Below are 71855 nucleotides of genomic sequence, written 5' to 3'. Positions count from 1 at the left end.
CAGTGCCCGTGTTTGTTTACACACATGGGCACGTGAAGATTTTACCTGTGGGGCTTCGACTGAATCAGGATAGGTTTGATAATAAAGAGCTTTATTGTATTTTTCATCTTAAATAAATAGAGGTGCACAAAACCCTTTATTGGAAATTCACTGAAGGGAGATACGTCATCAAATTTGTCCCCACAAGGCCAGCTGTGAGGTGAGGTGGTGAATCTATCTCAGATGAGTCACTGCTCTTTGAAAAAGCCTCAGATTATTTAGCCCATGGCCTTGAAAGGACTAAATGTCTCCCAATGCATGGTTTCAAGCAGAGTTCAAACCACCCATTCCTTATTTTCAGAGTTCAGGTGGGAAGTTTCCACTTACCTTCTGGGCTGAGTCTCTTCTCCCCTTCCAGCAGCGTCTTCAGCTGCTGGGAGGGGAAGACAGTCCGTCTGCCCCCGGGGCTGGGTCGGCCAGTGACTCCCCCGCTGTAGGACCCTATCCTGTACTGGGGACCCCTCACCTGTGTGGAGAATCCTGGACAGGAATACTCTCCGTGGGGGTTGTGGTAAAGCACCCCCCTCCCCCCGCAGGCTTCTGCCTGGTGTGGGTCAGCGTGCCTCAGCTGGGACCACAGCTTTGCCAACCCCACGGTCACCGGAGGCACCCCCGCCGCCACCCCTCTGGCCTTTCTTCAAGCTGCCCACCCCTCAGGGCTTTTGCTCTGGCTGCACCTTTTAGCTGGGACACCCCAAGCCTGGTTGCCTTGTCCACATTCCTCTAAGATTTTTCTGTCTTCTGAATCTATGACCATTCATTCATTTGACACATTCATTCATTCATTCATTCATTCATTTATATACTTATAACGTTTATTTATTTTTGAGAGAGAGAGAGAGAGCACTAGCAGGGAGGGGCGGAGAGAGAGGGAGACACAGAATCGGAAGCAGGCTCCAGGCTGTGAGCTGTCAGCACAGAGCCCGACGCGGGGCTCGAACTCACAAACCATGAGATTATGACCTAACCTGAAGTCAGACAACCGATTGAGCCACCCAGGTGCCCTGACACATTTTTTTAAAGTTTATTTATTTATTTTGAGAGAGAGGGAGAGGGAGAGAGCGAGAGCGAGCAAGCAGAGTGCACATGAGTGGGGATGAGGTAGAGAGGGGGAACCCCAAGCAGGCTCCATGCTGTCAGTGCAAAGCCCACACAGAGCTCGAACTCATGAACCGTGAGATCACAACCTGAGCCAATATCAAGAGCTGGACTCCCAACCGACTGACCCACCCAGGCACCCCACATCCAACCCATTTTTGATGACTTCCTCTGGATGGGAGGCACCAGGTATAGGTGTGGCTCTGAACGAGCCGTATGGGGAGCTCATGTTCTAAGCAGGGGAGACAGTATACGTTTCATGGATGAGGACATGCATCACACACGATCTGTCCTGTGCTTGGCACAAGCCAGGCGTCACATGGGTTCAGGGGCCCTCATTCGGGCTGTCACAGGCATTTGTCATGGTGTGCACCACGCTGCATGAGAAAAGACCTTTTCCACTCCACTGCAAGTTCTGCAGGGCAGAGCCATGCTGTTTTGATCTTTTTATACATAGCGTGGTGCCTGCTTGGCGGCTTCTAGAAAATACATTCAGTAATCCATCCCACAAATATTTACTGAGCTCCTGCTGTGCGGCTTGCCTCGTTCTAGGTACCAGAGATGGAGATAGGTGAGGCCGCCACCCCCTGGGGAGCCAGGGGAGGAAAGGAGGCTCAGTCAACCAGTGCACCTGGGACCCACCATCCCCAGAGTCTCTGATCAGGCAGGCGTGCCACGGGGCTTGAGAATGTGCATTTGTAGCAATCCCTGGAGCTGCTGCTGCCGGTGCATAGGACACTCTGAGGAGGGGACGTGGAAATTGAGGCCTGGAGGAGAGGAAGGGGGCAGAGTGGTTCAGGGAGGGGCATCGAGGGCAAAGACCCCGAGGCAGGGACAACCCGATCATAACACCAGGGGCCCTGAGCCTGGTGTCCAGTGAGAGGGGAGGAGGGACGTAACACACAGGGGATTTGGTGTCAGGTAGGTCCCCCCAACTGGGGCCACTGAGCTCAGCAAGGAGCTGAGATTTTCGGAACAGCAGTGAGAAAGTGCTGTGGCCTGGTAAGCAGGGAGTGGCATCAGCTGATGTACATGACGGCAAACACAGTGGCTTCAAGCAACACTGTTCTTCCCAGCTCCGGGGCTCACCTGTGGTCTCACGGGGCTGAAGTCACGATGCCCGCACGCCGCATTCCTCTTAGAGGCTCCCGGGGAGACTCCCACCTCCTGGCCTCTTCCAGCCCCTAGTGGCCTGCGTGGGCTGGAGTCCGCCTCCTCGGTGGTTAAGGCCCATGACGGTGCACCCGCCAGTCTTTCTCTGCTCCCTTTCCCACCTTCAGGGCTGACCCACTTGGGTGACCCAGGGTACTCTCCACATCCTGCGGTCCACAGACGAGCCATCTTTGTGGGGAGCACTGTTCTGCCCGCACATCTGGTTTACGTTTAAAGTGAACACTGTGGATACGGTTCAGAGGTGGTGGCACAAGGGTCCCGAACTGGTCCAGGCGTGGGATGGGCGGGCAGGGGTGCCATGAACTGAAGGACGAGGAAGATGAGGGTCAGAGTCAAGGCTGTTCAACCTAGCTCACTTACCAGTATACACACCGGGCTTTAGAAGCACATCAACTTTATTTTTTGAACCAGAAGATGAATCTTGGGCTCTAGTGTCTGAAGGAAATCCATCACTCTGTGGGCTGGCACTGACTGACCCGTGGGACAAAAGGAATCTGCATCAATTCTGGAATGTTTCATAAAGAGAAAAAAGATGTTTGAAGACTGTGCTTGAAAGGAAGTGTGGACTTCTGGGATGGGCACAGGTTGACCTGAGTTTGAATCCAAGTTGGGCACTTACTAGTTGAGATATTCCAAGAACTTGGCTGACTTCCCCGACTCCTTCATCTGGAAATATGCCCTGAGAAATCCACCTGTGGGGTTGTCTAAGACTGGGCGTGCTGTATGTAAATGCCTCACAGCTCCTGAGAGTTCATTCTTACACTCTTCTGGTCTCTGTTGAGTTCTAATGAGTTGGAAATCATTTGTTCTGACACTAGTACTCTGAGGCAACGACTTTTTCAGGGTGCTATACAATTACTGATCCAATTGATATGCCCTATGAAGGCTCCTCAAAGCGGCCAATAATTAAAAAATTAAGCTTTGTAAAAAAGTTCAGCATCCTTAAAAATATTTGTATTATTCACTCTTCTTGATAGGCCAGAAGGTGTTAAGAAAAGTTTTACTTTAAAAACAATTTTTTTAACTTTTTTTTTTTTTGAGAGAGAGAGAGAGAGACTGTGAGTGGGGAAGGGGCAGAGAAAGAGGGAGACACAGAATCTGAAGCAGGCTCTAGGCTCTGAGCTGTCAGCACAGAGCCCAATGTGGGGCTGGAATTCATGGACCATGAGATCATGACCTGAGCCAAAGTCGGACATTCAGCCGACTGAGCCACCCAGGTGCCCCATTTTTCTTTTTTTTTTTTTTTAATGTTTATTTTGAGAGAGAGAGAGAGCAGGAGAGGTGCAGAGAGAGAGGAAGAGAAAATCCCAAGCAGGTTCTGCACTGTCAGCACAGAGCCCTACTTGGGGCTTGAACTCATGAACCCTGAGATCATGAACTGAGCCAAAATCAAGAGTCAGATGCTTCACTGACTGAGCCACCCAGGCCCCCCTGCCGAAAAGTTTTTCTAATGAAGAATTTGGGAATCTCTGTAAAAGTCCAGCAGCCCTTTTTGAGAGGTAGGAAACGTTACGTACAAAAACAATACATTATCTGATGTTTTCCAAACTGCCTTACTCCTCTCCTCCCGTGTTCTCATCTCTGTGTACACTCCCATCTGGCGATGCGCACAAGTACTTGTCAAAAGTCAAAGCCATATTAATATGTTTGTTTTCTCAGACGGTTGGCAGTGAGTGAACAATTAGCAGGTCTGATTATGGTTTTAAATTCAGTCCCGCTTCCTAGTTGCCAAGCATGACAGGCTTCACGACCCGCAGACACTGTGAGTTTATTTTTCATTTGTATTCATGACACTCGTGATCTGAAATGGCCATTTTCATGTGTCCCCACTCCTCTTTGCAACAAATTAGAGGAGTCAATTGCTTCTGGCCCAAGGTCTTGTTTGTTGTGCCAAATGTGACCCGGATGCCAAGTTCCGTCTCAGCATTGGCCTTTATAGCACATTAGACATAAAGAGACCCTGACAGCCCTGATCTCCGGCCTGGGAAGGGGCCAGCAGTGCAGCACCACGGACAGCTGCCTGAACATGCCTCCTGACACTTTATGTCTGGGGATGCAGTGACCACAGGCTGTCCCTCCCACACAATGGGAGGTGATGAGAGGGGACAGCTCCACAGGCTCTACTCCAGCACTGGGGTATTGACGAGATGATTCTTGGTTTTGGCAGGGTTTGGGGCCAAGGAATTTCAAATACCTTTACTTTCATTGTGATTATTGATGCAGAATCTTAACGTTGCTGAGTGTAGCATTTAAAAAAAAAATTCTTTACTGTTTATTTTTGAGAGAGAGACAGAGTGCAAGTGGGGGAGGGGCAGAGAGAGAGGGAGACACAGAATCTGAAGCAGGCTCCAGGCTCCGAGCTGTCAGCACAGAGCCAGACGTGGGGCTCCAACTCACAAACCGTGAGATCGTGACCTGAGCCGAAGTTGGACGCTTAACTGACTGAGCTCCCCAGGTGCCCTAGTGTGGCATTTTTTAACCACTATTTAATAATATTATAAAGGTAATATATACAATATATGACTTTTACAAAGTCAAATGTAGAGAAGAAGGTAGAAGATAGATGCTACACACAGGTGTGGTTTCTACCGTTCTAAGTAGGATCTCAAAGACGGGGTGGATGCAGAAGTGTAAGTTGGGGTTCTCTCCACCCCTTCCACTGTGTGCTCATTTTCTACACTTGATCTTAGCCAAAAGGCTGAGAAGCAATGTATGCTTATTTTCTAGAAGTAGTATTTTTAGCTTTTAGCTATTTTATTTCTTATGTACCTTTATAGAAATATATGCAGGGGCGCCTGGGTGGCGCAGTCGGTTAAGCGTCCGACTTCAGCCAGGTCACGATCTCGCGGTCCATGAGTTCGAGCCCCGCGTCGGGCTCTGGGCTGATGGCTCGGAGCCTGGAGCCTGTTTCCGATTCTGTGTCTCCCTCTCTCTCTGCCCCTCCCCCGTTCATGCTCTGTCTCTCTCTGTCCCAAAATAAATAAAAAACGTTGAAAAAAAATTAAAACAAAACAAAACAAAAACCAAAAGAAATATATGCATTTACCACAATGTCATTTATATAATACATCTCTATGGTACTTATAAGGCATCTCCATATGTATACATACGCACATTTGAGAAGCCTGATTTAGATGAACGTTTCCCATTCTACACGCACCTTTTTCCTTATCCGATCTTGAATATTTCATATGTACAGAAGAGTACATATACTGGGTGCATTCCTTAAAGAATGACAATGAGTGGGTTCTCTACCCTACTCAGGTAACACAAGGAAGCCCATGAACACCCATCAACTGTACCCCTTCTCCTGTTACCCCAAATGCTATAATTATTTCTTTGCTTTTCTTATAATTCATCACATATGCATACACCCCCCCCCCCAAAAGTCAATATTTTCTTTTACACAAATGGAATCCTCTGTTGTTCTGCAGTTTTCTTTTTTGGGGGTAGAATATTTTTGTGAAATCAATCTAGATTGATGGATAAAGGTGGATATTTGGATTGGAGATAATATGGGCCAATCGGGGGCGATGGAGGATGCTGACCGGGACGCTGAGAATAAACACGCCCCTGAGGTTCCCATGGCTGATTCTTCAACGCCTCTGGTTGGACCAGAACCCCGTGCTGTCCCCACACAGCTCCACCTCTCTAGCCTGGGCCACCAACATCCCTCCTGCCTGGGTTATGGCAGCCAGCCATCCTCACTGCGCCCCCTGTACCCAAGTTCATGTCCCATCAGCCTGCAGAGCAGCGAGGGCCACATTGTATCTCAGCCCAGAGCCCGTCCGTGGACTCTCATGTCACCCCAAGCAGAAGTCAGGGTCCCTACAATCCTCTCCAAGTCCTGACCATGAGCCTCCGGGACCTCTGCACCATACCCCTCCCTGCCCAGCAGCCTCCAGCTGCCCCCGACACTCCTCTCCAGCCAGCTTCCTGCCAGCTCCCTAGTCTCTTCTAAAATGTAAAATGGGGCACCTGGGTGGCTCAGTGGGTTAAGTGTCCAACTTTAACTCAGGTCATTCACGATCTCACGGCTGGTGGGTTCGAGCCCCACGTCGGGCCCTGGGCCGACAGCTCAGAGCCTGGAGCCTGCTTTGGATTCTGTGTCTCCCTCTCTCTCTGCCCCTCCCCTGCTCCCGCTCTCTCTCTCTCTCTCAAAAATAAATAAACATTAAATTAATAAAAATAAAAATAAAGCGTAACCTTCTGCCGAGGGCTCCTTGAACCATCCTCTAAAGCACTACATCCTCCTGCCCTCTCCCCCAGCTCCCTGCCCCGTGGCCGCGGTATGTTTCCAGTACTACTTGTTATCCGCTAACATATCGTGTAATCTAGTCATTTGCGCTGTTAATTGTCTTTCATAGCAAAACAGAATCCCCTGCTAGAATATTAGTGGGGAGTTGTGTTTGTTTTATTCTCTGCTACATGTCTAGCGTGCGGAAGAACGTGGGGCACGTGGTAGGTACTAAATCAGTCTGTGTTGTATAGTTGAAAGGAGGAATAAAAATGGGACAGCCAAGTGTGCCCCCGATGTTTGTCTGACTGCGTCCGTGATGCGGGCTGTGGGTAGAGCCGTAGGACAGAGATGGACACATAGCTGGTGCCGGTAGCCTGAGCGAGCTCACCGGGGAATGAGCAGGAGTGCAAGAAGAGGACGGAACAGTGACTGTCAGGGTGGGAGGTGTCCCAGGTGAGCGTGAGCCCCGGGGGGCGGAGGAAAGAACATGCAGGTTGCCCCCCTGGTGACAATCTGACTGTGAGATTTGGTGATGGGATCCCTCGGGTCTTGCTGGAGGAGGTGATGGGAGTAGGGGGTGTGAACGCCCTTCTGCAGGAAGGTTTCAGGGAAAATGGGAGGAACAGAGGTGATGACATTGAGTATGGTCACAGCCTCGGAGACCTTTTCCATAAAGGGGAGAAGAGAGTGAGGTACCTGCTGTGGGAGAAGGGAGCTTATGTGGTTTGTTCAAGGTGGGAGGCATTTTGGCACATCTGTGGCCAGAAGGAATTCTGTAGAGAGGAGAAAGTTGGTAACGAAGGACAGGATGACCGTGGTTGAGAGGTGGCCTTGAAGCTGTGAGAGGCCCAGGGCTCTGGTGTCCACACAGGGTCCCCAGCCTCCGCAGGGCACACGGGTGTGTGTTTGCAGGAGTGAGCAGGCGGAGGAGACATGGGGACATGGGTGCCAGGCGAGCGATGGCTGGGAGGACCTGTGTCTCTTTCTGGTTGCTTCTGTCTCCCTTGGTGATCTGGGAGGGAAGGCCGTCATGGGGAGAGGGGAGGCCAGCAGCCCCCCGGCCCTTGCAAGATGGGCGGCCTTGAGTCCCAGAGCGACCTGGACACATGCCTGTGCTGGCCTACTGCCACGGTCAGCTGGGTGGGTGCAGGCACGCGTAGGCAGAGCATTTGGGTTAATCAGGGCAGGGGTCTTCTGGGGACATAGGCCGCGTGGGCAGAGGCCAAGGGGGTTGACTGCTCGGAGGGATCAAGCTGCATGAGGAAGGAAGGCGAGGGACAGCACACAGGCCCCGGATCTGCGTCTCAGAGACTCTCAGAAATGGCTGGGGTTTGGCTATAAAATGACCAGAGCGGGTGAGTCGCTCTGATACGTGTCTAGATACCTGTGGTGTTTGCAGAGTGCTGTGCTCCATGTGGTCGTATGGAGGTGGTGTGGCTTCCCCAGCCACAGGGTCGGGAGAGAGCCGTGGGGATGGGTGGCTGAAGCATGGAGGGTGAGGTTACTGGAAGAGAGAAGCCAGGAGCTGCACCCAGTGTCCGCATCAATGCTGGGATTTGAGCATGTTGAGGGCAGAGGTGGGCTGGCTGCTGGGACAGGCATCCATTTTCTGAGGTTACTTTTATGGGGAATTAGGATGTTGGCCGAAGGAGTTGGGGAGTGCTTGCGTGTCCTTGTGTCGGAGGTGAACGGAGAGGATATGAGAGTCACAGAGCCACAGTGACAATGACGATGGTGCTACTCACTGTCCTTAGTCACTTAAATGCATTGGTTTGGTACGTTTTTCGTGACAACCTGAGGAGGAGGGCACTGTGTTACCCACACGTTGCAGACAGTGAAACTCTGGCCCAGAGGGTTTACATCACCAGCTTGAGATTGAACAGCTCATCAGAAACGGAACTAAGTCCCCACCCCGGAGATCAGATTTCAGAGCCTGTGTTCTCATGACTTGGCGTCCGTGCTGGACCCCACCTGCCCGCCGTGGCTGTGCACCCCTCTGAGGGAGGACGACGACCAGGGAGCACCGAGCAGGTCGCCTGGCCACAGGGCATCTCTGGTGGGCTCAGGGCTCAGGGCCACCGTCTGCAGAGCCGGCTGCATCCAGCAGAGCGGGACACAAGTGCCTGAGCCCAGTGTGCGCTCAGCCACTACTTTGTTTCCCCTCCAACGTTCCACTGTACAAACTTCACACGTACAGAAGAGCTGACGGAATTTTCCAGTGAATGCCTGCACGAGATTCCTCCATGTAGCTTTTACTATTCTTGTTGTATCACAGCTTCGTCCATCTCTCTGTCCCCTCCGAGCATCAAACCATCATACGCTTTTTATGTATTTCAGAGTCACTTGTGGAAGTCAGTGCACATTTCCCTGGATTCTTCAACATATGTGTCATAAACTAGAGTCTAGTATTGATTTAGATTTTTTCTTTTGAGGTAAAATTTGCATAAAACTAAACGCACACATTGTAAGTGAATCATCCCATTTCGCTCTGACAAATGCACGTGTGTAAGTAACCCAGACTCCTGGCGAGATGCTGAACATCCCCCTCGCCACAGAAAGTTCCCTTCTGCCCGTCTCACATCACCTCCCGCTCCCTGCCCACTCCCCGGAAGCAGCCGCTTGCTGGTTATTTTCCACCGTAGATTGTTTTTGCCTGTTCTAGAACTTTGGATAAATGGTACCATACTGCGTGCTGTTTTCTGTAGACTTGTTTCACTTGGCATAATGATTTTCAGGATTCAGTCAAGTTCTGTACCTACTCTGTTCGATTAAGTTACTGAGCCCCAGTCATTGTGTAGATAGACACACGGAGTGTTTATCCATTCTCCCATTCACTGATGTCAAGATTATTTTTAGTTTTTGGCTCCGGCGAATAAAGCTATGGGGTGTGTAAGTCTTTTGTGGACACCTGTTTTTCTTTTTTCTTGGGAAAACGCCTGGGCTGCAGAATTGCCAGGTCACGCTGTACATATGTAGGTTCATTAGAAACACTGACCAACAGTTGGGGCACCTGGGGGCTCAGTCGGTGAGGCATCTGACTTGGGCTCAAGTCATGATCTCTCAGTTCTTGAGTTTGAGCCCCGTGTCGGGCTCTCTGCTGTTCAGTGCATAGCCCACTTTGGGTCCTCTGTCTCCATATTTCTCTGTCCCTCCCCTGCTCATGTGCTCTCTCTCTCTCTCAAAATAAGTAAATAAACTTTATATATATATATATATATATATATATACACACACACATATATAATATAGATGGATGAAACACTGACCAACAACGTGTGAGAGCCCCAGTCCTTCGACACACCCATCGACATTTAATGTTGCCATTCTTTTCAGTGGTAGTCATTTCGAGAGGGTGTGGTCGTTTCTCATTGGAGTTTCAGGTGTACCATAGAGTGAGTGATTCACTTCTCTGTACATGACTCCGTGCTCATCATAAGTATACTCTCCATCCCCATCCCTGTCTCACCAATCCTATTACCCGCGTCCTCTCTGGTGACCGTCAGTTTGTTGTCTAAAGTTAAGAGTCTGGTTTTTTGTTTGTCTCTTTTTTTCTTTGTTCGTTTGTTTCTTAAACTCCACATGAGTGAAATCATATGGTATTTGTCTTTCTCTGACTGACTTAGTTCACTTAGCATTATACTTTCTAGCTCCATCCATGTTGTTGCAAATGGCAAGATTTCATTCTTTTTTATGGCTGAGTAAAGTTCCATTCTATATATATGTATATATAGCATATACACATATATACATGTATACATATATGTACATAGACCACGTCTTCTATATCCACTCATCTATTGATGGACACTTGGGCCACTTCCGTATCTTGGCTATTGTAAATGCTGCAATAGACATGTATCTTTTTTATTTTCTTTGGGTAAATATCCAGCAGTAGAAATTACTAGATCATATGGTAGTTCTATTTTATTTTTATTTTTTTAATGTTTATTTATTCTTTAGAGAGACAGAGAAAGAGAGAGAGAGAGACAGAGTGTGAGCAGGGGAGGGGCAGAGAGAGGGGGAGACACAGAATCCGAAGTAGCCTTCAGGCTCCGCGCTGTCCTCACAGAGCCCGATGTGGGGCTCGAACTCACAAACCTGAGCCAGTCAGACACTCAACCGACTGAGCCACCCAGGTACCCCACGGTAGTTCTATTTTTAATTGTTCAAGGAACCTCCATGCTGTTCGCCACAGTGGCTGCACCAGTTTGCATTCCCACCAATAGTGCACGAAGCTCTCTTTTCTCCACATCTTCACCAGCACCTTATTTCTTGTGTTTTTCATTATAGTAAGTCTTGAAATCAGGTGACTTTCAATTTTGTTCTTATTTTTTGAGATTGCTTTGGTGATTCTAAATTATTCACATCTGCACAGACATTTTTAAATAAGCTGGTCAGTTTCTCAGAAAATTCTTCTAAGATATGCTTGAAATCTTGTTGAATTTATAGATCAGTTTAGAAAGAATTGATATCTTAACATTATCAAGTCTTCCAAGTACATGTGCATGCTATATGTTTTCATTTATTTAGGACTTATTTAATTTCTGTCAGCTATATTTGAAAGCTATCAGTGTATATGTCATGTGCATTTCATCAAATTTATTTCTAACCATGTTTCTATTGTAAATGGAATATTGTGAGTTTGTTATTTAAAGTTTTAAACTTAATATTCTACTTGTTTGCTAAGTACAATTGATTTTTTTTTTTTTTTGTAGTGAGCTTGTATCCTGTGATTCTGCTAAATTGTCTTATTAGGTCTAATGGGTTTTTTTTTATAGATTCCTTAGGAATTGTCTCTGAAGCAGTCTTTGTCCCACTCACTGGCCCAACACTGTCATCTCATGTAGAGCAGAGGTGGCGGAAGTGGGTATGTCTGCCTTGCTCCTGATCTCAGGTGCGCTAGCGTTTCATAGCTCACAGGTATGACGTTAGCAGTAGGGTTTCTGAGATGCTCTTCAGTAGATCAAGGAGGCTCCTTTCTGTTTCTGACAGGTTGCTGACAGTTCTGAATCATAAATAAGCATTGAATTTTGTCAAATGTTTTCTTCTTTATCGTACTGATAGGGTAAATTATGTTGACTTTGGAATGTGAAGATGTATTTGTGATCCAGGGATAAACCACATTTAGTTGTGACATGCCTCCCAGTTTGTGTATTTCTGCATTCAGGGTGTTCATGTTGGCCAAGGAGTGTTACGTTCATGAGGGATATCAGTCTGTAATTTTCCCTTTTTATATCATCTTTGTCAATTTTTGATGTCAGGGCTGTGCTATCCTCATAACATTATTTGGAAATTATTATCCTCACATTATTATTTTCTATAAAAATTATGTACAAATTGTGCTATTTCTCCCTTAACCTTTTTTTTAATGTTTTTTTTTTTTTTGAGAGAGACAGACACACACATACACAGAGTGTGAGCAGGGGAGGGGCAGAGAGAGAGGGAGACACAGAATCCAAAGCAGGCTCCAGGCTCCGAACTGTCAGCACAGAGCCCGACACGGGGCTCGAACTCACGAACCGTGAGATCATGACCTGAGCTGAATTCAGATACTTAACTGACTGAGCCACCCGGGCACCCCTCTTCTTTAAATATTTGCTAAAATTCACCAGTGAAACCATGTGGTCTTGAGGTTTTCTTTTTACACATGGTTTTGCTAACAAATTCAGTTCCTTTTAAAAGACAGAGATCTATCCAGAGTTTCTGCTGCATCTTGTCTCAATTGTGCTAAATTTGCATTTTTAGGGACTTTGTCCAATTCGTCTAAGCTTTCAGATTTCATTCATGCGATGTTACTTCCAGTATTCCGTATTTCCCGTGTACACTTGTAGAATACAAGTGAGGATGGCACTCCCTTTATCTCTGGTATCGGGAGTGTGTGTCTCTCTCTTTCTCTGTGGACCAGTTCAGGTAAGACCAGTTTTGTTCACCTTTTCAAAGAACCAAGTTTGGGCACTATGAAATGTCTCTGTTGCTCATCTGGTTCCTGCGTCCTGGATTTTTATCGTTATCTTTATAATTCCTGTATTTACTCAGCACTCTGTTTTCTGGGTATCCACAGGCGGAAAATTTAAGTCATCAATTTTAGACCTTTCTTCTTTTCTAATATAAACATTTAAGGCTATCCATTTCCCTCAAGTACCACCTTATCTGATAGGTTGCATGTTTGTTTCCATTTGATTTTGAAATACTTCCTAATTTTTCCCTTGACCCATGGATTAATTAGAGGTGTGTTGCTTAATTTCCAAATACAATTCCAAATTGTGTTTTCTAGGAATCTTGTTATTGATTTTTAATTTAATTCCGTTGGAGTCAGAGAACATACTCAGTATATCTCAGTACTTTTAAGTTAACTGATACTTAATCTGTGGCCCAGTGTGGGGTCTGTCTCGTGGAGCTCACTGCATGCCCTTGTAAAGAACATGCCTTCTGTGGTTGTTGAGTGTGGTGTTCTATAAGATCCATGAAGTCAAGGTGTTTGCTAATGCTGCTCGTATCTTCTAGTATTCATTTATGTATTTGGATGGTTTTGTAATTCCCAAACTGTGCACTGATGACCTCGGGTGTTGTAATGAACCCACAAGTGTACCCTGGCGTATTTAAACATGCTGATGTCTGTCGGACTCTGTGTGCATTAGTGCTGGTGAGTCTTGGGGCAGATCTCCCAAATGTGGACATAGACCATTATACAATATCAAAATCTCATGTTCATCAATATCACCACTGACTTATTCAGAAAAATCATTAAGTATTGGGAAGCTGTAAAGTTCATGGAGAAAAATGGAAGTTTTCCAAATTCTTCTTTTTTTGATTTTTAAATTTTTATTTATTTTTGAGAGAAAGAAACAGAATGTGAGTAGAGGAGAGGCAGAGAGAGAGGGAGACACAGAATCCGAAGAAGGCTCCAGGCTCTAAGCTGTCAGCACAGAGCCTGATGCAAGGCTTGAACTCATGAACCGCGAGATCATGACCTGAGCCGAAGATGGTCGCTTAACCAACTGAGCTACCCAGGCGCCCGACGTGTTCCACATTCTAATTCTGATACCGGTTCCATAGACCTAGGTCTGAAACACCACAATTTGTCTCTCAGTCATGTTTTTGTTTTTCAAGTAAGAATAGTGGTCTCCAAAAAGGCATCGGTTTAGTTAGCAACTCACACAATCACACAAATGTATTTTTTTAGACAGCTGCCATTGCTGCAGATGTGTTCCAGAAGTACTTTCTGTCACATGGGCAGCAAAAGGGTATGTAGTCAAGTTTTGAGATATCATAAAATTAATATACCCCCAAACTAATAATCTCTACTGCTTTTTCAAGAACATTTTCAAGAGACACCAGCTGTGTGTGCCATTGAACGGTGAGTGTGTGGCAGTGTGGAGTGATTGCTGGCAATGCAATCAGGAGGGGCCCCTGCTGCATCAGATCACCTCGTGGTTAGAGTCCATGAGATGTGGGTCCAGTCTTGGCCTCACTCATCAATAGTGTGACCTTGGGCACATCTTTCTATGCCGGGACATAAATTTGCACCTTGCACAACATTTGTGAACATTAAGCATGCAAAGTATATCAAATATCCAGCAAAGAACCTGATTCATATTAAACAGTCAAGAACTGGTGGTTGTTCTTGCTGGTTTAATATTAGCAAAGGGAGGGGCACCTGGGTGACTCAGTTGGTTGAGCATCTGACTTTGGCTCAGGTCATGATCTCACTGCTTTGTGAATTTGAGCTCTGCGTCAGGCTCTGTGCTGACAGCTCAGAGCCTGGAGCCTGCTTTAGATTCTATATCTCCCTCTGTCTCTTTCTCTCTCTTTCTCACTCTCTCTCTCTCAAAAATAAACATTAAAAAATTAAAAAATATATATATCAGCAAAGCGATCAAGAGCCTGGACATTAGACCCAGACCATCAGGGTTTGCACCAACTCCCCTTTATTTATTAAGTGTAACTTTAGAGAAGTTACCTAATTTACCTGAACCCCACTGTCCTCATTGGTAAAGTGAGAAACAGTCATACGTGTTGCATGAGATCGTTGTGAGGGTCGAAGAGGTTAACATTTTGAAATGTTTAGAACAGGGCCAGCCCATAGCCAGAGCTGTGCATGTGTTAGCAGTTGCTGTCACTAGTATTATTAAAACCATCATTGTGCTGTTCTTTGTCACCAACATCATCATCGTCATCTAGGGTGAGCAGAAGTCCCCTCTGGGCCCAGACTCTTCTCTGGTTTTAGCACTGAAAGTCTGGGGTCCCAGGAAAGCTCTCTGTCCTGGGAAAGCACTCCATTGGACCAGAGTGGAGCCCTGGGCCATGCGAGGCCATGCCCTCGCCTTAGTGCCCACCTCCTGTCGTCACAAACCAGACAGAATCATCATGGAGTTCATGTGGCCAGGCACGCATGGATGCACCCCCCCTCACACCCTCATACACCATGACAAGGGCTCTCCAGCCTTCCCCTGGAGATGTCCAAGATTTACTGGTCGTCTGGGCACCTAGAAGCAAACATTATTTTGCCGTAGGAACATTTTAGCATGACAAACCCTGCAAGCGAGTCTTAGTTTCTGCTCTGTTCTGGAAGTACCATCATTCAGAAGAGGCCAACAGCTGTGAGTTTCACTCTTGCAAACCAATCATTTCTAAATAGAGCAATACCACAATCTTAATTTTCCACTCAATGGTGAAAGCAGTCACATTATTCAAAATTATTCATCAGCACTTAGTAATTCACATTCTAGAGCAATCTCAGAGTGCTTTAATGTATATATTACGGGCGAGATTTATGGTGGGAATTACAGTATGGCAAAGCATTCTTTAAAATGGTGCGTAAATCACACAAGTTTAAAATACTAATTATGTAAAATATATTCTGAATTTTTAATTTCTACCTTTATTTAACAGTATTCTCATTACCAGCATTGGAAACAGGATAGGTGCACCTTCAGAAGCACTCAACTCTGAACCCATCTGTAAGGCAAACAACTTAGTGTTTTCACAATGCTGCCTGTGCCCCAATGCCCCCATTAAAAAAAAAAGTGAATAATGATCATGTAAAAGTTACAATCATTGCAAGATAATGGGGCATGAAATTCCGTTCTGAGACAAAAGAAGCCTTTGATGGCCATGAAATAACTATTCAAGTTAAAAGATAAAATTTAGGAAATATTTCTACTAATGACGTAGCTCTGGAAAAAAAACCCATATTATCTTCACTTGATTTCTCGTGTGTACCCACAAGGAGAACCTCTGGGAGATCTAGAACCGCTTAATTTTCTGTAGCCATTTGTGACAGCCTGGTGGGCTTTTGGGAACCCCGGAGGGTGTTGATTGCCTCGTGGCTGGAGTCTGGCCAGAGGCCACGTTTACACACCTCCTGTCCCAGAGAACCACTCACACACACTGAAGACCAGGCTTTGTTTAAAGTAGCTCTTTCTTCCTTGTTGCCAAGTAGTAGTATTCCATTGTATATATAAACCACATCTTCTTTATCCACTCATCAGTTGATGGACATTTGGGCTCTTCCCATAATTTGGCTGTTGTTGAAAGTGCTGCTCTAAACTTTGGGGTACATGTGCCCCTGTGCATCAGCACTCCTGTATCCCTTGGGTAAATTCCTAGTACTGCTATTACTAGGTCGTAGGGTGGTTCTATTTCTAATTTTTTGAGGAACCTCCACACTGTTTTCCAGAGTGGGTGATCCAGTTTGCATTCCCACCAGCAGTGCAGGAGGGTTGCCGTTTCTTCACGTCCTCTCCAGCATCTAGAGTCTCCTGATTTGTTCATTTTGGCCACTCTGACTGGTGGGAGGTGGTATTGAAGTTTGAAGGGAGGGCGGGGGAGAGGGGAAATGGGCGATGGGCATTGAGGACGGCGCTTGTTGGGATAAGCACTGGGTGTTGTATGTAAGCGATGAATCATGGGAATCTACCCCCCAAACCAAAAGCACACTGTATACGCTGTATGTCAGCTAACTTGACGATATATTTAAAAAAACAATGAAGTAGCTCAAGGTAGCCCCCTGCCACAGCTCCACCCCAGGCCCGCTGTCCAGTCTCTTGGAAACATGGGGATTGATTGCACATTGGTGGGCAGGCCGTGTCAAAGTCATGCTTCTCCAAGCATCAGTGTCCAGAACACAATTCTGTTGGTGGAGGGGGAGTTGGGGGGGATGTAATAGGAATAATGAGACCCACCCACCTTACTCTTCACAGTGGGCTCTTCTAGAAAGGTGAGCCCTTCAGATGACAGCCAGTGGACAGGGACACCACCCACACATAGAGTAAGCATTTAAATCGTTCTCCACAGAAAAGAGTAGTTTAATGCAAGCGTTTCACGAACCCTGATGATGTGTCTGCCGAGTTAGATGGGGGGCATCTTAAGGCTGGCACTAAATCACATTCACCTTTGTACCTCCCACTGCACAGAGCCGAGGACTTAGCCCGGTGGGGCGTGTCAGTGAGCATCTGCTGGCTGAACGTGCAGATGAACTGTGCCCACACATACCAGGAAGAGTGGCTCGCTCCGGCTTCTCATCTGTAACAGGGCCCTCCTCACCAGACCTGGCTCTAGAAGTTTCTTCTGCTTTGGAACTTTCACTGTGCAGTTGTCTTTAGTAGCATTCTGGACTCTGATGTCATGTGCTTAAAAATGAGCCAATGCCTGGGGCACCTGGGTGGCTTAGTCAGTTAAGCATCTGACTTTGGCTCACAGTTCATGGGTTGAAGCCCTGCATCCAGCTCTGATCTTCGTGCTGTTTGCACTCACAGTTGGCCGTTTCTGGCCCATTGCTTCTTTTGGATCAGGGTCTCATCCAGCCTTGGAAGGGACAGGTTCAGGAGCAGGGTCTGTGCACAGGGGCTTGCCCTGCAGCCGCTGGTCCCCACGCCACCGCTGGGGGTGCTGACCCACTGTTTTCCTCTCGTGGAGTAGCTGATTCAGATTAGTCAGTTAGCAGCAGGCACCCTGTGCCTACTCCAGGAAGAGCTTCATGCACCCAGGCTTATATCGAAGAAGAGAGAAGAGAGGTAGGCGACAGAGGGCAAGGGCAGGGGGACACGACTTTCTTTCCCATTGCGGTTGTTTCTTCCAGGGAGGGGATGGCCCTTTCTTAACATCATGACCGTGCTCCGTCCTGAGAAACATTCACCACAACCTATTGTGTGAACGAACACATCCATCACCTCCCTCACATAGCATTGTCTTTATGGGGATGCTTATGGTCTACTCTGTTAACAAGTGTCAGGTATAGGATATGGTATTGTTAACTGCAGTCGACCCCGGAACTTACTCCTCTGCGCCCTTTGTCCGGCCTCTCCCCAACGCCCTCACCCTGGTCCCTTGTATCCACCAGTCTACCTCTGTTTCTGTGATAATATGTATGCACAGCGGTTGGGATGCTAGGGAACCACCTGTGTCTGTTGAATGAATGGGCATCTCCAGATATATAATATTTCTCTGTATATGACATATGTAATATTCCATTATGCACAATGGAATCTCGCGGAGCCATAACAGGGAAGGAAATCCTGCCGTGTGTGACCACATGGATGAACCTGGAGGCATTATGATCAGTGAAATAAGCCAGAAAAAGAAAGATGGATACTGCATGGTATCACTTACATGTGGATTCTTAAAAAGAAGGAAGAGGAGGAGGAGGAGGAGGAGGAGAGGTCCTTGAGCATCAGGGACTCGAATCCCTGTAGCTTGGGAGCAGCCATCCCCACGTCTGACATCGTTTGTCGGCCTGGATGGCCTCCGAGGGTGAGTTGGGGAACACGACACTGTGAGCAAGTGTGGGGTGGTGAGGGGGGGACGGTCCGTGGGTAGCAGAAGCACCCTGAGGCTTGCAGAGTGAGAGGACACAGCTAGCGGCGCTGTCACTGTGACGCACGCGTTCCCTCCGGGGCAGGGAAACCCTGAGTTAGCACCAGAACGAACTGGAAAGAGCACGGAGCCACGGCACGGCAGGTTTCTAAAATACCCGCGAGATGGCCTAATTTCCCACGCTCATTTTGTGGAATATTAACTTACCGGACAGACGACAAAAGTGTCCGTTGTTCCCACCTAAGAGGCCCAGACCCTGGGAATCTGCCTGACGAGGGCATAACAGTCTGAGTCCCCGAGTGGGGGTGAGCCCACTTGCTCAGTCTGGGGTGTAAACTCATTGCAGGTAAGTAAACACATGACCTCTCTCCAGGGTGGCCACATGCTCTCCTTGTGTTGAATCTGCCCCATTGTTGCCCAAATCTCCTAGTCGCACCTGAGATGGGAGCAGGTTCTATGCTTCGGGCATGCCCTGGTTGTGTGCAGCCTTCCTCTGGTGATTAGAAAAGAAGCTTCTTTTCTAAAGTGTGTGAAATGGGTAAAGAAGGGGTGTTGTGATTGAACCTGAATTTGGCTTAATTAAGACGAATCTCTGTGCAGCCCCACAGCCCCTCGGACGCTCCAAACAGGATTCCCTTCGGATCTGAAGAGGCTGAAGCTCCTTGGGTAGGAGTGGAAGCCGAGTCCGGAAGCCAGCTGGCCCTTCATGCTGCTTCTTCATTAACTTTGATGAAATCCCCGGCACATCGTGAAAGGGGTTGGGAGGGCTTCCGTGGAAGAGAGCCCCTGAGAAATCAGTGTCTGGTTTTCCCTCCCCGTTTGTCAGTTTGTTAATATTACAGTGGCCAAAATAGACCCAAAGTAAAGGCGTGTGTGTGTGTGTGTGTGTGTGTGTCCAGCAGGAGCATGTAGTGTGAAGTGCTCCCACCTCACCAGGAGTGCTCTCCACACGCATCTGGGGCATCACTGACAGCCCCCACTCCGGGTAGCCTGCTGAGGGAGAGGGGGTCTTCCTGGTCATCTGTGGCTCTCCCTCCGTGTGGGGGGCTCTCCGGGAGGCCCCTTCACCAGTGGTCATGCAGGGGATGGTCTGGCTTCCCCAATGGAGCCATCACTCAAGACTCTATTTCTTTTGTACACAGAGTCTCCTTATGACTTTAATTCCTAGCTTTGGGGTATTTCTTAAGAAGCTGGAAGGAACAAAGTAAATTCACCTTCTCTGTCATATCTAAACATAACGCCTGGGCATTCTTGTTTTTCCTCCACCATATTGTTGAATTGGGAGAATTTTTAAACCAACGTCAACCTGATCATCTTCTGCAAGATACCAAGAGTTTTCTGATTTTTCTCCGCAATAGTTTATCTACTTTTTTGTAAACACATACATTTACACACTATATACGCACAGCACCCCCCACACAAGCACATGACAACCTCTTCTAATATTTGTACTGTTTCCTATTTAGCAGTATATTCCCTTATTAGAATACTCTATGAAAATTATTCACACCAAAAACCCTGCAGCTTTTTAAAAGATGTATTTCATTTTTTTCCTTGTGTCGCACAGAATTAATCAAGGTTCTAATGATTGTTCTGCAGGTGTTATTTCAAAAACAACAAGTACCCCCCAAATCAGTAAGTTTACAGGGAGACTTCTGATTACAGGAGCTGATGACTATTATTTCTAAAATAGAAGATGTGAAGTGTGACAGAAATCAATGACACGGCCATTAGGTTGGAGCTAAATTTACCCAGGTTTCACATTTGTGAGGTTCTTACCCCCTTCTCTGTAAATACCACGTTGTGACTTGTGAGTGTGTACACTTGGATATTTATAACTTATCCTGATGATTTGGGGAAGAATTTGAAAGAATCAATGCCCAGAGATCTACTCAACAATATTACTGAGGAGCTGATCAGTGCAAGGCTTGACCCTGGGCCACGAAGGATTTGACACAGGGCTCTTGCCAATGGATTTTCCATTTGAGAGAAGAGACAGACATTAAGCCCACAGGTACCTGCGTGCATACATCATCCCAGGATTGATAAGAAATACACATGGGCACCTAAATATGGGAGTCATATTAAGGGAAGAGGCCCCAAGGAACAGACGGAGGGCACACCTTGAGTTAATTAGGGCGTGGAGTCTTCCCTAGGAATGTGGTTGCAGAGAGAGAAAACTAATCTGCGTTTTCAAAAACTCTCTTTACCCCAAATCCTGTTCCCTCATGTCAATTTCCAGGACGGCGTGGAGAGCTCAGGTTTCAGGGTTCTTAAAATGTGTGCTGTTGCACACCATTATAAGAAGGCAGGGCCTTCCTTTGCAGAACATTCTAGAAGTTTGTCTCTACTTTGCAAAACTCACATGTCCCCAGTGTCAGGGGCTGTCAGCGGGGTGTGACTCTGCCCCTGCCCCAGGGGATGTGTGACAATGTCTAGAGACACTTTCCATGGTCATAACTGGAGGGGAGGTGGTCCTGGCATCTAGTGGGTAAAGACCAGGGATGCTGATAACCACCCTGTAGTGCCCAGGATGGTGACAGTCTCCCCCCGCCCCGCCCCCATCCCCCAGGACAGAGAATCATCTGGTGTGAAATGTCAGTGACCCTTCTTCTCTTGTGTCCCTCACTGGACAGCAAGATCCTCGTGGGTGGCACGGCAGGTAACACGGAAGCGGCCAATCACACGTCTGCAGGTTCTGTGGGAGCCGCCGGGCAGCTCCAGCTTCTGTCCTGCCGCCTACCAGCCGTGCATGCACCCCGAAAGCTTAAACTCTCACCCCTCCCTTTCCTCCTTGGGAAAAGAGCAATGCCTGTGTGGCCACAGGAGCTGAAAGTAACTCCTGGGTGGGCTCCTAGTAAGTGCTCAGTAAATACTGCTGGTCATTGCTAACCCTGGAGGAAGTTCACAGCTTCCAAAGCCTTATCTTAAGCCTTGTCCTTCTCCCTTTGAAAAGCCAAACAAAAGGAGCACGCCCCCACATTGGAGTTTAAGTGAGAATGTAAAAGGTTTATTGGCCTTTGGAATGGCTCTGGGCCTGAAGGAGGCCCAGGTTAGAGATCAGGATTATCAGTGTCTCCCCCCACTGGGGTCCTGGGTGCCTCCTCTGGATGCCTGCCATGATCACTGCTCCAGGCCACCCCTCAGATTCTTTTATGTGCACACCTCTGAGATCAACCATTTGGTTAATGACTGTGCTGTCACACTTTGTCTTCAGAGCCCAGGGGGCTGCCCCCCAGCCCCAGACACACAGCCTTCTCCTCTAGGTCTGAGCTGGCCTCCTGCTGGGAGAGAGAAAGAGAAGGGACCTCGTGACTGAGCCCCCCCCCCCCCCCGCCCCGTTCCCCTGACTGTTGTTCCTATAGCATCCATGTAACCTCAGCCTTCTGCAGGTGTGTGGGTATGTCAGGGCTCCAAAGCTCAACCCAGACCCTCTGTGACGTTCCAGACCCTTGTCCAGTCCATTTGGGGCCCAGGGATCCAGTTGCAAATTAGACCCAGATCCCACCGTTCTGATGTATACAGTCCAGAGCAGGGGAAAGGATTAATTTTGAGGAAATCACACAAATACATGTAAAAAATGATAACTGGACCAAGTGCTATGGAGAAGGGCAGGCGCTATAGGTGCAGGTGACTATGGTCTGATGCAGCGAGCTCATGGGGGCCTGGCCTGAGTGCGTGGCCATGAAGGGGATTGGCCAGGAGACCTGGAGGAGTCAGGGGAGGAGACCGCTGTGTGGGGGGTGAGGCTGGGGAGAGCAGAATGCCCCACTGGGCTGCCGGCTGCCAAGGCCACTGACGAGCATCTCCATCCAGGATACGATGGACCAGGGTTTTCTCCATCAGAGGAGAGCCCCATGTAGACTAGTTGTCCTACCCCACTAATCCCTTCCTCCCACAGCTGGCACTCTTTGGATCCCACAAACAAGGGCACAGTGGAGTTTCTGCAGCAGAGGGACATGACCAAACCCATGACTGAAAAGTTCCTGGGTGCTTCACAGGGGCTAGATTGAAGCTAGGGACAAGTTGGGTGCCGTTGGGGAGGACGTGATGGTCCTCTGGATTGGAAGGTGGCCGTGGTGGGGCGGGCGGTGAGAAGAGGCACATTTCCCAGACTTCTGGGAGTCAGAATCCTTGGACTCAGCGTTTGATGGGTTTAGAGGCTGCGGGAAGAGCTGGCAAGCGTGACGTCCAGGTTTTGGGCTTCAGCACTTTGGTTACAGTGGCTACACGGACTAGTGTGTGGAGGGCTCACTGAGAAAATCCCCTAGAGCAGTGCCGTGTTGGGGGAGGTGGGGCACTGCAGAGGCGTGCTGGGGACACACGGCGCAGTCTCATCCCTATACGTCATGTCCTAGACAGAGTCCATGCCTCCCCAGATGGCCCTCCGTCCCTGCTCGAAGTGCACCTCCCTTCCCTCCCCGTCCCCATGCACTGACCCTGTGTTCCTCCTTCCTCTTGCTTCCTGTGCTCTGCACAAAGCCACCCCGCACACCTCCAGCCACGTGTGGACTCACAACAATAGAATGTTGGGGCTCAAAAGAACTCCAGGTCACCAGTTGCCATGACGTTTTTCAGTGCTCTACTCCTCAAGGTCAGCGGCCGTGGATCCCGTCGTGTCCCATAAAGGACAACTATAGAGTTGTTCCCTCTTCCCTGCAAGAATGTCATCAAGTCTTCTCTGCCAGGCAGTCACCTGGCCTCTGCTTGTGTGTCTGTGGATGCTGGAAAGTTCCCCCTTGGGGCTGTTCTGCCTCAAATGCTCAGGTGGGGATCTTCTCCTATCAAGTGGAGTGTCTTTTCCAATTGGGACATTAGGAGTTGGCCGCCTTCTGTGTGGCAGGATGGGCCTTTCCCCAAGCAAGAACCAGGGGACTTGTTACTTGGTAAGTGGTCCTAACGCGGAGTTGTCCCCCAGCTCCTGAGGGGAAAGTCCCCTTTGTGCCCAGTGTTTGCTTCTGGGCTGTCCTTGTGTGTTGCTCCTGGAAAAGGGGGAACAAGCTGGGGAGTTTCACCTACTAATGCAACCCCAGTAGACCCAGAGGGGTTAGCCCAGTGACAGCGTCTGTCTCATGTCTCAGTGCCCATCTTGTGGGGACCTCGCCTTACATGATTCTGTGTCCCTAGAGCACGTCCCTGGAACACGGTCAATACTCAGTGAATGTTTGCTGATCCTGTGTCTCATGAAGGAGGAGATTCCAGATAGTCGAACATCTCCAGTCCTCACCACACAGCCAGCTCCAGGAGGATCCGCATTCTAGCACATTCTGTTCATCACAAGCAAGCCACTAAGGACACCCCATGCTTAAGGAGACAGGAATTACCCCCACCTTTTAACATGAGGGTTATCAAAGGGGCTCTTGTGGACGTCCTAACGAGAACAAAGGACCCAGACATGGAGGGACTTCCTTGTAGAGATCTGTCTCTTGGTCCTTCCGTGCTCTCCAGACTCCGTCCTCGTGCGAATCAGAAATAAATCCTCTCATCTTTCCAGGTGTGCAGTATGGAAATTGAGCCTCCCCATCCTTTAAAGTTGGCCCCAGCAGATCTGAGCTGTGAACTTTCCCTTTGCTGACCATTTACACTGCGGACCATTCAATCTGCCCGTCAGAGTGTGCACACAGTACTCACCTGCCCGCAGCTTAGCAGCTGAAATTTAGATAGCTGCGCCCGGGGACCTCCACCCTGCTGGTAAGGTGTGTGCTCTAGCCTGTCCAGTGGGGAGCGGGAGGATTTCTCCATTAAACAAAGAGGTCAGCCCTCCAAAGCAGCGATAAAGCCAAAGCCACACTTGATATTTTGCCGATCGGTTTAGCGAAGGCATATACGTTCTCCCAGCTCCCACTGGAAAACACTGCATTCCTGCATCTTGCACCATGGATTCTGTTGACTGCCGCGGGTTTCCACCTTGGATGGTGTCCTGAAGGCCTGACTTCTTCTCCAGAGATTCATGCAAGGGCTTCAGGAACTTTCTGAATTTTTATGCAAGCTCTGTGTTCGTTATATATATACATACATATATATATATATATATATATATATATATATGTGTGTGTGTGTGTGTGTGTGTGTATTAATGGAGAGTATTATATATATACATATATATATTAATGGAGAGTATTATATATATACATATATATATATATATATATATATATATATATATAAATGGAGAGTCAAAAACTCTTTCAGATCCTTTCAGAATCCCTGATGAATTCCCACTGACTGTCCCTCTGTCCCCCATCCAAACACACTCATATCAAAAACAGTAGGTAAGTAAGTGACCCCCCACAACCATGACTGTCTAACAGAAGACATGCTCTCTGTCCTGAAGTTCGCACCACTGGTGTGTCCGGCCGGTGGACGTGGGTCGACGCTCTGAGAGAGTTGTAGCAGCTGCATTTCCCCGATCCCCCGCCATGGAGCCGTGAGCTTTGACGGAAAGGGCCATGACTGCGTCTGCTCTTAGCCGTGGTTTCTCAGCACATGTCTCTTTGTGGAACTGAGGCTCCACGAGCTTGCCAGAGCTTGGCTTCCAGGAGCTGGTTCTGGGCACAGCCGTTCCTGCTGCCATATGCTGGTCTCACCCAAAATAGAGCCGAGTATTTGCTAAATGGCTATCAGCTTGTCATGTGCAAAATAAGCAAGATAAACCAGGAGGCAGATCCAAACAGAATCTAGGAAATAAATGTGATGCTATGGACTCAGCCCCCTTCTGACTGCGGAACTGTCGCCTCCTTCCTTCCCTCCTCCCCTGCTCCCTCAGCAAAACTTACCCCGGATTCGCCCAACACTGTGCAGAGGGCCAGGAGCCTGAGACAAACGGGGCTGTTGGAAGTCCCTGTCTGGAAGGGGGGACGTAAGGAACCACCCAACACCATGCATAGCCTGAGAACACCCTGGAGGCAGGAACTTGGTACCTCCTTGACCTGCCCTGTGATCTGATTTCAACATAGCAGCCTGAGTGTCCTTCAGAATGGGTTGGACCACGTCACTTGTGTGCTTAAAACCACCGGCTGCTGGATAACACTCAGAGCAAAAACCACATTCTTATGCCAGCCTGCAGGGCCCACGTTGTCCCCTTCCCTACCAGCTCCTCCTCCTTCCCCCCCTCCCCATCCTCTACCTCTCTGCTCTCTCCCCTGTCTCACTGCTGCCCAGCCCTCTCCTCCCCTCCACTCAGCTCCTTGAGCATTGTGTCCTGGGGCTTCCTCCTGCCCCAGGGCCTTTGCGCTGGCTCTTCTCTCTAACTAGCATGTTTTTCCCAGATGTTATTTTCTCTCTAGTCATTCTGGTCTCACCTCAGAAGCCACCCCTCATGGAAGCCCTCCCTACTTATTATTTTCCGTGGGACCCCCTCACTCCATCACTCTCCGGCTCTGTTAACCTTTGGCTGTATCTGTCCTTGCAGGTACACAGCCTTTCTTGGTTTTGCACATGTCAGCTACTGGAACACCATGCGGGGTGGGGAAGGGCAAATTGCTTGTTCACGTCCGGGTCCTCAGTGTCCAGACCGTGCCTGGCAGTGAGTGGGTGCTGCTTAGTGTCTGAGGAACAAGCAAGGGAGACACCGTTCTTTGTGATTCCCAATCCCTGGCTCCTCCCACTGCCCGCTCCACCCCTGCCCTTCTTCCCTTCTAGAAGGTGCAGCTGGAGTAAGAATCCCTCACATTTATACACTTCTGTTTTCAATCTATGATGTCGACACCCAGAAAACAGGAGGTGCTCAGTGGGCATTTGTAGGATGAGTGAAGGAGTGAAGGAGTGAACGAATGCACAAAGTTTAAGCAGAGCTGGCAGATTCCAGCCAAGGGAGTCAAGGGGCCTTCCCAGGAGAGCGGAGTTGAGCTCTTTCCTGAGGGAAGACCGAAATCGGCCTGGGAGCCGTGCCCAGGTGCGCCTGCGTGTCCCCTGCACCGGTGGGTCGGAGCCCCCTCCTCCTGTGTCCTCCCCTCTGCCTTGAATGGCTCAGCCTTCCCCTGTGCTGGAAGCCCAGCCCTGCCCTGGCTGTGCCTCTCGGCCAGCCCCCTTTTCCTCCTTTCCTGCTCTCTGAAGTGGACGCCCCCTGGGGCTTCCCTCTCCTCTCCACCTGCTCCCTCCTGAACTGCTTATAGCATTTCTCCCGCAGAGACATTGTTCTCCTTTGGAGCGTGAACCCTGTTGAGTAAAGATGGGCAGGAGAGCTGAAGATCAAGAATGTCTGTGAAGAATGAGGGTGACTTTTGAAGACATTGAGGCCGTGGAGAGTGAGGAGGCAGAAGGATGCTGCCTACGACCATTTAGGAAGGCGGAAATGGGTCCCCTGAGCCCAGGGAAAGAGGCCACCATCCCCGTTTCTGAGAGGCAGTGTCTATTGTTAGTGTGCTGGGGTCGGGTGCCTGCATCGGGCCCTGTGATGGGGAGGAGGAAGGAGACTGTGTGTATAAATAGGTAGATGCGTGAGCACGTGTGCACACACACAGACACACACGGCCTAATTGTATGCATCAAGCTAGTGCTTTAAAGCCGTAGATCTGGCCTACTATTGCTTCAAATGTAAAGGTATCTGCACAGTTAGATGCAGAAATTCTACTTCTGGTTATGTGTCCTAAAGAGATACTTACGTATATATGTGAAGATAGGTAGTCAATGATGCTTATCATGACACGGTTGTAATAGCCACCACCATGCCCCCCGATGCACAGGACACTGGGCAAGTCCAGGTCAAATGAGATGAATAAGTACAAATAAGTAAGCTCTCAGTGATGAGGCAAATGCATTTACGCCAATACAGAAATATCGCCAAGCCCCATCACTTTGTGAAAGAAAACAAGGGACGATTGCATGTTTGAAAAGCTGCTGGGGGTACACATCCTTTTGTTCAAATTTTCACTGCTTTAAAAAAATTGTTATTATTTACTTCTTTTTGTGAGAGAGACAGAGACAGAGTGCGAGTGGGAGGGGGCAGAGAGGGAGGGAGACACGGAATCCGAGGCAGGCTCCAGGTTCTGAGCTGTCAGCACAGAGCCTGATGCTTGGCTCAAACCCACGAACCGTGAGATCGTGGCCTGAGCCAAAGTCAGATGCTTAGCTGACGAAGCCAGCCACCCCCTCCAAATTTTCACTACTTTCTTGTAATAACGTAAGAACGTCCAGTTTTCTTAGGTAATTTAAAGTCACCTCTCCGATGGCAGAGATCGTGGGGATGTTGGGGCTGATGTGAAGCCATGTGCACGCTCAGTGAGGAGATTCCCCGGAAGCTCTTTCTGTCGGTATTTTTTGCAAGTAGGAGCTATGCAGGCTTTGGAAGCAAAATGGAGTAGATTCTTGCCTGTCTGCATATTTGAGGGAAAAGGCTCTCCTTTATGAGGCTTCCCTCTGGGACACAGCCTGTCCTTTGGGTTTGAAAATCATTCAGCCTCCACAAGTTAGAGGCTCGTTCAGACAAGACTACCACATGCCTCGTGTTCCAAATCTCCTTCTGTCTGCTGATTGTCCAATGTACATCTTTGAGCACTTACTCTGAATCAAGAACTAGGCTAGGAATAGAACATGAGCAAAATTAAACATGTCTTTGCCTTCATAGTCCATGTTTTCAAAGGACCTCACAAATACAATGTGGTAGGCGCTGCAAATAGGTGTTATTAGCACACGCAAAAAGCGTGCTATGGGAATGAGTCACGGAAGCTCTGAAGGGGGCCACCTGCACGGTTGTGTGGTCTGTGTACTGACCAAGGGCTTTCTCAAGAGGGTATAATGAGAGGGGACTGAAATCTAGCCCACACTTTGCTGACCAAACCCTGCGCCCTAATGTAGGGCTGTATCCACCTGCTGGGGGCACCACCATCCCTCCCCAAGCCTTAAGTCCCCAGGGCTGTGTTTGGCCAGAGGCAGCATCCTTCCTAATCGTCTACCCAGAAGGGGATTGCATATTAATGCTTCCACTATTGTCTGTAGGCTAGATGGGTCTGTGGAAGTGGCCTCGTCGGGGATATCAGGGAGGGCTTCCTGGAGGAAGTGACACATGCTCTCTGGATGAGGAATGAGAAGAGCTCTCCAGCCAAGAACCACTGGAGGCCGAGGGTGGGAAAGATCACGGTCCGTGTGGGTGATGGTGATGGGAGGGGCATACCGGCAGACGCTGCCGTGAGCATCCCCGCGTCTCTGTCTTTTGCACACTCGTGTGAGCGTTCCGCATGACAGATGACTGGACACCGAGCTGCTGACTCAGAGCCCGCACTTTCTCCAAACGCAGCAGAAGCAGACAGGACTTACGAGGAGCCTCACTGGGCCCCCGTGGAACATCTCGTCCTGACCCCCGCTGGCCAGAGCCAAACCACTTTCCCCGCTGGACTGAAACCTCATCGTCTTGTTCTTCTAGGACTTTCTAGTGAACAATTTATTTTATCTATCTTTAAAATTTTTTAATGTTTATTTATTTTTGAGAGAAAGAGAGAGAGAGGGGGGAAGTGGGGGAGGGGCAGAGAGAGAGGGAGACACAGAATCTGAAGCAGGCTCCAGGCTCCCAGCTGTTGGCAGAGAGCCGGACGCAGGGCTCGAACCCACAAACCTGGAGATCATGACCTGAGCCAAAGTTGGATGCCTGACTGACTGTGCCACCCGGGGGCCCCTCAACAACTTTTTTTTTAAATTTTTTTTGGTAACCTTTATTTATTTTTGAGACAGAGAGAGACAGAGCATGAACAGGGGAGGGGCAGAGAGAGAGGGAGACACAGAATTGAAAGCAGACTTCAGGCCCTGAGCCATCAGCCCAGAGCCGGACGCGGGGCTCAAACTCACGGACCGTGAGATCCTGACCTGAGCTGAAGTCGGACGCCTAACTGACGGAGCCACCCAGGCGCCCCAACAACTTTTTTTTTAAAAGCACCCTCTGAGGGGCGCCTGGGTGGCTCCGTCGGTTGAGTGTCCGGCTTCAGCTCAGGTCATGATCTCGTGGTCCGTGAGTCCGAGCCCTGCGTCGGGCTCTGTGCTGACAGCTCAGAGCCTGGAGCCTGTTTCGGATTCTGTGTCTCCCTCTCTCTGACCCTCCCGTTCGTGCTCTGTCTCTCCCTGTCTCAAAAAATAAATAAAACGTTAAAAAAATAAAAAAAATAAAAGCACCCTCTGAGCATGGCTTGTGGGCGCCGCTGGAAGAAAAAGAGAACAACCCCCTTTGACCGTCAGTTAAGTAGCTACAAGGAGGCATCAGAAGGTCTCACTGTGGACAGGTGCAGACGGCAGTGTGGGGGGCGCTGGAGGCGCCTGCGCATTCCACAAAGTCGACCCCATCGGTGGGTGGAGACTTACTGTCTGGCTACAGGGCACGTCAGAGGCACGAAGCCCGTGACTTGCCCAAGGCCCCAGAACTCTGCAGAAGTGCCTCCAGGGAGCACTGGGGGAGGACAGGTGTTCCTGGCTGTTTGTGCTCAATCACAGACACTCTTAATTTATCTTCCTCCACGATAGGGTCCCCTGGGCATGATGTTTTCAAGTCTCACTGCACAAACAACTTTGTAAACTGATGGAATCCACCTCCCTTGTTTTATGCAGAAGAGAAACCGGGGGAACAGGGAAATGGAGGTTGTCAGTATCACAGGTGATTAGTGGCAGAGCCGGGCCGGGACCCAGAATTGTTTAGAAGATGGAAGTTTTTGTACACTTGAGTTCTGAACCCTGTCTGCACACGAGAATTACCTTGGAAATGTTTTAAAAATTGCCATGTCTGGGCCCAGTCTGCTCAATTGCATCAGAATCTTTAAGGGTGAGACGCACAATCGGTATCTTCGAAAGCTTCCCAGGATATTCAAATGCACAGCTCTGAGAACACTGCTGGGTAGGAACCTTCAACGGGAGGAATCACAGGTCCTCTGGATGGAAAAGTAGCACTGCTGTCCTGCTGGACAGTGGCTTCTCCGAGTCTCCTTTCATACTGCAGTAGCTGGAGAAAAAAACCAGATGCCCCAGGCGGCCACACTTGCACATTTGGTGCAACATTGCCCAAAGCCACAGATCTATAGGACTTTAAAGGGACTTGTGATCTCACGCTGACCTTATGCACATATAATCACATGCAGAGCCTTCCACATGTAAGATCTGTGCATTTCACTGCATGTACATTTTCTTTGGAGTGGAGCGTGAAGTCAAAATTTACTGACATCCTTCTTTGGGCTACCAGCCAATTGGGGATCTCTGTAGGACATGTGGAATTGCAGAAGAGCAGGTGTCCAGAAGGTGAAGTTGAATATGCTCAGATACCCATGATGTTAGAGAAAGGCGTCCCATAGCATTCATGCTACGTACAGCTTAAGCTGAATGAGCTCCGATGTGTCTGGTTAAGTCGCTAAGTGTCATCTGTGCATCACACGCAGCAAGGAGATAAAATGTGGAGTCTCAGACAGGTGGAGGGCCCCTTGGGGCATTTCTTCCTGGCTGCAAACTTCCAGGTAAAGGTGCCTCTTCCTCTTAACTTCCTCTTAATGCCCTGTTGACGCCTGCTGGGTGCACCTCCTTAGCAAAATGCTGGAAGCTAGGGAGCCTTTATCTGTGCCAAGACCTGTGTGAACTTGGTCCTTTGCAGGGAATCCATCATCAGGAAAGTACTTCTGTGGAAGTCTCTGTATCTATTTGATAGACCGTTCCTTCTTCACTTGTTGGATCTGTGCCCTAGAAAACCGGTTTTTAATTGAAAACTGTGCAGCTGTTGCCGTTGCAAACTGCATTTGCCCATGTCCTACATATTTGCCGAAATTTACCACTGTCCCAAGGTTCTAGACAAGTCTCTGAGCTTTTCTTCTGTGCCCCATGCTTTGATAATCATAGCAAGGGCTATTTACTCACAGAGCTGTGAGAGTGTGATAGGTTCTAAGTGTTTGGGCTCTACTCCTTTATTTTTTAGTGATCAAAGCAAAGTTTACATACCATGAAATGGCATAAATCTGAAGTGTGTAATTATATGAGTTTTGACACAAGTACAGTGATCCAATCAATATAGGAACTTTTTCACCATCCCAGAGAGACAACAGCAGGACTATTCAGATGTTCTGTTTCTACTTGTGTCAGTTTTGGTAGGTTGTGTTTTCTTTTTCATCTAAGTTGTCAAATGTATTGGCATAAAACCATTTAAATATTTCCTTGTCCATTTATTTATTTATTAACTTGTTTTATTTTTTTATTTTTTTAAAATTTATATCCAAATTAGTTAGCATATAGTGCAACAATGATTTCAGGAGTAGATTCCTTAGTACCCCTTACCTATTTAGCCCATCCCCCCTCCCACAGCCCCTCCAGTAACCCTCAGTTTGTTCTCCATATTTATGAATCTCTTCGGTTTTGTTCCCCTCCCTGTTTTTATATTATTTTTGTTTCCCTTCCCTTATGTTCATCTCTTTTGTCTCTTAAAGTCCTCATATGATTGAAGTCATATGACTTTTGTCTTTCTCTGACTAATTTCCCTTAGCATAATATCCTCCAGTTCCATCCACATAGTTGCAAATGACAAGATTTCATTCTTTTTGACTGAGTAATACTCCATTGTGTATATATACCACTTCTTCTTTATCCATTCATCCATCGATGGATATTTGGACTCTTTCCTTGTCCTTTCAATGTCTGTAGGGTCTGTAAGGATGTACATGTTTTTATTCCTTATGTCAATAACTTATGTTCTCTTTCTCTCTTTTTAAAATTAACACAGTATTGGGCACTTGGGTGGGTAAGTCGGTGAGCATCCGAGTCTTGATTTTGGCCTGGGTCATGATCCCAGGGTTGTGGGATCAAGACCTGTATTGAGCTCCACACTGAGCCTGGAGCCTGCTTAAGATTTTCTTTCTCTCTCCTCTCCCCCCTCCTCCACTCATGCTCTGTTTCTCTCTCTAAAATTAAAAAATAAATAAATAAAAGTTAAATTAAATTAAATTAATACAGTATTATTAGGGGGGTCTAGCAATTTTATTACTCTTTCCAAAGAAAAAACTTTTGAATTTGTTAAAATTCTTTCTACTTTTGTCTATTTCCTATTTTACTAATTATTGCTGTCCTATTTATAATTTCCTAAGGTAAGTCAATTGATTTCCTTAATTACTCCCCATTGGTCGCCTCCCACCAGCCCTTGGCAACCACTAATCAATCTACTTTCTGTTTCTGTGGATTTTCTTATTCTGGACATTTCATATGATTGTCATACAAACTGTGGCCTTTTCTTTTACATAATTTTTTCAGGGTCCATCCATGTTGTTGTAGCCCTGCATTCCTTCATTAGCCCTTCATTTCTTTTTATGTTCCACTGTATGGAAATCACACTTTATCTTCTGGTATGTTGATGGACATCTCAGATTGTTTCCACTTTTTGGCCATCATGAGTAATGCTCCTAGGAAAATTTGTGTACAAGTTTTTGTGTGGAAATATGTTTTCAGTTTTCTTAGACATGCTTTGGAGTGCAATTGCTTGTGTCATTAGGAACTCTATGTTTAACATTTTGAGAAAAATGTCAAAAGGTTTTCCAAAATGGCAGCGGTTCCATTTTACAATCACATAGCAAAGTCTGATCGTTCCAATTTTGCCATATCCTTGCCCAAACTTGTTATGTTGTCTTTTTTATTTTACCATCCTAGTGGGTGTAGAATGTTATATCATTCAAAATACTCTGTTTCACTTGTGATTTATTCCTTGATCTCTGGCTTGTTTCAAAGTGTGTTCTCCAATTTATAAGACTTTAGAGTTTTTATCAGGTTATTGATTGATATTAATTTCTTTTTTTAATATAATTTATTGTCAATTTAGCTAACATACAGTGTATATACAGTGTGCTCTTGGCTTCGGGAGTAGATTCCCATGATTCGTTGCTTACCTACAACACCCAGTGCTCATCCCAACAAGTGCCCTCCTCAATGCCCATCACCCATTTTTCCCTTTCTCCCCACTCCCCAGCAACCCTCAGTTTGTTCTCTGTATTTAAGAGTCTCTTATGGTTTGCCTCCCTCTGTTTGAAATTGTTTTTCCCTTTCCCTCCCCCATGGTTTTCTGTTAAGTTTCTCAAGTTCCACACATGAGTGAAAACATATGCTGCTTTCTGTGACTGACTTATTTCACTCAGCATAATACCCTCCAGTTGCATCCACGTTGCTGCAAATGGCAGGATTTCATTCTTTCTCATTGCCAAGTAGTATTCCATTGTATATATAAACCACATCTTTATCCATGATTGACATTAATTTCTAACCTAATTCCAGTGTGGTTAGAGAACATACACTATATGATTTAATTCTTTTGAAATTTATATATTTAAAAATTATATAAATGGAATAATTCACTATATAGCATTTTGAAATTAGATTCTTTTACTTAATGATAGGCATTTGAAATTCTTCCTGTGTTGCACGTGTCAATAGTTTCCTATTGCTGAGTAGTTTTTCATTGTGTACATAAACCATAATTCATCCATCTATTTGGGTTGCTTACAGTTTTGACTATAAGGAATAAAGCATTTATGTAGAAGTCTTTATGTGGACATATAGTTTCATTTTTCTTAAAAACCTAGAAATGGAATTGTTGGGTCATTGGTTGAATGCATGTTTATACTAAATTGACAAGGAATTTTCTAACATAGCTGAAATGTTTTCCATTCCACTGGCAACATATGAATTTTATTTATTCCAACACTCTACAAAATTCAAAATTCTCAGTCTTTTTGTTTTGTGCTATTATGTTAGTTGTGCACTGGCATCTCATTGTGGTTTTAATTTTCACTATCTCTAATGATTAATTCTGTTGAATGTTCTTTTACCTGTGTCTTTAACAATATACATGTTCTTTGGTGAATTACCTGTTTGTGTCCTTTATTGCTTGTTTAATCTTGTTATTATTGAATTGTAAGTATTCTTTACATATTCTGGAAACAAATAATTTGTCAGGTAAATGTTTTGAAACTACTTCCTCCTACTCTGTGGCTTGGCTTACATTTTATTTTCCTAATAGTGTCTTATGAAAGCAGTGTTCTTAATTTTGATAAAGTCCAATATATCTTTTTGAATTAAAATTTGTATTTGAGATACATGTACATTGAGATTGTAAGAAATAACACAGTTGTCAGAAATAATACAGAGAAGTCCCATGTACCCTTTACTGAGTTTCCACCAAAGGCAACACTTTGCAAAAATATACTTCAATATAAACACCAAGATATTGACATTGGTATAACCAAGGTACAGAACATTTACATCCACAAGGATCCCTCATGTTGCCCTGATGTAGCTACAGGCACTTTTCTTTTTCTACCTCCACCTGCTTAACTTAACCCTGGAAACCACCAATTTGTTCTCTATTTCTGTAAGTTTGTTATTTTGAGACTCTTATATAAATGGAATCATACAGTATGTAACTATTTTGAGATGAGCTTTATTGCACTCAGAGTAAATCCCTTGAGATTAATCCCAAGTAGTTGCTAGTATTCCTTTTTTTATTTCCCAGTAATATTCCATGGTATGGATATACCACAGTTAGTGTAACAATTAACCCACTGAAGGATATTTAGGTAACTTCCCAATTTTGACTACTGCTAATAAAGCTATGAATTGTGTCCATAAGTTTCTACATGAACATAAGTTTAGAATTATTTCCCGGGAGTATTGTTGCTTGATCTTTGATAATTCCATCACTAATTTTAAAAGAAACTTTCTAATTATTTTCCAGAGTAACTCCACCATTTTAAATTCCCACCAGCAATGTAGGAACAATTCAGTTTCTCCAAATCTTTACTAGCTTTTGGTGTAATCACTATTTTTAAAATTTCTGTTGCGTTGATGGTGTGTAGTGATATTTCAGTATGCTTTTAATTTCCATTTCCCTAGTGGAAAAGAGGTTGAACATTTTTTCATGGGCTGATTTGACATCTTTGTATCCTATTTAGTGAAATGTCTGTTCCTATCTTTTGCTCAGTTTTTAATTGGATTTTTTAAATGTTGACTTTCACAGATTCTGTATGTAGTTTAAAATAAGGCTTTTGTTGGAAATATAATTTGCAAATATGTGTCCCAGTCTCTAATTTGTCATTTTGTTATCTTGACAGGGCCTTTTGAATAGCAAAGTGGTCAATTTGGATGAAGTCCAACAAATTATGCTGGTGTCAAGATCTTTGCTTAACCCTAAATCCCCAAGTGTTTCTCCCCTATTATAGTTTTTCAAGTTTTAGTTTTGTGCTTTATATTTTCTACCCACGATTCATTTTTATTCATTTCTGTGTAAGTGATGTGACTCAGGTGGAGTTTCAGGTTCTGTGCTATTATTGTTGTGTATTTTCCTCCGCGTGTGTTACAAACACCATGCCTCAGTGTTGTTATTCTTCTCTAAGCAGCTAAAAGTCTCTTAAAGAGACTTAAATAATGAGTAAATATATATTTTCTCACTTGTTCCCCACTTGTGGTCTTCATTGGTTTTCACATAAATCCCTGTTTCCATCTATTATCATTTCCCTCGTTCCCGAAGAACTTCCTTTAATATTTCTTGTACCAAGTCTGCTCATCATGAATCCTTTCAGCCTTCCTTTTTTTTTTTTTAATTTAATTTTTTTTTCAACGTTTATTTATTTTTGGGACAGAGAGAGACAGAGCATGAACGGGGGAGGGGCAGAGAGAGAGGGAGACACAGAATCAGAAGCAGGCTCCAGGCTCTGAGCCATCAGCCCAGAGCCCGACGCGGGGCTCGAACCCACGGACCGCGAGATCGTGACCTGGCTGAAGTCGGACGCTTAACCGACTGCGCCACCCAGGCGCCCCTCAGCCTTCCTTTTACACATAAAGTGTCTTTATTCCAGCTTCACTTTTGAAATATACTTTTGTTCTGATTAGTATCCTAAGTGGACGGGCTCGTGTTTGTTTTCCCTCAGTGGAGATGCTCTCCGCCGTCTTCTCCCCTGGGGTCTTTAGACTTACCTTTGTTCCTGTTTATGGAATGTTTCTTTCTTCCCTGGCTGCTTTGTAAAATATCTTGTGTCTTTTTCTCAACTTAGTATGTTTTTATTTATTTATTTTTTAAGGTTTTAAATGTTTATTTATTTATGAGAGAGACAGAGACAGAGCGTGAGCAGGGGAGGGGCAGAGAGAGAGGGAGACACAGAATTGGAAGCAGACTCCAGGCTCCAAGCTGTCGGCACAGAGCCTGACACGGGGCTTGATTTCCCAAGTGGTGAGATCATGACCTGAGCTGAAGTCGGATGCTCAACCAACTGAGCCACCCAGGTGTCCCATCAACTGGGTATGTTTTTAAAGATTCTGCCACAATCTGTACATTTATCAGCAGTTTTCTCTTTTTCATTCCTAGATAACATCCCCATCTCTGAACCTGTGCTCTTTGTTAACTACAACTTAGATGATGAACCTGTGAGCTATTTTTAGTCTGGAATCTCTGATTGCTTTTAAGATTTTTCTCTCCATCACTGGTTTTGAAGAAATCAGTTATGCTGTACCTTTGTGTGGCTTTCATGTTTCTTGTGCTTCAGGGCCATTGAGATTCTTACATCTGGGAGTTAATAGTTTTCATCCAATTTAGAAATTTTTCACCATCATTTCTTCAAATATTTTTCTCTTCGAACTGCTTCTTATTCTAGGGCTCTTAAAATTATTATGTAGCTAAATACTCCATTTTATGTTTTGAATCTTTTTATTCCCTGTGTTTCATTCTTCAGAGCTTGTATCACTGTGTCTTCTAGGTCACTGATTTTTTCTTCTGTGACATCTACTCTGCCACCCACACGTGTGTCACATGTTGACCCTGTTTTCATGAAATCCAAAGTCTGGTCAAGGAGACCCAATTCTCTTGCCCATTTTTGATGTGAGTTTCCTTTCTTCCTTCCCCTGTAATCTTCTGAATACAGAACATTTAACTTTGAAAGCGTATGTTCCCCCTTAATAAATCAGCCAACGGGTTCCTCTAAGACAGAGAGAAGGTTTCTTTGTAATACTGTAATAATGAATGTGGCAAAAAGTATTATTGCTTGTTTTTTTTAATGTTTCTTTAGTATTTAGAGAGAGAGAGAGAGAGAGAGAGAGACAGAGACAGAGACAGAGACAGAGACAGAAACCAAAGCAGGCTCCAGGCTCTGAGCTGTCAGCACAAAGCCTGTCAAACTCACAAACTTTGAGATCATGACCTGAGCTGAAGTCTGACGCTTAACCAACTGAGCCACCCAGGGGCTCCATAAAAATGTCATTGTTTCTAGACTGAAGTACCTTCCTCTTTACCACAGTTACCTTCCTTGTATGAACCTGCTTCGAATTCTGTGTCTCCCTCTCTCTCTGCCCCTTCTCCCACTTGCACTCTGTCTCTCTCTCTCTCAAAAATAAATTTAAAAAAATGAAATAAAAAGATGCATAAATTCTAGGAATCTAACGAACAACGTAGTGATTACAGTTAACGATACTATACTGTACACTTGAAATTTGCTAAGAGAGTAGGTCTTAAGTGTCCTCACCTCACACACGTGATCCTAACCGTGAGATGTTGGGGTTTTTAACCAACTTGGCTGTGGTGATCATTTCACAATATATCCTGCATTAAACCAACACAGTGTACCCCTTAAAAATAAGGTACAGTATGTATTTCAATATAACAGCCTGGTGTGGCACAAGGGAGGCAGAGGGCCTAGCGGACACTGTCGGGGGGGCATAAAGGGAGATTGGAAGCAGGCAGAAGGCCCTTACTATGTTGTCCCAGAAAGCGTGGCCAGCATCGTAGCTCATAGAAAACAGAAAATGGTTAGTGCAGTTCTTTACCAAGTGAGCTTTCAGGCCATGTGTTCACAGGAACCCTCATGTTTTTTTCCCAGCTGACTGTAGTCAGAGGAGCGAAGGAAGAGATGAGCTTTAAAAATAATTTATCAGATGGAGAGGAATCGGGACACGGTGGGTCCCAGATTCAGTGCTTTCTCATCCCAGCCCTTCTCAGAGAGCCCACAAATCTCAACTCATGCTATAGCTTCCAGGGAAACCCAAACCCGGGAGTCTGTTCGTAAAAATCATGGCGTAAGGAAACAGCCATGGATCTGACTTTAAAATTTCCTTGGGGACGCAGAAAGATTGAAGAGCCTTTGCACAGACCACGGCCTCCCAGGCCCTCCCTGTTGGACCGTCGTGTCCCCAGCCACCCCCAGGTCATCGTAACCAGGCTGCCTCAGCTCAGATTTGCAGGCATGGCTTCTGTCAAATGGCATGCACTCCAATAAGTTTCACAAAAGATGTGCAGGGTATTGAAGAGCATTCTGTGCACAGAAATGCTGCCCGCCAGGACTAACGGGAAAAGACACAGTGAAAAAAAAGAAAAGAAGGCTTTGATTCCCAAACATGTTGGCTCAGGAAGCAAACAGAGAAACCAGCTGCTGTAGATGTGAGCTATATATTCATGACAAGGGAGGGACAGTTGGGAGGGCTGAACTGGGAGCCCACGGGCAGAGCCGGGGACCGGGGACAGCCACTGAAGGCAGCGGGACTGGGCAGCCTGCCTCCATGGCCTGCCACATCACCCTATTAACAGGAACGTCGCAGAGGGGGTGGTGGCCCTGTGCTTCCTGTGGGGGCAGATGACTTGTTGCAGATCAGGGGTCTTTGCGAAGAGAGCTGGACCAGAGGAGTGATCCAAGAGCAGCCTCATCCAAAGCTGGACCCGATTTGAGGTCAGGATCCTGACCTCCAGCTTGAGCCTAATGCATGATAACAGCTTTCAACGTTTTTTGTTTTTTATTTTTGGGACAGAGAGAGACAGAGCATGAACGGGGGAGGGGCAGAGAGAGAGGGAGACACAGAATCGGAAACAGGCTCCAGGCTCTGAGCCATCAGCCCAGAGCCTGACGCGGGGCTCGAACTCACGGACCACGAGATCGTGACCTGGCTGAAGTCGGACGCTTAACCGACTGCGCCACCCAGGCGCCCCAACATGATAACAGTTTTCGACAGGTATGGGGGACAGTGCGTGGATTTGGCGTGTGGGAGGAATATATGTAATTTGTGACCTGAGGAACAACCACAGGGGTTTTGAGACAAGGCCCCAAATTCTTCATTTCTCCCATTAGTCAGTGGAGGGGTCTGACACCCCTTTCCTTTTCACATGGGTGGCCGAGGACCTTGCTGGTCGTTAATGGAATACAGCCAAGGTTGACACTGAGGCCCGGTTAGGAAAGTGAATAGAGCATCCCTGCCGTCTATCAGGTTACTCACTCTTAGAACCAAGTGGCTTTCCTGCAAGCCTGGCTTTGCAGAACCCAAGTGCGGACCTTCCCACAAAGAGCCCTTGCTGAGATTCCAGCGGAGGATGGCTGCCCATCGTGACATGTAAGTGAGGAAGCTTCTCTCCACTGCCCGCCACTGTGGGACCGTCACCGCCTAAGGAACCCCAAGTGAGAACCACCCAGCTGGTTCCAGCTGATCCCCAGAACTGTGAGAATTAATAACAGCAGTGAATCGTTGGTGTCCTGTAACGCCACCAAGTTAGGGCTGGATTATTGTGCAAACATCCAGCCTGTGCATACGGGAGACCAGGTGTGGGAAACAGAGGTGTGCAGAGACCGTGAGGCCACGAGGCGTGCACCCCCTCTGATCCCTGTGCTGTTCCACGAGAACCTGGAAACCCAGATTTCTACGCAAAATCTCCTGATTTTGAGAACACTGAGGTGGCCAAGCCAAATGGCAATGGGTACGTGGAGCTCCTCGGGGAATTAGCCCCATTGGTGCTCCTTCAGCACGGAGTCCAGACAGCAGAAGACACGCGGCCTGGCCCAAACCTGCCTTTTTTCCTCGGCACTTGCTGCTTCTCCTGCCATCTGGTGACTTCGGAGGATTTCCGTCGCGTGGCTGTTGGCAGAGCTGTGGTGTCCGCTGTGTGGCTAGGGGGCAGTGTGTCTCGCTTTCCAGAATTGCTAATTGCTGTCCGGAAAGCCCCACCAAAGACCATCAATGCTAAATACTGATGATGCTGGAAGGCTTTCAGGAGCTGGCTCTCAGCCGCAAAGGCGATGCTTATTTATTCATTTTGCCTAATATAGTTCACCAGCCTTTAGAAATATTTTGAAATACCTGAGAGATGCAGTGTGTCCACTGGTGTCAGTATCTTGACATCTTTCTTTAGCCCGGGCTTGTAGCATTTATTAAATCTCAGGAAATGAAGAAACTGTGTCTCCACTCAGTCTCTCAGGGGGGCGTCAGAGAGGTAAACAGTTTGGTAAAGTGATGTTTTGCTTTCAAAAATTTAATTCAAAATTCAGAAATTTTGTTGGGCCCTTCCGGACCACAGCACTTTTGCCCATGCCGAAAAGTGTCAGAAGGACCTTTTCTGAGAGGGTCCTGGCATCGGGAACAGGGTTTCAGAAGCCCTTGACCAACGTGGCCGTAATGTTCACCTCAACTGAACCGTGGACAGGCTTCTTCATGGCGCTAGCCATTGGACCTCTCTTAGAGAGTTTACTTCAGACAGGTCATCGTTGTAAATGCTTTCCCTACCCCACGGAGATGGATGTCTTTCCAACCCAGGAGAATAATTGCTGGAGGACCTTTGCAATGGAATCTTCTGGAGAGAGTGGGGACCTAACGCAGATGGGCTCCAGGTGGCAAACACAGATGGCCCAGTCACACAAGAAGACATGTGTGAACTCAGGAAGGACTCAGCGTGCCGGACACCTCCCGTCCATCAGCAAGCCCTCACCCATCCCCCAGGACTTCCCATCAGCCCCTGGCACTAACAGCCCCTCCACTTCTTGCCCTCAGCACTCCGGTGAGTTCTGACCTGTCTCCTGTTGCAGTAGGCTTGCAGAAAGTCTTTTTTCCTGTTCTACTTTGTGTGTTTTGCACCTCCAGGTACACTGTTCCTTACTTTTCAGTTACTGATACTTTTCCTTATTCCTCTTTCCCTTTATTATGCGTCTGAGCTCTGCCATAAGGGGACCCGGTCGCTGCTTGCTGGGATTACGGTGCTGGGATTGGAGGGAACGCGACACTGTGCATGGATTATCACTGGTGTAAATTCCGCAGATCAGATTGCTCTGTGAGTGAATGAAATACAGGCCACTTATCTTCCAGAACCGCCTCAAGCATTCTTTAATGTGTTTTTGCAGCGTTGGGTGGTGGCAGAAGGTGTCCCGGTAGATCCATGGTTTAGAACCCAAGGGCTCTTTGAAAGTCACCTCTAATTGAGACTCTCTCTCTGCTCTGGATCCTTCATGCCTGAGAAATGACTAAGTTTGACGGGGTTTTGGGGTTTTTTTTTTGTTGTTGTTGTTAAGTATTCCAGTGACAGAAGAGAGAACATGGGTGGACTGTGCCCAAGTGAGCCCCATGGCTGGGCTCACCTCATTGTACACGCTGCTCAGCCCTCATTCACCATGTCTGAGTTTGTGATCTGAGCCGTTGCTTACCTATTACCAGCTCTGCTCCTGCGAGATGATGACTTTGCAGCCAGAAGCCACAGTACTGCCCATCCCCAGAGGGATTTTTGTTGGATTGACTACAAGGATACTTATGCCTGTAACTTGGCTGCCAGTTACCATTTGTCTGAGAACCAGGGGTTTTGGAGAACGTTCCTCGAAATATGTCAGGTGTAAGACCTCTTCCTTCTTTGCCGATGCCTACACAAACACTTATGCTGGGTGCCTATTCTGAGCCAAGAACTGTGCTGGACTCTGGGATGAAAACGTTGATTTAAAAGGTGGCTAACCCACCCACGGAACTTAGAGCAGATTTTCTTCAGTAATAGGTTTTGTCCACCTAAGAATTCCTTTGCTTTGGGGCACCTGGGTGGCTCCGTCGGTTAAATGCCAACTTCGGCTCAGGTCATGATCCTGCATTTTGTGAGTTCAAGCCCCAAGTCGGGCTCTGTGCTGACAGCTCGGAGCCTGGAGCCTGCTTCAGATTCTGTGTCTCCCCCTCTCTCTGCCCCCGCCATGCTCATGCTCTCTCTCTCTCTCTCTGTCTCTCAAAAATAAATACACATTAAAAAAGAAAAGAGTTCCTTTGCTTAGTGAATAGGGGATTTGATTCTTTTAATTTACATGGGCAACTCAGGCACACATCTGCTGTGTACAGGTGAGTTCCCAACTTATAAATGTAAGTGGGACAGTTTTCCCACAAATAAGAGGAGAAACTATGTATCATCTTAGGTATCATGATGGCACGTTAGGCAATTTGACAATCTTTGCATATGTGTTTTCCTCTTTTGCTACCACTATAGCTCTGTGAGTTAGGGATGGTCACTTACGCTTATCCAATGGGCAGGGATGCTGGTCCTCACAGTAATTAGGTGTCTCAAGTAAGGCCACATGGCGGAGGAGGTGACGTGTGCACCCAGGTCGGTCTGTCTGATGCAGAAGGATAACCATAATCCCGTGAGAAGAATGAGAGTTTCACAGATTCTTGAGTCAATGCTCTTTCTTTGAGACCACATTACCTCTTACTTCGCTTTTAAGAGGGACGATCTAATGGAATATTATTCAGCCATAAAAGAGACAGTATCGACATGCTACAACGTGGATGGACCTTGAAGATGTCGTACTGAGTGAAAGGAGTCAGACCCAAGGTCACATGCTCTGTGATTCCACTGATAGGAAATCGACAGAGACAGAAGAATGAGTGGTTGGCAGGGGCTGTGTGAGGAGAGAATGGTGTGGCTGTGTGATAGGTCAGGGTTCCTTTTGGGGTGAGAATGTTCTAGAACTGGATAGGAGTGGTGGTTGCACAGCACTATGAGTGTACTAAATGCCGCTGAATTAGACACTTCAACAGGGTTGGTTTTAAGTTACGTGAATGTCACCTCAATAGAAAAGAGTAAATGGAGATCGAAAAAGCAGGCCCCTGACCAGCCTGACACACCAGGAGCAACAGAGGACGCTTCTCGCCAAGAGCTGTGTCGTTTTCCTACCACCCAAGGTTCCCGCCTGTGACGTTGCACCACGGCCAGGTGGTGACACTGCCAGGTGTGACTTGGAGCCTGAGAGCAGACACTGGTCCATGAAAGTGGGTCCTTCCAACATGGGTGCAAGGATCAGTGTTGGAGTCACCACCCCAAGGACAGCACAGCTGTGAAGAGCCCGGGCTCTGGAGGCAGACGAGTCCAGTGTGGATCCCGCTGAGGCCTTTCCCTGCTGTGTGATCCCTCAAAGCCTCACTTTCCCCATATGTTATGGGGTCAGTAGTATCTTCCTCGTAGGGATGTTGTGGAGGTTAAGGAGACAGCGTTCTAGGGCCTGACACAGTTGTGGTGAGCTGCTGGGCTCTGTTACAGAATCATATCGCTCATGGCACAGCAGTATTGTTGGTAAGGTGAGGGCTGGACGTGCCCTGGTTCCCTAGAGCCCACCGAGCCGAATGAATCAGCCTTCCCAAGTGGCTCTGCACATGACCTCCCTCACCAGGGCCGTCTGCCTCCCTGGCACCTGGTTGACTCTAGCTCAGATCATGGGCCCCTATCACAGGTTTGATTTTGTTCAATTGATTCCAGTGGACTACATCCACAGGCTGCGGAAACACAGGAGCCCGTGTTCATGCACACAAAGTCCTTGGGGACACACAGGCGGTGAGATTGTCAAGTGCCCTTGAGATAATCACACACGGCAGCTTGTAGGAACCGTGGCAATGACGATCCCCTCCCTGAAGGACAAAGGGGCTGGTGCGAGCTGCCTTGACCTGGAGAACAAAGCACCCTTCTCCAAGTGCAGAGTGTTTATTTGCAATGTGGTGTTGTTTTCAGAATTTCTGAAGCATCCCTTGGACCAAAGAATGCTGCACAATGGGGCCCCACGGCTCGTCCAGGGCTCCTTGACATTTGGAAGGCAGTACACCTGTTGTTCTCTGCCTTGAAGATATTAAGCGCAAGCCCTTGAGGATGCTTTCTGCATCCTTTTGCTTGGGGGGAAAAAAAAGGAACATTTTCCTTCTCTGTTCAGTGTGAACACCAAGGGGCTAATTCACCAAGAAACAACCTACTCACAGTCATATGCAGGAGACTTGGTAGAATGTGTTTGCTGGCTCAGGAAGAGCTGTAGTAAGCTGTGTCTTGAGCAATTGGAAGCCCTAAGAAAGAGTCACTCTCCAGCCCCCTGGCTTTATCCGCTGAGCAAGACCCAATGCCCCGATGTCCTTCCCTGCCCTTGAGAAGCTCGGTCTCGCATAGCTGCCTTTTGAGCCAGAGCCTCGTAATGAAAGGAGGATGCCACTCGAGGCCTGATTCAGGGCTTGGGGTTGATGCTCACCTTGATCCTCGCTGGTTGGCATCTCAGCCCCAGCGTCCCCTGGATGTTCAGCTGTGGTTCTGGGAGCAGCGCACTATGGGTATGTCTGCAGGTTCAGCTCAAAGCCTTCCCGAACTGGGGCAGTAGTCGCCCTTGTGACAGCATAAAGGGACGGCCTAAGGGGAGCTTTTGGGGGGTGCTGATCACATTCTGTTTCTTCATCTGGGTACTGATTATATGAATGTATTCAATTTGAGAAAATTCGTCAAGTGGTACCCTGTGTGTTTTCAATTTCAGTGAATAAAAGTGTAAAAACAGAGTTAGGTCCTGGCCTGGGGGAACTGTGTTGCTTTCTTGCCTCTGTCTTCCATACTGAGGATCCAGTTACACATGTGCCTGACCAGTCCCTGGGCTCAAGAAGTCATGAAGAAAGTAGCACCTGGGGATCAAAGAGCTTTGGGATAATGAAGAAGAAACCAGGTGGCGATGGGTGAGCCTGTGGGAGAGTTTTGCAGAGTAAAGGACTGTCACAGCTCAGAGCAAGAGACCAAGAACGTCAGGAAAGCTGGAAAGGCTTCATGGAAGTCTGCGTTGTGCTGATATGCGGTGGGGGCTCCAGGAGTCTCCCGTAAGATGCCCTGCAGCACATTTGACCCTGAGCCGTCTGATTCTGAATCTCATGCCCTCTCAGCATCCCCACCTGGCCTCCCACCTGCTCCTGCTCCTCCCTGGTCAGACTCTCTAAGCTCTTCTGTGTCCTTTCTGTGACTGAGCCTTTGTTCGGTCTTCCTCACCTTGTTCCCTGGTCTTGATTTCCTAGTCCCGCTCCCCTTACCCACCTCCTGCACACTTCCCTGACCCTCAGCTCCCCTGGGTATTTCTGTTCTCACCAGGTTCCTAGTATGGGCCTGCTGGTCCCCCTGCTTGATAGCAGAGCCTACCAGGCCCCTGCCCTGTGTCTGCCAGCACTTCCCTGCCTTCTCTTGCCCAAGTGGCAGCGCAAAACTTTGGAGAACTTTCCCTTTTTAGAAGAAAGCCAGCCTGTAGAAATTAAGCCCTTCTTTTCTTGCTCCATTTTCAGTGAAACCAGAGGACAGATGGTCATCGTCCTCCACGATGAGAAAAAAAAAAAAATCTCACCAACAATTAAAATTGAAATGACCAGTATGTAAAAATACCATCTTACCAGAATTCCAAAATATAAAATAAATAGCGACATTTCCTGGTCGCTGCAAAGCTCAGTGTTAGAGTTCTCTTTTTTTAGAACAGGCGGACTAGTATAAAACTTTAAGTGAAGGGAAGATAAATGATTTCTTTTATATTTTTAACTAAGGGTGTTAAGGCCACTAATTTTTATGACCTTCTGTCTTTCTCCATGGCAAGGTCTTTGTACCATTGTCTTCAGAAGAGAGTCTCCTGAGAGCCCTGTGCTGTCTGAGCCTCGCTGCTGTGCCCCTGTCCACAGACAAAGGTGGGAACAAAGTTGCCCTCATTACAGATGTGCAGGGGAGCCCCCTGCTGTAGGGAAACTTCAGGAAACACTCAGAAACTGAACAATGGCTCCCGGAGAACAGGAACAGATACGCCTCAATTTCAGAAACAAATGCACATGAAAGATCATCTTTTATTGGAGAACATATATATTAACTTAAACTCTTTTAAAAAACATAACCAGGAAACAGTGACCTTTCCAACGCCTTCATGAGCTGCAGTTTTAGGAGAACATAATAAATGCCACGAGACACTCTGGAACAGAAAACATAGCGATTCAACAAATGAACCTCGGGACACACGGCAAAGATACCCAGTATAGACCTATGTGTACAGTCACTGCTATGTATTATTTTTTCCATCAAAAAGTTGACATTCAGAATATTCAAGAAATAGGAGTGCCCTTTCAGACTTCAAATTGGGATTTATTTCCTGGTGATGCTGTGTTTATTTAGCCATGTATTAATGTCATGCAACAGAAATGGGCTTTCATGAAAATAAAATCTCTTACTTCTTGCTATCAAAATTCAGCATGAATTCCATTAAGAGAATGAAATGTTAGGGTAGGTTTGATGCACTAATAGCTCTTTATATGTAGAATTTTAACAGCTGAAACCATCTCTGCTGTGCCTTCTCCTTCGAACATTTGTTTACGAGCATGTATGAGTTCATAAGCCATCCTGAGCTAAGAATTAAATTCAGGCTAAAATGTAAGGTAATTGTAGAATAAAGAGGAGAATAGGTTACCATATTTATTTGAGAACATGTTCAGATTTTGATGGTTTGGAGAAAAGCCAGCTTTCTGTGCTAGAATTTTTCCTCGTTTCTGCTCATATGGGTCTATATACAGAGGTCTATGTTGGTTTTCCTGACTGTTTACTTATTATGAGGCAGGGCCGGCCACCACTGGACTATTTTCAAGCCAAGTGTGACTATCTGCTCTTGAATTCTCTGTCTTCTTCATGTTCCTACACCCACGTCCTCACTTTCCAGACCCCATGGAAAGGATGAAGAGCACTGTAGTGTGAGCCCACCTCAGTGCTGAGATGCCTCATGGGGTGACCGACTGAGGGGACAGACTGGTCTGTTTCCAAGTGACGGGGCAATGTGTGTCCCCTGGGATCTGGCCCTCAGATGTGGGAGCTCAAAATGTCAAGTAAAGCAAACCATTACTCTTCCTTGGGAACGGACTGTTGTGTTGGCCAATAATGAACATGGAAATTGTGCATCTGAATGTAGAGGATGCTAATCTTGCAAATCTATTTTCTTATCCTTAATGAGCATGAAGTGACTTTTTTTTAGTCCATGATCCTGAAAAACTGAAAGATTATGGCATACAATTATCTCACTGTCAAAAATTTTTCTTCTGTTGAAAACGAAGTCAACGTCCTTGAATGTTTAGCCCTTCTTTTAATTGATCTCTTTTTAGATTTCACTGGCATGTTCGGGATACTCAGAAGTTGGGGTATTATAGACAGTTGTTTACTGGGGTCCGTCATGAAGGTGCCTGGCCCCGAGAACGGCTGCAGATGGAGAGATGTCAGCCCTATGCGGCTCTCATCAGACATGTGCGCCAGGTGGTGAGGGGTGACGAGTCCCAGTGCCAGAACCATTCACAACCCGGTCCTCACCCCTCTATAGCTTCATCCCAACGGCCCCAGCACTCAAGCCCTGTTCAGTTTGGGGTGCTCCTCTAACTTCATCCCTGTCCATCCGTCTCTGTTTCTGCGTCTTTGTCTCTTGACTTCTCTTTCTTCTCCCAACCCTGCACACACCATGCTTCTGCCTACAATGCTGTTCTCTCTCTCCTTGCCTGACTGTCTTCTGTGCATCCATTTGGTACTAGATTAAGTATTGCTTCTTCTGGGGAGACTTCCTTGGCCTTCTTTGAGACCATCGGAGTATTTCTCATACTTGACTGTATTTATTTAACTATTTCCTTTGTTAGACTCTATACTGAAAATCTCTAAATCGTCTACTTCAAGCCAAATGCTGCTCACTGCCTGTTTTTGTAAACAAAGTTGTATTGGCACACGGCCATGCCCATTCATTTTGACACATGGCTGCTCTTGCAGTATGATGGCTGAAATGAATGCCTCTTCCATCAGAGGTGTATGGCTCAAAAATCCTAAAATATTTGCTATCTGGCCAGTAGCGGAATAAGTTTGCTGACCCTTGCTGTAAACAATTAGGTCAGAGACCTGGTACTATTCTGTCATCAGTACTTGGGCTAGCACCGACAGGCATTTATTTTCTGGACATTTGTTGAATGAATGAATGAACGTGAGTATGCTGGCCGAGAAGCTCAGCACGAAGGCACTAGAGGTAACTGGCTTACCTTTGCAGAGGATCTGATATGCAGAAAAATGCAGAACATTGATGTTCTTGATTCTGTTTGTGCTGATGCTACTTCTAACCAGTTAGCGTGTATTGACTATTCACTACCTGCCACAGATAGTGCTAATGGATTTAGCTGGTTTCTCTCATTCAATCCTCACAACAATCCAGCATGGTAGGAACTAGTGTCATATCCATCTTACAGAGAAATAAACAGAGTCTGGGAAAGTTTGGTTTGGTCGTGACCCCCACGTCTAGGAAGCAGACCTTTGGGAGCTCACTTCTTTAACCGATGAGCCTCCAAATGAACTAGCTCATTTGCTTATTTGGGAATTGTGTCTTCAGTTGCATTTTATTTTTATGCAAAGCATATCTTCTCTCTGAGCAACTGTCTAGGTGTCTAGGTGAATGGTTAGTTTTGTAGGAAGTCCGGCTTCTGTAATGAAACTGAATTTCCCATAAATTCCATTGTAGCCAAGGTATAAGATATATTTTCAGAATTGTTATATTTGGACTAAACAAAAGTGTGAACCCAACAATTTGACTGAGAAAGAATTTTCTGAAGTCAGGAACTACATGGGATGGACGGGTAAAAATCACTGCAACCAAACAATTTCAATGACAAAACAACAGCAACAATAAACGTGAGCAAAGCTGAAAGGCATTTTAATAGATCATCCCCATGAAGAGTTCTCTTATGGGTAAGAAATCTGATGGGTGGCAAGGACCCCAGAGGCCAGGGACATATAATCTTCACATGGGGTTATGAACAGCAGAGGCATTTAAGTGGAGCACTCATGGTATTCCATAGAATAAATACTATATTCTGTAATGAATGGATGGAGTGATGTTTACAGTGTGACTTTGGCCTTCTGATAGCTATTAATGTCTAAAAGTTGGAATTACATTTTTATTCACTTACCTTCCATACTTTGACGTTATAAGCTATTCATATTTTATTTGTCTCTTTTGTACTAAATAAGTCGTTAACCCTAAAACGGGTCCACAGATAGAAGAGGACTTGAATGTGCAATGAAAAGTCAGAGGTAACCTACATTTCCAAGATTTTATGAACTAATTGTCAATGGGAATATGCATGAACTTGGAAGCAATTTGTTTGGTTAAATGAAGAAGTTCTTCATCCAAATTGCAAAATCACATGGGCTTAATATCATGGCCAAAGTTAAAAGTGACTGAATTGAACATTTGAAGGAAAATCTTCAATTTATGTTTTAATACGGTTCTTTTAAAAGCTGAACTATTTGAATCATTAACCAAAAACCTACAAACAAACAAACATACAAAAAATGCCCAGGACCATGTGACTACTAATGAACTCTAACAGACATCTAAACAATCAGACCAATCTTTCTCAACCTCTTCCAAAAAATGGAAGAGAAAGGAATACTTCCTAACTTATTCTATAGGGCCAGCATTACACTGATACCAAAGTCAGAGAAAGACATAAAAAAAAAGACTAATGTGCCCATGAATAGAACACAAAAATCCTCAACAATACATTAGCAAACCAAAGCCAGTAGCAATAGTAGCAATATGCACCATGAGCAAGTGGGATTCACTCCAAGAATGCAAGAGTAGTTCAACATACCAAAATCAATCAGTGTAATACCTCACATTGATAGAATGAAGAAAGAAAAGAAATCACATAATCATTTCAATAAATGCAGATTTAAAAAAAAAACAAGCATCTGGTGAAATCTAGTGCCCTTTCAAGGTAAAAACAAACAAAAACTAAACTAAACAAGGAATAAAGGGAACTTCCCCAATATAATAAACAACATTTATGTAAAATCCACAGCTAATATCACACTTGAATGAAACAAGAATTCACACTTTCACTATCTTTTCACCATTGTACTTGAAGTCCTAGCCAGAGCAATTAGGCAAGAAAAAGAAATGAAAAGACACCAACATTGGAAAGGAAAAAGGAAAGTTGTCTCTATTCATAGATGATACAATCAGTTATATTTCTGTAATGAACTGTCTGAAACAGAAATTAAGAAATCAATTCCATTTACAACAGTATCAAAAAGAATAAAGTACTTAGGAATAATTTGAGGAGGTACGAGTCTTGTACAATGAAAACTACAAAATATTGCTGAAAAAATGAAGGCAGCTAAATATAAAGACACCCTGTGTTCATGTGATAGAAGACAATATTGTTGAGATTGTAGTACTCCCCCAAACAATCTATGGATTCCTTTTAATAGCTATCAAAATCTCAATGGCTTTTTGTAAAAGTAGTAAAGCTGGGCATACATTCATAAGAAAATTCAAGGCACATAGAATAGTCAACTCTATCTTGAAATAGAAGAACAAAGTTGGAGGACTTATACTTTTTTATCTCAAAACTCTTTCCTGCATCAAAGGGCACTATTCAGAGTGAAAAAAAGAACTCACAGAATGAGGAAGAATTTACAAATGATATATCTGAAAAGGGTCTAGTATCCAGTATATACAAAGAACACTTACAATTCAACAACAAAAAGACTAAAAGCCCAATTAATGCATGGGATATCAACATGAACAGTCATTTGAGGAATGCAAATAAAACCACAATGAGATAATGCCACTTCACACCCACTAGGATAGCTATAATCATAATCATAATCAATAGGAAATAAGTGTTTGTGAGAATGTGGAGAAATTAGAACACTGTGCATTGCTGATCAGAATTTCAAGTGATGGAGCCACTCTGTAGAACACTTTGGATGATCCTCAGTAGGTTAAACCTAGAATTGCCACATGACCCAGCATTTCCACTCCTAGGTATATATCCAAAATAATCGAAAACAGGTGTTCAACCAAAAACTTTTATGCAAATGTGTATTGCAGTACTAAATACAGTAGCAAAAAGGTGGAAACAACTCAAATGTCCATCAAGGGATGAACAGATAAATAAAGTGTAGTATAGCCATACAACAGAATAGCATTCTGATATAAAAGGGGATGGCGTACAGATACATGCTATAATACAGATGAATCTTGAAAACTTTGTGTTAAGTGAACAAAGACACAGAAGCCACATATTGTGTTATTCCACTTACATTAAACATACAGAATAGGCAAATCCATAGACAGAAAGCAGATTTGTAGATTTTAGGGGACAGGTGTATAGTGGGGTGGGAACTCAATGTGTACGGGATTTCCTCTTGGGGTGATGAAAATGTTCTGGAGCTAGATGGTGGTGGTGGCTGCACAAGAGTGTGGAAGTACTTAACTGCCACTGTGTCGTACACCCTGAAGTGGTTAAAATGATAAACTTTATGTTTTGTGTATTTTCCACAGTAAAAAGCTTAGCTATTATGGCCAGTTTCTCCGAAGCAATAAAATCATTTTTTTTATTATGCATCTTGGCAATTTTATATTTTAAATGCCTATTTTTTTTCTGATTAGAAAAACAATATTTGTTTACTAGTAAGGTTTCAGACACACAGAAGCACTATGGGAAAAATAAAACATACCCGTGTTCCCACTACTAACAAGTAGCCACAGTGAGTTTTTAATGTCAATCCTTCCAGGCTTTTTTATCATGGGTATAGGGGTGTGTGCACACAATCATGGTTGTTATTTTCATTTTTAACAAAACTGTTATTATGCAGTGCATAGTGCTTTATAATCTGCTTTCCCTCTTGCTATATCATGAGCATTTTCCTATTGTCATTTCATGTTCTCCCACATCACATTAAATGGCCAGATAGCATTCCATCTTATGGTTGTAACATAATTTATTTAGCCAATTTCTATTGTTGGATGGATCCTAACATTTTAGAGTTGGAATACACTATAGACATTATTGTGTCCAAGTTATTTCTTTCCCAAGCTTTATAGCTGCAAGCCTTAAGCACATGGCACACAAAAACCATTCAACATTTTGAAAACAGAGTTAATTTTTCACTTTCCAGCTGGATTTGGGTATTGCAGGGGCTTTGGATTTGCCATTCAGGAATCTAAAAGATGGAAATAGCGGATGGGTGGTAGGAGGGGGAAACGAGCCAGGTGTAAAATAGTGCCCAAGGCATCAAAACTCTATCCTGAATGGTTTTGTTTCCCTGAAAAATAGATATGGCAGACCACAAAATAGGTTCTATTGAATCTGTTGATGACAGTTCCATCATGCAAAATGGATAATGCCTTGACAGAGAAGAGACTAAGTAGAGAACGGGTTGCGGTGAATGTGTCTCTCATAGTCAAGCAGCACTTTCTCTTCCCCACAGTTCACAGAACGAGACCATCCAGTCATTCGGTCTTGCTGTGCTGAGCCTCCCTTTGTGTTTCTGGAGGCACGGGGGCCAGGCAGGAGAAATCGTTCTTGACGCTTTCATTACAACTGCCCATCAGCGTGAGAGACTTCAGGATATTCTCTGATGATGTCTTTAAATCCAAATGAGTCACATCCAGGTAGAAATAACTGCGTTCCTCGAGGTCTACACAAAATGTGACGCATACTCTGGATGTTGGAGGATTATCCAAGCAGTTGTATGTGTTTCCTGGGGTGTCCCTCATGGGACGGAGGCTTTCCAATTAGAGTGATGCACTCTCACTGTCACGGAGGCATTTTCCACAATAGGGTGGCTTCTCAATAACACCCCCCATTGGCTTAGTTGGGTTTGGTAGAGGGCACAGGAGGCCACCTTGCCTGGTTTTAAGCTGAGGTTTTAAGTCCAAGTTAGATTGGTTTTATGAAGAATCATTCCTAGACTATTTTTTTCTATTGTGTTGAATGGATTTTTCTTACTGAGTTATAGAAAATTTTCTATCTCAGGCACCAATTATTTTTCTGTTGTGTATGTTTCAGGTTATTTCCACATCTTTTGCTGTCAAACTATGTGCATAGAATACAGAAATTTAAGAATCTCATATAACTAAACACGTCTTTCTTTCCTTCCTTGTTTCTGTACTTTATGACTTAATTTAGCAAGGCTTGCCCTCCCCAGTAATTAGTATTAGTTTTTAATATTTCTTTGTATTTTATTCCTAGGCTTATATGACATCCCCCTTCCATTTTGCTCTCTTATCCACCTGAATTTAGATTTGCATGTCATTGGAGGCAGGGGATGAGGAATACTGTTTCAAGACCATCACCTATATAATCTTATGTTCTCCACTAACAAATGTGTCTTCAGGATGCATTTCCTTCCTTTAGAAATTAAATCTAGAAGGAAGTCTTGCTTGTGAACAGTCAGAGAAGCTTCATTTGGTATGAATTCCCAGTGGTCTTACTTCAAATCAAGGCCAGTACAAAGCCTGGACGCTTATTTCAGTGATCCTTTTGGCTTCTTTCCAAGGGAAGACATTGTAAGGTCATTCACAGATTTATAAAATGTGTTCTCATGGCTTGTGCTGGCTACAGAGGAATTTCTAGTATGGCCCGGTATGTCTTGAAAAATTTGATGAGCTTTCCAGAATGAGTAGGTAAGTCTGTGCTGTAAGATCAAAAGCCCTAAGTCCAGATCACTCTCTTCAAAAGGCCTTCTTCTGAGTGCCTGGCCAAGGGCATTTGCTTCTTATGCAGTTGTCAAAGGTAACAAGAGGAGAGCCACTGGCAGGTGAGGCCTCCCCAAGGTAGGACTTAGAAAGGACTTACAGTGCTCACCCTTTGCAGAGAGAGGCATGATCTAGAACCTCAGTGATCCTGGCTCCCCCCTTTTTTTCTTTCACCAATTTCCTTGTTCAGGGAGAGGTTTACCTTTGCCAGAAAAAGGCTACTAGTTCAAGCATGCATCTGTCTGTGGGGACACCGTGTCCCCTCTTTCCTTACCAGACCACAGACACTCAACAAAGAGCATCTTATAAACACATCAGAGCCAGGTAAGGTTAACCAGAAGGAAGGAAATGACACTGAGTGATTGGGGTGCAATGATCCTGGGTCACTCCAAATCACCACAGCTTGAACTCACAAAGTCTTTTCTTTGCTCTTGGATTTCTCCCACCGGCACCTCTTGACTCCCGGTGGAAGCATCACCACCCACAGAAACTTTCCACTGCTGGTTTGAGAGCCTTTTTTCCCAACATAGCAGCACAGATGGATGGTGTCAGCAGAGGGCTAGGTGAGTCAGCAAGGTCAGGCCAGACCATTCAGCCCACGTCTGTGTCTAGTTGAGCAAACAGCAGAGTCTAGGGGATGCTGTCGGGAGTATTCTAACACTGATGCAGTTCATCTTGTTGGCCTTGATCTCTGATGCAATTAACAAATTCATAGTGAATGTGCTCCTCATAGCTTTGTGCCCTGGAAACTTCTGGGAGATTCCTCTCTCTCCTGCACGTTCTAGGAAGCTGGTGAAAGACAGGGAAGGTGGGATTTTTATAAAACGCAATCCTTCCTGGAGCTAATGCTGGGTTATGCTTCCTGCCCTCTGGACACGTGCTCCCGTTCAACTTCAGCAGGAGCATGAGGCACTTGCCTGTCACATGGGCACATGGTGGGAAGTGAGAGAGACAGAGGGAGAAAAGAGAGAGAGAGAGAGAGAGAGAGAGAGAGAGAGCACGCGCCTCAGATGTCTGCTCCAGAATTTTCCCCTTCATCCCTTTACTTGCTGTGCGGCCAGATGGAAAATGTAAAACAGCACTGCTTCAGGAAGCCCTGTGACTGCCCGGGGTCCTGAATGGTGTCTTTTGCCAGCTTAGAGACTGGACCTTCTCCAGGTCTGAGGCTCCTTGTAGAGATTGAATTCCAGGATTCCAGAAGGCTCTCCCCTTCTTACAAAAGGAAACGATTGTCCAGGCAGCAGTCCATTCACATCTGGCAAAGGTACAGACAACTTCTTGGAATCGAGCTCAGTATTTTACAGCTGTGGGCGCTCGAATGCTCTCTTGGTGACCACTAGACCCAGGCCTCGATCTTTCTTCTTTGCAAGAGAGTGTCTCCCGGAAGTCCAGACGTGTGATGAGGCATAAGGAGAGGTGCACCTGCTCACCGCACTGTGGTCACCACAGAGAAAGTTAGGGGGAAGAGGGCTTTGGGTTGGCTGGGGACGCTTGCTGCCCTTGGCTTGGCACCTCCACCCTCACGGTCGGGAACCTGGCCACGGAGTAGCAGATGGGCCCAGGGCTGGAAGCAGCCAAGAGAATGCTTCTGCATCCAGAGTGCTTGTGGACGAGCGAGTCTCTGATTCACAGCATCAGATGAGTTTGCCTCCATGGCCTCCAACCCTTGGCTGAAGGCCGAGGGCTCTCTCGCTCTGCTCCGGAATTTACAGAGTGGAACCTTTGCCGAGAAGCCCACTCGGGAGGCCTTTCTGAGAGCTGAGTGAATGTTCTACAGTGTGTGTCGACAGCTGGCCTCGTAGGAGGCCCGTGTGCCGGGGACCCTGGAGAAGTGCGTGGCAGGGCTGGCAGGATGCAGCTCTGGGAGACAGTGACATGTCCCCTGACAGCCTAGGTGACAGAGGGCTGTTCGTTCGTTGCCTGGGCTTCAGACCAAACACTTCCCCAGAGCAAAGAGACACCGTTTAGCAAACCTGAAGCAAAAGCTAACATAAGAGGCAAGGAAACTCCATGCAAAGGGCGTCGGTACCAAGGGCTAACATCCGATTAGCACTCCCGGCCTATGAGGCCATGTGCTATAGTGGCCATAATGGGCACTGTCCCTTTCATCTTCAAAGCAGCCCTAGGAGGCCAGTGCTGTGTCATTATTGTGCCTGTTTGACAGCTGAGACTCAGGCTCAGAGAGGCCAAGATGCTTGCCCTGAGTTGAACAGAAGCAGAGGAGACAGGACCCCAACCATGGCTGTCTGATGCAGCAGTAACATTGACTCCTTCAAACCTGTGCTGGGAAAAGTGGTGGTATCTGATACATTCTTTGCAAACTAACTAAAGATAGTGAGAAAACAGAAAGCGCCCTCTCTTTCCGTTTGAGCTCCCCGCCCGTCCCTCCCCGTCTCCCCAGCCGCCGGGCCCCGTGGCCCCCGGAGACCAACTTACTTTGGCACATGGCTGCTTCTGGCCCTGCTAGAAAGCCCTGGGAAGCTCTTTTCTCTTATTCCCCGTAACTGCTCTTGGTGTAAAGCTCTCGGAGATGAAGCTTATCCTGATCCATTTACCCCCCAGATGCCTGGGTTTCTTCTCTCTCAGGATCTGACCCCCCACTTCTCCTCCTCGCCCTCACCGGCGTTGGCCTTTGCAGGTTGGAAATCGGAAGGCACCTGGCAGTCTCCCTGCTGGCACTGAGCTGGTGACTGGGGTGGGTGGGCACAGTGCACGTCCGGGGAAACCACAGCCCGGTGAAAACGACAGCCGCTTCCTTACAAATGTGACCGAGCAACCTCTCCTCCTCCACCTGGAGCCCTGGGGGGGCTTGTTGTTTCACAATAACAAGTTAGAAAGTGTGTGTGTGTGTGTGTGCGTGCGTGTGCACGTGCACGCATGGGCACCCGCATGCACACTCAGCTTCCTGGTTGCTCAGATACAAAAGATGAAAATGTTGTTTTGGGGTTTTAAGGTCTTTTACTAATATATATTATATATATAATATATATAATAAATATGTATATATTATATATATAATATATATAAATATAATATATATACACATATATATGTATATATACATATACATATATATACATATATACACATGTATATTATATATATATACATATATATACGTGTGTGTGTGTATATATATATATATATATATACACGTATATATATATATATATATATATATATATATACACATAAATCCAGCTTTCTTTCCATGACTTCTATCCTACACGTGCAGGAAGCCCCTAGCCTCAGTCCCCACTCAGCCCCTCCACTCTGCAAAAGGGTGTAGACATTTCTTCCAGAAAGGTTTGGTACTGATTGGCTGTTACGTGCATGTACTTAGCACATCGATTGCTCATTTGCAGTCAAAATGCCGAACACCTGGCCTCTGGGGCCACCATTCTGTCCTCCTGTTCTGTCCCCTGCCTCTCTTCTGTCTAGAGCAGGTGGCGTTTCTGCTGCAAAACTAACAAATGTATTTGGGGGCTCCACCTTGAGGTGGGGTGCTCCTTCAGGGTGATGGTGAATACCAAGCACCAAAGGAAGCTTCTAACTCATTTTAGAAAAGAGTAGGAGAAAGTTTCAGGAAAGCCCGTTGTCTCGGTTCTGAATGCCAGAACCAAATACCACAGACGGGACACTCAGACAAAGGGAATCTGTATCTCACGGTTTTGGAGGCTGGAAGTCCAAGGTCAAGGTGCCTGCAGAGTAGGTCTCCGTGAAAGTCCCTTCCCGGCTTGTGGCTACCTATCAGCTCCCGGTGTCCTCCCAGAGCCCCTGCTCTGTGCTCTGTGCGTGTGCTCCTGGCACAGTCTTGTTGGATTAGAACCCCACCCTCGTGACCTCATCTAACCTTGATTACTCCTTGAAGGCCCTACCTTCAAACACAGTGACATTTGGGATTAGGGCTCCAATCTAGGAACTCTGGGGGGACACAAATTACTACAAGTTACTACAATTTAACTATAACCTAAAAGCCAAGATGAATATATTCCTCCTAAACATGTAGATTTCAATGAATTTCTTTCTTCCCTTTTTCTATTCCAGTTGGGAGAGTGCATTGTGCACCAAGAAAGCTCAAGTCCCCGTAGGCAGAGGGGAGAAATACCCTACAACCCCTTCAATGCCCCCTGTCTCCACTGTTACCAGGGACACGAGCATAGCCATGCATGCCGGGACAGATGCCCACCGGCCTATGCCCTCCCGGTGAGGGGGTCCCCGCTGGCCCTGCTCCCGGTCGGTGTGTGGGCATTGGGTCACAGGCTCGCTCACACCTCACTCAGATGTGCACACACCATGTGGTTGCTCTGTTTTTGCAAGCGGCTGCTCCAGTGTCCTCGGGGGTCCCCCATTTGCCATATAGCAAGTGGGGGGGAAGCTTCAGCCCAGCCCAGTGAGCTCGGTCTGAAGAAATAATTTACATCCGGTAAAACCTTGGATTGCAAGTAACTTGTGCTGTGAGTCTTCTGCAAGATAAGCAAACACTTCTCATAAATTTTAGCTTGATAAACGAGCGATGTCTTGCCATAGGAGTCGCACGTGGCACTGAACGTCCCATGATCACAACTGAGCCGATGGTTCTTGAAATTCACCTTGATATACGAGTGCTGTGGATTCCAAGCGTGTTTCTGGAACGAATTACGCTAGCACACCAAGGATTTACTGAATTCAGTTTAGGATGTTTGGTCTCTTCATGTAAAGATTCAGACTTGGGTCACATTCCTCTGTCCCTCTGCAGGGTTGAGGCTGGGTGGGTGTAGAGGCACAGCTTGTGGCCTGCTGGTGGCAGAGGACAGAGGGAGACTGTAGGCGAGGGAGGCACGGCCCCCTCTGGCTGTGGCCTGATGCCCCTTCTACACTGGGGACATGGACGATGCCCTGCCTTCCCAGGGAGGTGCCTGTCTCCAGGGACTTCCACACCATGGCGCCTCTGCCGGCACATGCCCCCCCTTTAGGAAGCCAGTTTCCTTCTCACAGCCTCAGCCTGAGCCCCAAGGGTGTCCTCATTAGAAATCTTAGAGGGGTGGTGCTTTAGGGACAGGGGACCTTCCCCCAGTCCTCCTGTTCCCTGCTCCCCCGTGGCTAAGGGGTGCCTTGGCTGGTGGCGTGGGGAGAGGGGGGCTAATGAGGCCCGCTGGAGAAGTGTTTCAGTTCAAAGTCTGAAACGTTGCAAAGCTTCCCCCGACTCGCACACCTCCTTTGCACTCACAGCCTTTTGAAGTGGCTCAGCTGACTCGAACCAGAGAGATTCAAAGCTGAATTTCAACCACTGTTCATTTCTTATTTGAGATTAGGGAAGGCAGATCCTTAGACGGTGAGTGCACCGTGTCTGTTCAGGGGAGAGAACGCGAGCTGCTGCGGGACCTCTCGGGATGCACAGCCAGGCTCCTCTCTGGGCTCCGGGGGGGCGGGGGGGGGGGGGGGGGGGCGGGGCAGGGGGGTGTGCCGGGACCAGCCCATTCAGACACAGGCCACAAGTCTGCAGCACCTCACTACAAATTTAGCAGCAAGGCAGCGATCACACAGTGATGATAAATTAAAAAATGAAAAAATAAAGATTAAAAAGAGGGAGAGAGCAGCTCAGCTCCTGAACAGAAGCCAAGCAGGAATTTGCTCCCAGAGTGATTGGGGTTGCATCAGGGGTGAGTTAGGCTTGCACACACTTCCTCCTGCCGCCGCGGGCAGCCATCTCGTTTATTCTCTCTGGAAGGCTCACAGCGTGGGGCGTGCGTCCCCCTTCTGGGCTTGTGAGCACATCAGATGTCTCATCTGGATGTAACGCAACCAGGAGGGCAATTTCTCAAGATGGCAATTTAAGCCATAGGTCGAGCGGTGGAGTGAGCTCCCTGCTCCCTCAGATTCTGGGAGATGTGAGGTCACCAGAGTCCCGCCCCCGGCCTGGGTCCAGTGCAAACTCAGCCCTGCTGGCTGCTTGAATCCAGGTCTCCTTCATTTGCATGCTGATTATCCAATTAGTTAATGTTCCCTTCTCCAGCCGAGTGGGCTGGGGGGGGGGGTGGAGAAAAATAGGGTGGAATCTCAGGGCCATAGTAATGGCTTTCTACTCCTTGAGAAGCATTTGATGGGTGTTTTTCCACAGAACTTAATTCAGTTTTGAATATGAATCAGGATGAAAACAGAACAAATCTAATAGCAATCAATAGAATTTCGCCATGGCGGATCTCGGGGTAATTTAAGATGAACTGGCACAAGGCAAGCTAAATCAAACCAATAAAGGCTTCACGCCTTTACCAGCGAGGTCGGACAAGGGCGTCCTTTAGGGTAGAGGTTCTTAGCTGGGGCCTCACAGCTCAGCATTACGGGGTCCGTGTGGTCCTGGACGTGGGATTCCAAGCCAGCTCGTGTGTGCATTTTGGGGGGAAAGGATCCTTAATTGTTTCATCAGATTCTTAGAGCAGTGTCAGGTGGTCCCCACTGGCATTGGCAACACTGTTTAAAAGAAGATTCAGGGATTGATTAGAGACCACAGGGGGAGAGATGGTACCAGAGCTGGGCCTTGAGATGCAAATTGCTGCCGTGTATGTGTGTGTGTGTGTGTGTGTGTGTGTGTCTGTGTGTGTGTGTGTGTCTGTGTGTGTCTGTGTGTGTGTCTGTCTTTGTGTGTGTCTGTGTGTGTGTATGTGCGTTGGGGGTGCACTCATACCCTCGTACGGGTCTGCCAGACATGCTAGCGGAGTGAGAAGAGCACTGGCCCAATATCTCAACCCTGTTTCTGTCTCCCACTGTGTGACCTCAGACAAGTTTCTCAACCTTCCTGTGCTTCAGCTTCTCACCTGCAGAATGGGGACAGTCGTGGTGCGCATGCCTTAGAGGCTTTGAAGATTCAAAGCATCAGTCCTCACAGAGATCTGCAGACGGCACACAGCAGAGACAGCGACACAGTGGCCTCCGGCTGCTTTGTGCCTCCGCTTAAGGCAGCGTGGCCGTTTCTATTCTCGATCCCGCGCGCTTCACGCTTCCATCGTTTCTGTGTTAGGTAATGGGCAGTGACGCACGCGGCCAAGTGCCTGGCGCGAGGTGAGCATAGCGGAGAGTCAAGGAATGTTTGTTCGGTGCAGTTCTGTCCGCCAAGTGCAGCCGTGCAGGGCGAGAGCCATCCAGGGTGCCTGGAGGAGCCCAGACTTCAAAGCCGGTGAAGGCCGCACTTCTGTGAAGCCCTCCTCCTCTGTGCTGATGGAGACAACTTCTGTTTGTATTTTCATTGTCTTTCTCCTAAGAGATACATTTTGTGGGCTGCCATTGAGTCTGCTTCCCAAAATGTAGCTTGGAGATTTTTTTTTTTTGAGATAAACTATCCTGTGAATAAAGATAGATACTATATTTTAATCTGGGAACATTGCATTCGGAACATCTTTTTTTTTTTTTTTAAGGCAACATTAGTGGTGCTATCATTCAGAGGATATGGACGTTTGGGGGAAATTTACGTCCAATCGTGCCTGTGAAGCTTTGCCAGCCCTGGGCAATATTATCTTTCTCTCTGGAAACAGCAGTGGCTATGGATGTAATACATGATCCCGGATCATAGTGCCCTCACCACGAAGGTCCGTGTCCACACATCTCCAGGCCTGTTGTGGCTGAGATCCTTACATGGGAGGGCCCCTGCCCTGACAGATGGCGTGTACCTATCCGAGCGAAGCCAGGGAGGTCTGCTGGTTAGCACAAAGGCGGTATCCAACCCACAGGGAGGACACAGGGGCTGGCATTGAGCCACTGGGGAGCACTCTGCTTAATCCTGCCCCATTTTGGAAACAATGGGGAGGAGGGTGAGCTTGGTGGTTGAAGGCACCTAAAATTGTCACCCTGGGGTGTTTCCCAGATTGAAACTAACTTGCCTTTTCTCATAGCAACAAAGATGCAAAAAAAATCAAGACCCATTAGTTTTGGTCCAGATAGAGCTGGGTGCTTCTATTTGATAAATATTAACCTGTAGAATAAGATGGTCCCCTGTGGGTTGGTTCCACCTCAGAACTCCCTGAGAACCCAAGCATGGTCCCCTCGTCAATGAATCTTCCCGGCAGGTGCCCTCGAGCCCCATGTGCAGATGTGGGGCCCATTGATTTCAACATATGTAGGAGAAAATGCACCTGTAAACAATAGTCTTCTTACACATCTGTGGGATGTACAATACACTCATCCCCCCACAAACTAAAACGTGACCCTCTGCTGCAGACTCGGGGAGCACCCCACAATGTGCCTGACATGATGCTTCTCCAGGAAAGGAACAAAACTGCATGACATCAGTGCCCACCCTTTCCAAAGACTTTCAATTCGCCATGGTAATGGGGAGCGGGGCCAGAACATGGGCAAGACAACACCAAAGATTGTTTTTTTTTTTAATTTTTCTCCAATCTTTATTTATTTTGAGAGAGAGAGAGACAGAGCTTGAGCAGGGTAGGAGCAGAGAGGGAGGGAGACAATCCGAAGCAGGCTCCAGGCTCTGAACTGTCAGCACAGAGCCCAATGTGGGGCTCGAACCCACGAAAGCAAGATCATGATCTGAGCCAAAGTCAGATGCTCAACTGACTGAGCCACCCAGTCTCCCCGATGGTCTTATTTATGGAAACTGTGACATTCCTTCCATCCCCAGCCCCTCCCAGTGGGCACCCCGTCTGTGATTTGCTCAAACCTACAGTGGTTTTCATGAGGATGTGTTATCCCACCAAATGGTGGAAACTGACCCAGGGTTCAAATTTGCTGGAACTCAGTCTGTGAAATGGATTAATTTGCACCTTGCTAGAATGTAAACGCAAATTCAAGTTCACAAGGTGGGGGTGGGAAGGGATTTACTAAGAGCAAGAAAGACTTGAGCTGAAAATGCATTTTGAAAGCGTGGAATTGCGCTGATAGGTTTGGGCGTAAGGAAGACAGGATTCTATAAACATGTATTGGTCCAAAACTTGGGGCTGATGCTGGGCCGGTTAGTGGACAAATACATCTCAACTATGACCTCCCAGGAGGACGTAGGTCTAGAGGATGCACACTGGGGCAGGAGAGGGCCTCTCTGGCGGGAAAGGCAGGAAGGAGCCCGGGAAGGTGGCCACCCGGAGGAGGTGGGGAGTGGTGCCAGAGGGTGGGCACGATTTGGAATGCCGCGTTGGTGCTGAGCGGGATGCGGGATTGTGAGGAGACCCCCTGCTCTTTCAGACCCCAGCTTTGGGGACCGTGGGTCTGCAGAGTGTCCTGTTAGGTGACAAGCTCACAACATCAATAAAGAGTGTTATCTCCTTCCCTTAACAACGTGGCCAGGGTCGGGGCACCTGGGTGGCTCCGCCAGTTAAGCATCTGACTTTGGCTCAGGTCATGGTCTCAGCTTCGTGGGTTGGAGACCCCCATTGGGCTCTGTGCTGACAGCACACGGATCCCGCTTGAGTTTCTCTCTCTCCCTCTCTCTCTGCCCCCTCCCTGCTCACGTACGTGTGCTCATGCTTTCTCTCTCTCAAAAATAAATAAAAACTTAAAGAAAGAATGGCTAGGGTCCTGACACTGTTTCTGCAAAGAGGGGACCAGCAGCGGTAGGGACTCAATTTGCTGGACATGGAATCGGGCTACAGATGTGTCACTGACACCACCTGTGTGGCACAAAGGCGCACCCTCTGCCCTCGGTGTTTCCTGTTTTCCCTCTCTCTGAATGTTTGTCTGAGTTTCTCCTGAAAAGCCAATACTCCTCTCAAGGAAGTCGTGACCCCTATAAATAGTTCTAGAGAACTCCTAAATCCGGCCCATCTCTCTGTCTCTTGTTCCCAGACCATGGCTCTTAGGAGCTTTAATACAAGTTCAGGAAGTAAGAGGAGGGTGTGATGAGCGATAGTGGCAGGTCGGTGTGGTTTGCTGGGCGACAGGTTACGAGTGTCCCCACAGTGCTGTGTGGTCCTTCATTGTTGCTCTTCTTCAACACGTGGCTGAGAGTCACGACCATGAGCACGGCTGGCTGTCTCTGACGTGCTGTGAGGACGCTGGGGCGGGTTTTGCTAGGGACTGGAAATCCTGGGTGCCTCCAGATGTTCTATTTCTCTTGGAAGAAAAGGCTCTTCTGGGGCCAGTACAAAGAGAATCCTTTATGCTTCTGTGAGGGGGTGCCAAAAAATCTACGAGAATGACAACAACAAAAAGAAATCACCATCACGTTTACGCCTTAAATTTACGGACAGCCTGTCACGATGAAGTCAAAGATTGATACTCACTTTGTGGACTTAATTTCAAATGACTTAGTGGAGGGAAAGCAGGCACTCGCTTTGAACCGCCCGCAATCCAAACACAGACGCCGACAGCCGAGTGTGAAAAGGGGCCGTTGGGCACTGCTGACCACCTGTCCCACGTTCACCTCCCCTTCTCTCTCTCTCCCCGCAGAGTCTCCACCCGCGTCCGCCCCTCCGCCTGGAGGTCCACGTGGCTCCAGGGGCGCCGGCCGCACCTGGGGGGCCAGGCACATGCCTGCACGTGTGCACCGGGGGTCCTGGAGACACGAGGCCTCCTGGGTTCTGCTACCAGCATTCACACCCAGCCTCAGCTTTGGGATTCTGCTGTGTGTCGGGGCGGTGACATGCTGCAGCCACTTGCTGGTGGAGGCCAACCCGGGGGACAGGTGAAGGGTGCTCCGAAGCCAGGTGTGCAGGAAGATGGGCCTGGTGACTCCCTCTGTATGGCTGCCATTGGAGTGGTGGCCTCTTTATTCACAGACAAGAGAATCCCTGGAAGCTGAGAGCTGTTCATACTACGTATCTGGGATCCAGGCGATCCCAAGGTGGCCTGCTCAGTCGCTGTTGACTTCGGAGGCCCTTGGGTGGAAGTTTCTCGTGCTCCCGGAGCAGGAGCCGCCCAGGCACGGCGTCATTCTCCCCGTCCTGCCAGGAGAAGGGCCTCGCGCCCCTGTCCACCCCAGCAAGGCAGCAGAGTGGGAGCACAGAGGCCACTGCATTCCCTGGAGGCCTCAGGGAGGCTGCGTGATGGAGGCTTTCCATGTGCCAGACGCCCTGCACCGCCCACCACTGCTTCTGGTGCCCCTGCACGGCCCAGACCACCCTGGCGTGGACCCCTGGGCTCTGCCTGTACGAGTGAGGGTCCCAGGTCTTCAGTGGCAGAGCGTCCCCAGCTGCACAGCCCTCCTGCCGCTCTCCCGACGGGCTGTCCTGCGCCCCCCGCCAGCTGAGCGTGGGCAGAAGTGCTGGAGGCCGGAGAGCTCGACGCGGCAGCTCTGGCCACAGGCACGGCCGAGTTTGGAAGGTTGTGGGATGGGAATTGTGTCAGTGCTCAGCGGCTTCTTCAGTGTTACGGGCTATTTGTTTTTGTGTTTATTTAGTTAGGTTTGGGTGAGAGGCTGGGGGGAGCCTGCACATGCGAGTGGGAGCAGGGGAGGGGCAGCTAGAGAAGAAGAGAGAATCCCAAGCAGGCTCCATGCTGTCAGCACAGAACCCGATGTGGGGCTCGAACCCACAAACTGAGAGATCATGACCTGAGCCGAAATCAAGAGTCGGACGCTTACCCGACTTCGCCACGCAGGCTTCCCATGTTACAAGCAGTTTAAAATTCTACTGAATTGGTGTTTCTGTGGTGAGCAGAGTGCAGGGCACCCAGGAAGGACCTAGTGCTTTGGGAGACACCTGGCCAGATGATGACAAGAATTGCAGGGAGAACTTCTTTTCGGTAAGGCATTTCTTCATGTGCCACCAGAGTGCTAAGTCCTTCCCCCACCTTCTAACTTATTCCTCCCACCGACCTATTAGCTCCATTTTATAAGTGAAGGCAGAGATCAGAGAGGTTCAGTAACTGTCCAAGATGACACAGCTTGAAGAGTGTGGGCTCAAGATTTGGACCCAGGGGCACCTGGGGGGCTCAGTCGGTTAAGCAACTGACTTCACCTCAGGTCATGATCTCACGGTTCGTGCGTTTGAGCCCTGCATCAGGCTCTGTGCTGACAGCTCGGAGCCTGGAGCCTGCTTCGGATTCTGTGTCACCCTCTCTCTCTGCCCCCCCATCCCGCTTATTCTCTGTTTCTCAAAAACAAACGTTAAAAAAAATTAAAAAAATATTTGGACCCAGCTGAGTCTGAATGCCAGACCTGCCTGGACTCTCACCCGTTACTGACGTGCACCTAGACCCACGTCTCCGTGACAGTTTGCTCATGTAGAGAAAGTGACGGTGAGAGGCTGAAGGGTCTGACTTACCTGGTAGGTTAGAACCAACCGTTCATCCAAGAAGCCTCGTGAATCTCCAGCTCTCTCCCGCCTCGTCCTTACCCTGCCTGCTGACGAGACAGATGCCATTCAAACACTGGCAAGTCTCTGTCATTGCCCCCAGGGGAGGGGTGACCTTAGAACACGGGGCAGCCCCATCTGCCTGAGCTGGAAGAGGGCAGAGAGGAAAAACTTCAGGGAATCCAAACACGAAGACAGCGGCCACCAGTCGGCCGTCCTGTGCTGACGATGTGCTCGTCACAACACATTAATACGATGCTTTTGAATTCCGGTCACTTCAAATGATGAAGCCTTGTACCGTAAACGGACGTCACTGCTGCCCCATGAAAGAATGCAGAGGGATTCCTCGTAAAGCCGCCTCGAGCTTGCCCCTGACCTCACCTGCTTTAATTATGCACGAGGTGCTCAGATTCCCTTGCAACAAGCAGGCATTCATTACCTATAATTCCTATTTTATAACTTTTTTGTTTGATCTGTCCCAGAATTCATTCGGAAGAAATTCAACAGAATAAATGATCATTCTCCCCGACCACTTGACTGCTGCTTTGAATATGTGATGAGGCTGCACGTGTGTATTATTTATGAAAAATTGATTGCCACGGAGCCTCCACATCCCTTTCATGCTCTGCAAACGTGGACTTAACACACTTCCTCTGAAACCCGCAGCCAGCCCCGCGTACGTGACAATACGTTGAAGAAGCAAATGGATTTATTGGTTTGGGCAGCATGTCCTCGGTGAGGAAATTAGGGGATTTCTATGCAAAATCTGCTCTTGTCTGCATCTCGGCACGCTGCTCTGGGGCCCGAAGACTGCATCAGCCTACAGGGAAGCCCCCCCACCCCTGGGAGACATGAGGACTCCATGAGCCCGAAGCAGGCGCCCGAAGGCGTTTCTCTAAGAACCTTTGCCAGAAAGAAGCACCTGCCAGTGAGAGACCCAGGACACAGCGTCACTGCAGCTCGGGGGCTGACAGGTGCCCCAGGGGCTCTGCGAGTGGGGCCCTCGGACGCGGGCCTTCAGACAAGGAGTTGGGTCCAAGAGTTCACTTACAAGGAGATTCCAGAAGAATCATAGGGGGTTGGCAGGGGCCAGCGAAGGGTGTGTTTGTTACCAGACTCGGGGATCCTTGTGAAACAGCTCCGAGCTCCCCCGGGGGCGAGGGGGCAGGGGTGCACAGCCCCTGATGCCCACTCATCCCTGGCGGGGGCGTGATCCAGGTGCCCTCCTTGCTTGGCATTTCTGGCCGGCCCTGCTGGTGGCGGGGTTGGGGGGCAGGGGAATGGGGAGATGGGGTGGCTGGAACGGGACAGCGTGCACTGCGGGGCAGTGGCTGGGTCGGTGGTGGTCCCCACGTTTAGGAGACCCTAGTCCCACGTTTCTCGCTGCATACCCGGGGCCCCGGGAGCCACACCAGAGTGACCCTGCGAAGCCGCATCTGTGACCTTGGATCCAGATGGTGTGGTGTCATCCCAGTGAGAACAGCCACCTGGGGACGTGGGGCTCTGGGGTCAAGGTGAACGTTACCACCTGAGCCTACCGTTGTGCCATCCAGAACCTTCTGCAGAGCTTCACTGGTGCTGGCAGTGTGAGAGGCCCCCAGACCTGACTGGGACTGGGAGGTGAGGAGCGGAGGGGAAGGAAGGGAACAGAAATGGGACAGCAAGTAGGGGGAGGCGCACTGCGGGGGGGGGGCGGGGGAGGCAGTGTGTTTGAGGCTCACTCGGGCATGGCGTCCCCGGCTCAGCTCCAGCGCAAGGACCGTGCAGCCCAGCCTGTGTCCCTGAGACGGACGAGGACCTGCTTCAACTTGTCTCCAGCCTAGCTGCTCCCAGTCTGGCCAGCGGCCGGGCAGCTCCCGCCTCGCCTGGGAGCCATGAGAAATCCCACTGTGGTCCAGCCCTGGCCTCTGATTCAAAATCTGCATTTTCATAAGATCCCCAGCTGCTTCCCAAGCCCATGGGCTGAGAGTCACGGATTGGGCTCTGGCTCTCCAGCTGGGAGTCCCGGGCCCTCCCCTGGGTGTTTGGGGTCTGAATGTCACGGAGCCCACGTGGCTTCCATGTTTTCAGGGGGCCAGACTCTGCACGGCCTCATTTCACTCTGCAAATGACGCTGCTCGGCCACAAGCACCCGGGTCCTCATCACCATACAGGGTAGGAACCCACAGTTGTCCCGGGGACATATACACCACAGTCCCTGAGTCCTGCAGCGTCCGGCCTGGAGCCCACACCCCTCGGGCCCCCGTCTCCCCAGCCGGCCCATCCCTAGGCAGCGGAACACATCCGATCTGGAAGATTGTTGGCAGATTTCCACACCCGAGAAAATATTTTGTGTTGTTTTGCGTTCCAAATGAAGGAGACAGTGAAAGACAGACAAAGTGGTGAAGTTGTAGGCAGACTGTTTTGTGCTGTATTTTCTTGCTGAATGTTTTTTATGAGGCATCCGATGCCCTTTAAAGGTCAGATATTACTATTGTTCATTTCCTCATCAGTTAGCTAATCAAGTACTGTGCACCGCTTAAGGTCACAAGTGTTAGTTACTGATGAAAGAGAAAGCCTGCTCTTGATTTTGCAAGGGGAAGACATGATTCGAATGCACGCTTGTAGAAACAGTTTTGCAACCAGGGCAAGCATGCTATGCACAGATTTAATTTGGGGGAGATAACGTTATGTCAGATACAGGATCTTGACTCCAATCTCTGGCCGATGCGTGCAGGGGCCACACCTGCTGGTGCCGATCTGGCCAGGACAGTGGCCAGAGCGGGGACCACCGTTTCTGCATCGTGACCAGTAAAGACACCGAGTGCTGCAACAGCACGGGCCAGCCTGCTTCCCCTCTGGTGTGACGGGGATGACGAACCTGCCCGTCCCCTGCAGGGTGAGGGGCGGGGTGGCATACACAGCCTGTCTCAGTAAAACGGTCGGTGAGAAAAATGAGACCACGTGAACTCCTGGGACTTGAGAGTCCACATCATAGTAGAACTTGTCTTGGGAAAGCCGGGCACCTGCCCTAAGCAGGAAGGTCCAGTCCCCTCAGAGCAGTGGGGAAAACCAGCCAGCAGAGAGGTCTAGTGGCCCGCATCCCATGGCACAACCAGGGGGTTCTGGCACCTGACCTGACAGAGCCCCCAGGGCAGGAGGCCCTCTGTGGTCCCACAGTGTTGAAACACTTACCTTCTCCCTTCCCACAGCTACTAGCTGTCTTTTATTTCCTGTGTTTTATTTCCCATCCCGGAGGGAGGTCTCATTTGTGGGGCGAACACAGTAAGGCCTGGAGGCTCTGTCAGGGACAAGAGGGGCTGGATTAGGGGCGCCTGGGTGGCTCGGTCCGTTAAATGGCCGACTCTTGGTTTTGGGTCAGGTCATGATCTCCGGGTTCTTGAGTTCAGGCCCTGCGTTGGGCTCAGTGCAGACAGTATGGAACCTGCTTGGGATTCTCTGTCCCTCTTTCTCTGCCCCTCCCCTGCTCTCTCTCTCTTAAAATCAATAAAGAAAAGAGAAAAGAAAAGAAAAGAAAAGAAAAGAAAAGAAAAGAAAAGAAAAGAAAAGAAAAGAAAAGAAAAGAAAAGAAAAGCTGGATTAAAACTCCTGGATAGGGTTTGCCCAGCGCAGGCGAGCGATGAGGACAAACCTGACGACATTCCACTCTCTTTCAGCATCTTGGGGTCGGTTTGGATGTAAGAGACAGGACCCAGTCCTGTCGCTCAGGGATCAGGGACATCTAGCTCCAGAAAGCAGAGCAGCGGCCCCAGCAGTTACAGATGGAGCTGGGCTGAGGGGCTGTGGCTCCTGTGTGGTGCCTCCCTCCATAAGGGTTTATATCTACCCCCCCCACTCCCCCTACCCTGTGCCTCTCCCTCTCTGCGAAAGGAGACTGGCTTTTGTCCAGACAGCAAAGAGGGAGAAAATATAATCGCTTCTCTAAGAGACGGGATAGGCGTTCCCACGATTCTAATTGGTTGATTTGGGCCACGTGATCAGGGACCTGGGGGGAGGGGAGGGGTTCTGGTGATTCTGATTGGCTGGTTTGGTTCAGGAGCAGGTGGTTCTGATGGAAGGTCTCACCTGGACTACCTGTGTGGAGGATGGGGAAACATTTCACCTCATTCAGAAGAAAGCGCCAAGCCTGGGGACCCTCCCTTGGAGTTGCTGACTATGGGGTGGGTGGCTCTGGTCACTGGGTAGGTCCCATGTCCAGGCAAGAGTGCCCTTTGAACATGTCGCCCGTTGCCAAACCAGCCAGGCCCGGGCACTGCTCTGCTTCATTCCCCACCCCTTGTCACCCCCTTTGAGGGGTTGCATCACTCAAGGGGACACACGAGCCCTGCTGATGCTCAGTCCCTCGGTTTTTATTGTTGTTAATTCTGTCCTTTGCTGCGATCATGGAATTCTGCTTTGGAAATCATTTTAGGTTAAGACTGGTCTCGTGAGTGTTAGAAGTGACTCTGTAACTGGGGGTGTGTTTCCAGGCTGTGTGAGCTCACTTGTGTTTTATGGGCCCGGCAGGAGGGCCTGGCCCTTCACCTGCGTCACAAATGTATGTGCGCATCCAGTATTCCACACACACGCAGTATCACAGCCTCTCCAAGTGCCAGAGACATCTGTTTACACTGTGCCTTGTTCTCCATATACCCCCACACCTGTCTGATTTGGGCCAACGAAGGCCGCTGTGCAAATGAGCTGACATGCCACTCTGCCCACGGTGTGCAGACACACGCTCCCCGCTTCCCCCGGGTATGGGGGCCCCCGGAGATGCTGTACGTCATTACCTATCAATACCGCGTCCGATCAATTTCCCCGGGAATATGACAGGCTCGTTCTTCCCCTCCAGCTGCAGCCAGTGCTGGGGCCCATCCTGGGTTGGAGATGTTCTGCTCCCCTTGGAAATCTTGAGCTTTAATGACTGGTTAACATATCGACTGCCCCCACAAGCCCTAAGGCATCTCCTGCTAAAGGTCAGCCTGCAGCCAGTGTATAATGGCTGCTTCTCCGAGATAATTAGTTACTTTCCTTCAATTAAAATTGGAAAATGCACAGAGCGGAACATTTGTCTCAGTTAACATCCACTGAGATGCATCTTCAGACCCATAATCGCTCCCCGAAGGTGGGAGGGCTGACTTAGGGGACCGTGGACAAGTCGGGTCTGATGGGGTGGTTTCTTGAAAATCAAGAAAGCACCATCATTCTCACCACGGTGAGCTAATCTTGGCACCGAGATGGCGTGGGACCTTGGAAGGCCTCGGGGAGATGTGTGCAGGCTTCCCAGACCCCAATCAACACCCCCCACCCCCACCCACTGCCGTCCCATACTGCCTGCGGCGGCCGAGCCAGGGTCCGGGATGTCCGTATCTGATCACCAGCTGCCTCCTGCCTCCTGAACATGCCAACAACACAGCTCATTATTCAAACAGATGTTTCTGTTTGCTTCAGATTGCTATTCCGAAGGGAATCAGGCTTTCTCGTTTACAAAATGAAGACTGTACTTCAGTTTGTGCAAGATGTTAGGTCCCCCAAATACCCAGATCGTTGGTAGAGAGGCTGACGGCTCAGGGCAAGAGGTTGGATGGGAAAATGGTCATTCTGCAGTCAGCGAACATTCTGTATTCTCGTGATGGGCCTCCGGTCCTTTATCTCTGTCTCTTGAATATTCAGAATCCCGGGGAGCTTCACTCTGGAAGAGTCCCCCACCCCCTAGCCCCCGACAGGCAGGTTATGCACCTGTGTCTACAACACAGCTCTGGGGGCCCAGCCTGAGGGGCGTAAGAC

The 71855-nt window shown here is 47.7% G+C and overlaps 1 protein-coding gene across 1 annotated transcript; it reads left to right on the top strand.

The window, feature by feature from the left end:
• Positions 1–22940: 22940 nt before the first annotated feature.
• LOC122467203 lies at positions 22941–46552 on the top strand. Its single transcript, XM_043553543.1, has 2 exons — positions 22941–23250; positions 45925–46552. The coding sequence occupies exons 1-2, from the start codon at positions 23029–23031 to the stop codon at positions 46063–46065; spliced, it is 363 nt and encodes a 120-aa protein (XP_043409478.1). The 5' UTR covers positions 22941–23028; the 3' UTR covers positions 46066–46552.
• Positions 46553–71855: the final 25303 nt, after the last annotated feature.

The sequence above is a fragment of the Prionailurus bengalensis genome, chromosome A3, assembly GCF_016509475.1.
Source record: "Prionailurus bengalensis isolate Pbe53 chromosome A3, Fcat_Pben_1.1_paternal_pri, whole genome shotgun sequence".
In the NCBI taxonomy this organism is placed as follows: Eukaryota; Metazoa; Chordata; class Mammalia; order Carnivora; family Felidae; genus Prionailurus; species Prionailurus bengalensis.
Note: the sequence above shows the minus strand (reverse complement) of the source record. Positions and strands in the feature narration are given on the sequence as shown.

What these genes read in the sequence shown, in the direction of transcription:
- LOC122467203 (XM_043553543.1), top strand. Translation starts at nt 23,029, where the DNA reads ATGTCATCAAGTCTTCTCTGCCAGGCAGTCACCTGGCCTCTGCTTGTG. An exon ending in ACCAGGGGACTTGTTACTTG is followed by an intron (nt 23,251 to 45,924) that starts GTAAGTGGTCCT and finishes CTCCATGGCAAG; the next exon opens with GTCTTTGTACCATTGTCTTC.